General features: G+C 33.0%; 5 protein-coding genes and 3 non-coding genes across 8 annotated transcripts; all 8 read right to left on the bottom strand.

The window, feature by feature from the left end:
• Nucleotides 1–8912: 8912 nt before the first annotated feature.
• Nucleotides 8913–9682, bottom strand: LOC149906718 (15-hydroxyprostaglandin dehydrogenase [NAD(+)]-like). The gene has a single exon (XM_090104574.1). The coding sequence runs from the start codon at nucleotides 9663–9665 to the stop codon at nucleotides 8916–8918; it is 750 nt and encodes a 249-aa protein (XP_089960700.1). The 5' UTR covers nucleotides 9666–9682; the 3' UTR covers nucleotides 8913–8915.
• Nucleotides 9683–20507: 10825 nt separating this feature from the next.
• On the bottom strand, nucleotides 20508–21571 carry LOC149906717 (15-hydroxyprostaglandin dehydrogenase [NAD(+)]-like). Its single transcript, XM_090104338.1, has one exon. The coding sequence runs from the start codon at nucleotides 21554–21556 to the stop codon at nucleotides 20801–20803; it is 756 nt and encodes a 251-aa protein (XP_089960464.1). The 5' UTR covers nucleotides 21557–21571; the 3' UTR covers nucleotides 20508–20800.
• Nucleotides 21572–22429: 858 nt separating this feature from the next.
• TRNAE-UUC (transfer RNA glutamic acid (anticodon UUC)) lies at nucleotides 22430–22501 on the bottom strand. Its single transcript has one exon. It is a non-coding gene; the product is annotated as a tRNA-Glu (tRNA).
• Nucleotides 22502–25615: 3114 nt separating this feature from the next.
• On the bottom strand, nucleotides 25616–26410 carry LOC149906715 (15-hydroxyprostaglandin dehydrogenase [NAD(+)]-like). Its single transcript, XM_090104969.1, has one exon. The coding sequence runs from the start codon at nucleotides 26401–26403 to the stop codon at nucleotides 25645–25647; it is 759 nt and encodes a 252-aa protein (XP_089961095.1). The 5' UTR covers nucleotides 26404–26410; the 3' UTR covers nucleotides 25616–25644.
• A 4925-nt stretch (nucleotides 26411–31335) lies between these two features.
• Nucleotides 31336–31407, bottom strand: TRNAE-UUC (transfer RNA glutamic acid (anticodon UUC)). Its single transcript has one exon. It is a non-coding gene; the product is annotated as a tRNA-Glu (tRNA).
• Nucleotides 31408–36569: 5162 nt separating this feature from the next.
• TRNAE-UUC (transfer RNA glutamic acid (anticodon UUC)) lies at nucleotides 36570–36641 on the bottom strand. The gene has a single exon. It is a non-coding gene; the product is annotated as a tRNA-Glu (tRNA).
• A 3477-nt stretch (nucleotides 36642–40118) lies between these two features.
• On the bottom strand, nucleotides 40119–51392 carry LOC149906712 (cytochrome P450 9e2-like). The gene is made up of 11 exons (XM_090104891.1): nucleotides 51324–51392; nucleotides 50542–50744; nucleotides 50001–50164; nucleotides 47729–47866; nucleotides 44210–44409; nucleotides 43364–43499; nucleotides 42361–42459; nucleotides 41793–42014; nucleotides 41310–41410; nucleotides 41059–41227; nucleotides 40119–40764 (listed from the first exon to the last, which is right to left on the bottom strand). Exons 2-11 carry the CDS (start codon nucleotides 50739–50741, stop codon nucleotides 40598–40600), a joined length of 1596 nt encoding a protein of 531 aa, XP_089961017.1. The 5' UTR covers nucleotides 50742–50744; nucleotides 51324–51392; the 3' UTR covers nucleotides 40119–40597.
• A 3974-nt stretch (nucleotides 51393–55366) lies between these two features.
• Nucleotides 55367–71047, bottom strand: LOC149906711 (cytochrome P450 9e2-like). The gene is made up of 10 exons (XM_090104889.1): nucleotides 70848–71047; nucleotides 68994–69157; nucleotides 67553–67690; nucleotides 64041–64243; nucleotides 62937–63072; nucleotides 58396–58491; nucleotides 57702–57923; nucleotides 57188–57288; nucleotides 56309–56477; nucleotides 55367–55631 (listed from the first exon to the last, which is right to left on the bottom strand). Exons 1-10 carry the CDS (start codon nucleotides 71045–71047, stop codon nucleotides 55465–55467), a joined length of 1596 nt encoding a protein of 531 aa, XP_089961015.1. The 3' UTR covers nucleotides 55367–55464.
• Between the last annotated feature and the right edge of the window lie 1042 nt (nucleotides 71048–72089).

Genomic DNA, 72089 nt, shown 5'->3' with positions numbered 1-72089 from the left:
AACCAAGGAGAACGATGAGGCTGACTTTGCATTATTTTGTACCAAATACCCTTTGTTTTTGAACGGACATCAAAATACTCGCGCCACTGCTCCAAACATAAAAATTTAAATTTAGGTAAAAGTTCATAGTGATTCGGAAGAATATAAATTTCCGAACCGTCACTGATTGCTGCCTTTGCCAAACGATCAGCCTCCTCATTCCCTGCTAAGCCAATATGGGAAGGTATCCACTGCAGTTTTACATTTATATTATTTTCAATTGCCTTAATTAATTTACTTATAATATCATATGCCATAGGATAGCCTCTAAAAGTCCCATTTAGACAGTGCAATAAATGTTATATAGCGCTTTTACTATCACTAAGTATAACTACACTATCCTGTGCCTTATAATTATCTAGAATATGGGATAAAGCTGCTGATATAGCAAACAACTCCAAAGTCATGATACAAACAGGCGACGAATTTTTATAACAATCTTTTACTTTAGAAGTAACATCGATATAAGCACAACCGGAGGGCAGCCCGGTGCCCTTTGATCCATCCGTAAATATTTTAAAACAATGACTATACTTAATATTAATTTCACGAACAACTTCATTTTTTAAAACCAATGAATTATAATTTTTTTTTGAATCCCGTATACAATCCAAGTAATCACATATATTATATTCTTTAATATTTGCTCCAGGGACCCAATTTTTAAACCGAAACAATTCTAAAGTGTTAGAGGTAAAAAGCCTCTCATCTTTAATTTCTATGTAAGTTAACGCCAACAGTGGCTGCTTTTTTCTAGACCAATAATTATTTGTACAAAGAGCACCGAGCTTGTCCAAAAGACTAGTAGCGGGATTATTACAAAAGGATTTGGCTTTAAGACAATATTTGTAAGCCAAATATTTCCGACGTATAGCTAGCGGAGGAATACATATTTCACTTTCCATTACGTGCACTGGCGTGGATTTAATAAAGCCACCAATAATGCTTAACGCTTGATTTTGTATTTTATCAAGTTTAAAAACATGACATTGTGCACTGTTGTCGTATAAAAAGCTACCGAAATCAATTCTACTCCTAATGATACTTATATATGTATAGCCTTCTTAAGTGCTTAGGATGAGCTCCCCAACCGCTACCAGCTAAGACTTTCAATATATTGATGAATTTTTGAGTTTTGCCGCAGATTTCATTTATGTGCCTACCCCAACGTAAAGAGCGATCCAGCCAAACACCCAAATATCTAATATTTTCATTATATTTTAAATCTAAATTATTGATTTTAAGAGTAATATTATGTTGTCTTCGTCCCCTGCTAAATAGGCAAAAATTTGTTTTATCTACCGATACCTGTAAACCTATATCATGAAGTAAGGATACTAAAATATTTAATGCATTTTGAATGTCCTGAACGCTATTATTAATAACGGGATTACTCGAATATATCACAAAATCATCAGCGTACTGACCTATTCCTACACTAATGGTTTTACTAATCTCAGCAGTAACCAAATTAAAAAGAAGAGGAGATATTGGATCGCCTTGGCACAAACCGTTAGACGCCCACCTAACCAAAAGATTACTACTACTACAGCTACTATTACTATTATTATTACAGTAATCAGAATTATTAATTAGTAGATGTATCTCACTTAAAAACTCCCAAAAATAATTGCACATTTTATAACTCACATTTAAAAGGTCTAGTTTTTTAATTACGGCTTCTGTAAGAACATTGTTATACGCCCCTTCTACATCAATGAAACAAGCTAATGTCGGTATATTTTTAGTAAGACCAATCTGAATTGACGAGACAAGGCAAGCTACTGAATCTAGACAAGAACGCGATTTTCTAAACCCTGTTGTATGAACAGACAAAATACTATTTCTTTCCACATACCATTCTAATCTTTTACCAATCATATTATGAAATATCTTACATATGCACGATATTAAGGAAATAGGCCTCAATTTGACTTCGCTGTTTAAATTTGAATTTAACTTAGGTATAGGTACAATTTTAATATCCCTCCATTGTTTAGGAATATAGCCAGTATCGAATATATCGTTAAAAATTTTAAGCAGATGGCGTTTACCTATTTCCGGGAGATTAAATATCATAGAATAAGTAATACTATCATTTCCTGGGCACGTGTCTTTCTTTTTGAGATACACCTCTAACTCTTCTAAACTGAAAGATGATTCAAGTAAATTATTTACCGATGATAATTCTGGCTTACGTGCTTTGACAAAATCAGGAGCTAATTTACATAGTAACTCTTGTAAATCCCGAGTCGGAGCCCTAAATCGGGAATTCCGATTACCTTTGATCCATTTAACTTTATGCCACATATCTGATAACGTAGTATTTTCATTAATAGAATCGCAAAATTTCTGCCAGTCAATAGACCGAGCTTTTCTTAATTCAGATTTAAATAATTCATTTTTACTTTCCAATATTGTAAGATTATGTGGAGTTGGATTTCGTCGAAATATGCCTAAAGCTAATCTACGTTGGGCAACTAAATGAGAAAGAGATGGGTTCCAGTATGACTTAGGCTTGAATTTATTCTCAGGGTCAATGCTTACTTTTACAAATGGAATATGTTTGTCAGCAGCTTCATTTATAATTTCAACAAATCTATCGTAAGCAGCTTGAATACTCTCAGATTCTATACTATATTCTAGTAACGCGAGTTCGAGAGCCCTAGAAAAATCTGTCCAATTAGCTTTTTTAAAATTTCTCTTTTTAACAAAGTGGCCAACATCCTCAAAATTTACAGAAACTTTAATTATCATGTGGTCACTACCCAGATTTTCATTCATTACACCCCATTTAAAATTTGCAATAACGTCAGACGTAACAAATGTAATATCCGGAGAAGTCTCTTGTACAAGGTTATTAACTAATTTAACTCTAGTTGCGGTTCCTGTATTCATAGCAATAAAATCATTATCTAGTGAAGCATCTAACACCTGACTACCCCTGACATCACTTTTCGAAGACCAATTTGTATGATGCGCGTTAAAGTCTCCGGCTATTATCGTTTTATGTCTATACAAAGAAAAAAGTTCATCCCAATCTGATTGAGTTGTTCTAACTGATGACGGACAATAAATGGAAACTATATTTTGAATAAATTTACAATTTAATAATTTTAAGGCTACTGCTTCTATTCCAGGATTATTAATGTTAACATGATTTACTTCAGTTATGATTGATTTGTGAACTAAAATTGCAACCCCCCCATATGAATCAATTCTATCCTTTCTATGCATATTATAATTAGTCATATTTATATTTATTTCCTCATTCAACCAAGTCTCGCTTAAGATGGCTATATGTATCTTATTCTGTATCAACAAACATTCTAACTCTAACAATTTTGGTTTGATGCTTTGCGAATTCCACTGACTTATTTCCTGATCTGCAGTTTTCTCTCTATCATCACGTTTTTTCCTGGGTTTATTTTTCATTTTTTTTTAACTTCTTGTCCCTCTTTCACTGAAATGTTCTCTGACTCCTTATTTAAAAATTGATGATCGTTAGTGTATTCCTTATCTATATGTTTTTTATTCTGGTTTAATACCGCTCCACTGTAAGTTTCAACATTCCTATCGACGCTCATATCATTCGGTATATTTATACTTGTATTCTCCACTATTGTATCCTGACTTCCTAAAGAACCTGTTTTCATCTTCTCTGTATACACCATCAATGCTTTTTTATATGAACAGTTCTCCACGCTCATTATACATCTTATCTCTTTTTCTTTTTTAAATTCTGGACATATACTTCTTTCAATCGCCATATGTGGACCGCCACAATTTACACATCTGAAAAATTTTGTGTCACAATTCTCGTGGTTAAGACCACACTTAGGGCACACTCTTTTTTTATGTGGACAGAATTTTTTAATATGACTAAAGCGCCAGCAATTCGCGCACTGCGAGACTGGAAATGTATACGGTTCCACTATAAAACGACAACCGTATGCAGAAACATAAGGCGGTATAGCGGTACTCTTAAAACAAATTCGAATAGTTTCACTGTCAACCCATATTCCTTCACTATTTTGACGACGTAAACGCCGCAAAGACACTATCTCACTCTCACATACAAAAATTTCTTTTAACTCTTCTATACTTGTGTCTAAATCTACTTGCCTCACTATACCATAACAAAATTTCAGCTCATCAGTTCTATAACATCTCCAATCTCTCTTAATTAATTCTTCGCATTGTATTAAAAGGTCAGCATTCTCTTTATCTCCAAAAGCAATCGATACTTTATAATTACTTTTAAATTTAATTCTTACTATATTCTTAATGTTCAAGTCCCTTAACAGTTTTGCGAAAGCGATTTGTTTAGGAAGTTGATCTTTTGACGTCAAAGTTACCTCATATATTATATCCGAACATTGAGAGTGAATCGAACTATTGTTCGTTACCTGAATGTCGTTTACTGCATTTCTTTTCGACTGCTTCTTAATTAACCGCTTCGATTTTCTATTTACCTCAATGAAATCATCATTGTCTAAATCACTATAATCTCTCACCCGTTTACGATGTATTGATTCGTCCGAAGACATAACCGCAGACATAGGGTGTAAACCAAATAGTTCGCCACCCGATTCTTCGTTAAACACACTACCGCATGGTTCGATCGCACACGCATTGTCAGACATTTTTATACGACGTGAAGCGCCTGCGCGTAAACAACACGTACAGCTCACACGGCTGGCGCCGAGCGACTGTCAATCGTGATTTATTTGATGAATAACTATCTGACCAAATATTTCCATATTGGCAGCTCTGCTCTCGGAGTGGCGAAACAAAAATATTAAATTAGTCAGGTTAGAGCGGGATAGAGTCAACTCTTGCAATTTGTCAACAACCGTCATTATGACTCTCTTGTCTTCTATGATTGTTGTTTTGATTCGAGCAAAGAGTTTGGTTAAATTTGTGTTTCAATTTATATATTTTACGATAGAAACGACATACTTAAAGGCAGCGTTCGGCAAATTTTCAATGGCATGGTCATCAGTACTATCAAAAACATCAATATCAATATGATTTTAATTGCTAATAATTATATAGAAAGAGGTTTAATTGTTAATAATCCTACGCTCTATGTTATGACATACGAAAATATCCCAAATTTGACGCGTCAGTTGTCAACTCAAACGCCTAACCGTCGAATAGCGCGCTATCTGGCCGTTGGAGCGGCAAATAGATTTATTCCTCAAATAACGTAGTTATTCGATAGATAAGTCCTATTCGTCTATTGAAAAATTGAATATTTTGTTAACTGAAGAATAAAGTCTATCTAGCTGTTTATCTGGGCATTGAAAAATCGGCCCTAAGTCAGATTATTGAATTGACCTCTCATTACATAGGTTACTTTGTGTAAGTTATCCATCTCAATCACTAGGTAACACATATACAAAATCTTATAATTATAAGGATATATCTGGGATCCTTTTGAACAGTCCTACCAGTGCTACCACGTACCTTTTATTTATAAAATAAACCTCACACATAAATTAATCGAATTTATAAAATAATAAACTTCAATCTTACATAGTCACTTAATTATAAGTAAGTATCTATATCAAACTTTAATCTTATACTTGTTACAAATAAACGTAGAATAATATAACCAATATATTTACCATATGTGCATCACGTTCCAAGCGGTAACAAGGTTGCAGTAAACATCCACAGAGTACACAAACGTGATGAAAACTATATGATTTTGTGCATTTACAAAGCGCGCTTGTTCTGTACACATCTAGTATGTGGTTGTTTAGGGAAGAGTTTCGAATATCGCAGTGACATCGTATTAATCACGTAGCGACGCGTCACTTGCAGAGTGACGCGCGTCATTGGAGGCGACAGGATTGCGTGGCTCAAGTTATAAGAAATATATGGATATTTACATTCGATAGATACTGCTTTCCGAATCGTTGGTAAATGTTAAAAATGTTATGACGATTCGAAAGTGTTTTTATAAGAATTCTACTTGAATAAATATATGTTTGAATTGGTTATACTGCAGTTGCTAACTGCATATTATAATAATGGTAGAGTAGTGAGGATGGGTTATGCGCATACGCAATAATTAACACAATTACTTATATAGAGCTAGTTTGCAGTGCATTGTCTGATATGTCTCTACCACTCTAGAAATATTTATCCACGCTTATCATGTCATTCCGTGATCTAGTATATGTTGGTCCCCATAAAGAAGCAACTGCTGAGCGAAGTAGCTCGGTCAGTGCAGACGTAGTTGACAGGAAATGAGACGCGCTTTTCTTGGCCGAATCCACATGCATCGAGCTGCTTCACGTAGCAATAGCTCCACGAGGCTGCTTGCTCTGTGTGGACGTACCTTATCAAATTAATGAGAGGCAGGTAGCTGAGTCCTGGAAAATGACGTCACACGTGCTTTCCTCGGAAGAGCCACATCCACACGGTCCGAGCTGCTTTACGCAGATATTTCTTGAAGCTACTCGATGTGTGCTTAGTGCTTACCCGCCTCATCACATAATTCCTTAAGATCTCACTAAAACCTTAACCCTTACAGATGGGCCACACTCAAACATCCGCTTAGCATAAACGCTCGCGCGGCGTGCCAGCCGCACGGAATGCTAAATTCATTGAGCATTCCTACTGAAGTGGATTCATTCGTGATATTGCGAAAAATACCTCGCGTTTGTTTTTATAGTTCATGGGATCCAAATAATTGTATGGTGGATTGTTTGTTGTTTATGTTAACTAAACTGAACGAAAAGTATAGGTATATTCTAATGCAGTTAGTAGTATGCAGTAATTCTAATGCCTGTAGTTTTAATAATTGAGCAGTTGTTATGATCAAAGAGTTAAATAAAAAGTTTAGGTCTAGTAAAGCATGCAAGTAACTAAACGGATTTTATAAAAAGAGGATTAACTTGTTAATCTATTGTTTAAGATATTCAATAATGTGTACATTATCATACAATGTCGAGGTCACTCTTATCTTACGAGATAAATGAACGAAGTGATTGCATTAAGAATGTTTTTATTACTGGTGAATTAAATTTAGCCTTCGTTGTTACACGGTCAGCATGACAATTCTGTTAAGAAATACCATCCTAACCAAACTCTCAATCTTTATTATTTTCATCAAATTAAATGTTAGGTAGTATAAACGTACAAACAAAATACAGGAAGTATCCTTTCTCAAATTTATGTCTATTTGTATATACAAATATACAATAATAGGTAGGGATTGCATATGCAATCCCTACCTATTATTGTAATAGTAAGCCCCTAGATCACTGTCAGCTTACAGAACCAAAAATAAAGGTAAAGTTTCAAGTATCCTATTTATCCTTGTTTCAAAAATAGCTCTCTAACTAATTTCAGTACACAATAAATTGGAAAATTCTTAAAAACTGCCTTGATACTTTTAATCAACTCCCATTACCCAACTCTGAAAACAATTAGTGCCTAATGGGGGAACTCGGGGCTGCCAGATCTAATAAACATCAACTCCGTACTAATAGGGAAAGTCGGAGATATTTACCAGCAAAACGAGGGAATAAAGTATGATTATCGGATGCCCTAATTAAATTTGTGATCGTATCCGCCTAGGCTGCCCGTAAATGGAGTTTAATGGAGGGAAAAAACGGCATTGAACGTTGTAAATAAGTTTAAACGGTTCAAATGTTAGTTAAATGGTAATGTTATTGCAGAAGACGTCTGGTTAGGGCTGTGAAATTGCACTTATTGAAGTTTTTAAGGTTTTTTTAACGAATTTTAAATTCCAGTTACGTGAAAAAAGCTTCTATGTTTTCGCAAGAGTACTGGGAAACAGAGTTTTTCATAAGCCAAGGAATGGGGCAAAAGAGACCAATTTAGATAAGGTATATGGATTTTATGAACTTTTTGCGCTCTAACCGAACTGAGCTAACGTAATACAAAATCTTTATTAAAAACAAAACACTCACTTATCTTTCGATAAACCATCTTGTACGGTAGCCACACTATATGGCATAATATTTTTAGAGAATAAATTGTTAAACTATTGCACATTTTGCTAAATGGTCATTCTATTATCAATTTCCTGAGATACTCATAAAATCCTCTAAAAGTTTCATAGAATATATATAAATTATAATAACTATTCTTAGAAAACATTTTTGGTATCTTAAGATGATAATTTAGTACACTCTTCAAGGCTTTCTAAATAAACTGCCTAAATCTGGTTTTATAATTTATGATGACACTTCTACCCAATTAAAAAGCTACAATGAACTAACAAAAATAAATATAAAAAATGAGCACCCCAGCAACGGTATGCCAATTATAATAGTCAGTAAAGACAAAGATGCCTCGATATCTGGTTTAATTTGCGTTTTTATTGTTCCTTCCACAATGCTATAAAGTTCTCCAATTATTGTTACAGCTTCATTATTATCTATCCGGTGAAGCAATTGTTCAACAATGATTTTAAGATCGGTGAAATTACGATTCTATTGATTTTACTGTTCAAATATTTTCGCTTGAGACAATTAATGTAATATAAAAAACTGTTGCGCGGTTTTGAGTTCAGTTATGAAATATGCTGAATTTTGACCACCTTTTATAGGAATTTTACAATACACTACCATACTACAAACCAAGGATTTCAAGGATTATTGTTAAGGCTTTTCAAGAACAAAAGAAAGATTTTAAATATTCAATAGAAAGTAAAATATAAAAAATAAAATACATCATCCTCATATAAATTAAATTAAATTATATAATTTCCTGTTTATTCATCACACACTTTTATGCATTTAAATATATGTTTTGTTTTATTGAAAATGGTATCACATATAATTAATAAAATATATACTATAGCAACAAACTTAAAAAAAACACAGATGTGACTAAACTTGTTTAATAGGATTACCGCCTTCAATGTTCCATGCTGTTCCACTCTTTGCTTTTTCAAACACTTCAACAATTGCGTCAGCCACTACATCTGGGTTCTGCCAAAGTTGTGTTTTTGTAAAATCTATCAAATTTTGTTTAATCTCATCGTCCCATACTTGTATGTCTGCTGGCATAGGAGTTCTAGTGAAGCCAGGACATACGACAAGCACTCTTACTCCAGATCTATTAAAATTGAACTCGTGTCCTAACGATTTTGTGAATCCCACTACTGCAAACTTTGAAGCCTGGTAAATGGGGATGTACTGGTCAACTCTGTATCCATAAATTGATGCCAAATTAATGATTGTTCCACCATTCCCTGATTTGTCCTTACGATTGAACTCCCAAAACTTCAGCGACCATTCTATTAACGCTGACACATTGATGTCTATCGTTTTCTTAGGATACTTTTCATTTAAAACACCAGCGCTATTCACTAACACATCTATACTTTTATGGTCATCAATTATTTTCTTCCAAACTGTTTCGACATCAGTTCTTACGTCACATTTGTAAAAGATCGCTTTGTTGTCACCGAATTTTGAATTTAAAGTTTTAGCTGCTTCGGCTCCAAGCTTTTCGTTGAAATCAAGTATGAGTACCACTTTAGCCCCTTTTTGGATAAATTTAATGGCTGCTTCATATCCAATTCCAGAAGCTGCGCCGGTAATCGCGACGATTTTATTCTTAATATCGTAAGACATCTTGACTGGTTATAATCCTCGACACTTATGATATAATTATCAAGCGATTATATATTATATATGTATATGAAGGTTATCAGAGTAATGTTATTTAACGTATGATTATATTTATCATTCATTAAGATTGTCTTGATATATAAATAATCATTACCTATACTACACCTTTTTCATTTTCTACCACATAAATTAAATTAAACAAGTTAAAAACCAGTAGTCACAACTGAAGTTTTTCATTGTCAAATAGTTGCATGCATTTTTTTATTTTATGACTTTCTTATCTTTCGAGTACCTATTTCAACAATTTTATGATGACGCTTCGCGTTGTGAGGCAATACCATAGGCAATACAGTGCCTGTGGCAATGCAAAAAGGACAATAATTATTATATGCGTAATTGCGTGCCAACACTTTTGTTGAACACATAAATACAATAATATCTTTTATGAATATATTTTAACTACTTATGGGGTTCCTCATAAATACAAACCTTTTGATACACTTCATAAAATTCACTTATGTAACCTTATAAGGTATCATTCTGTAACCTAAAAAAACATTACAGGTATTTTGTTGAAATATTACCAGCATTTAACTTTAAACTGTTTTGATTAAATCATACGTAGGTACATAATATAGAAGCTAAAAAGATAATAATATTATCCCTATAGTATGCAATGCTATCTATAAGTCCTAAATTTAGTTCCATAGCTTGCATTATCCTTGGCACAAGGATAAAATATCCATGTTTATAACCAATGCAGCTTGCAATCCTCTAGGAGCCATTGTTAGCGTAGGTCGCGGTAAGCGTTTTACATGCAAATTAGTTCACTAGCTTGTTAAACAGCGCTGCATAGCTGCTACAATATGTAAAGCTATTGGGTAAACAATTGAGGCTTAAGTCCTTCCCGATGTGAATCTTATTGACCAAATCCTGCAGCGCTGCAGCGCTTATAATACATAGATCGACATTTGTATAATCCCCACGGATATCCTCGATTTTTGTTTTACTTTCTTATATTGTATCAGTTTATTCAGAATAATATGCAGTTTACATACCGATATCATTATAAATGAAATTGTAATCTCTACATATTTTTTCTCTATAATTTGTTTGAGTCAAATGCAAGGATTTACGAAAATAAATTATATCTTCATTCAACTTTTATATTCAGTATATTTTTGGTAAAATTTAAAAAGTTACCTATGTACATAATTTAGTACGTGCATAGGATTCGAAATTAATAATATCTCCCGCCATTACACGGAATCACCACTTACATTCAAAACACCCTATTCTAAGATAAAATCATTTCACGGAAGTGTTTTATTTAAGAGTAATAACGTTTAAGTATATAAGTTACAATCGACTAGCTGTGCCCTGCGGTTTTACCCGCATCGCTCCTCTCCTGTTGGTCTTAACGTGATGATAATATACTTAGCCTATAGCCTTCCTCGACAAATGGGCTATCTAACACCGAAATAATTTTTCAAATCGGACCAGTAGTTCCTGAGATTAGCGCGTTCAAACAAACAAACAAACTGCTTCAGCTTTATAATATAAAAGTACTTATAGGTTTTTCAATATTGGAGAAATAATAGTAAATTGCAGTAAGTATGGATAATTCAAAGAGAAAAACCCACTAAAAACGTCACTCATAGTCCAGCGAAAGTAAATCTTGGGCACTTTTCGTCGGCAAACGCCGGCTCGTGTTAGTATGGAATTACGGCAAAAATCCCCACAGCAATACACAAGAATAATAAAACTAAGCACAACTTTGCAGGAACGGCTAGCCGCTTTATGGACGCGAGGACATACAGATATCTATTGCGTCGAGCGTTTTTAGCGAACTTTCTAGAACTATACAATCGTAGAACGATCTTCGTTCTCGAAACTTCTGGAAGGTTTATTACAATCGCTTGGTATATTTGTTGTATGGAAAACTCTAATGAATATTATTACGTTTTAAATATAAATGAAAAAAAAAGATATCATTATGTTTTGATTATATTAGTTACGGCTGAACGGATTTTAATTAATTTTGCTTTGTTGGATTTTTCTCTTCTTTCTTTGGATAATAACTGGTTTACCAGTGTATGTATACCTATAATGGATTTTTATAAATAAATGTATGCGTGTACTAGAGTACACACGTAAGAAATGAAACTTCTTTATGACCTAAAAAATGTTTTTTTTTTTAATTTTCCTGGTTAAATTTTAGTGTTTTTTAATAAAAAATCGTTACGAAAAGATTATAATCGTCCATGATATAACATACCCGCTGATAAGTTATTTAAAATAAATTTAATAATAGTTTAAATTATTAAATGTTTGCGAGTTAGATGTATATCTTATTATTTTACGGATTACGGATTAACTTTTTATCAGCGTATCATCATCAGACATTTAATAATAGTTTTAATTAATTTATTATGTCTGTGAGATATTTATATGACCACTGATATAATATGTTTTTTGTCACTAACAAGATAAATAATTTCCAGACATTTAAAAATAGTTTTAATTAGGTGCTTATTAAATTTATGATAAATAAATTCTCCGTTTACATTGATAAAATATCATTTTTATTAATAAGTTTGAAATAATGGTAATAATGATAAATTTGAAATAAGATTAGTAATCCTCAATAATTCAATAATTCCAATATAAAAACTCATAATAAATCGATATAATAAATTTAATAACGATAAATTGTATATAAATGCATAAATGCATGCTATTAAAATAACTGGACATTGGTCCAGTATGGACAGTATGTGAATGATTTTATTGGCATTATGATTTTATCTATATCACTAGCGGTCCGCCCGTGGTACATATTTCGCAATAAAAAGTAGCCTGTGTTCTTTCTTAGGGTCTAAAGGTTATCTGTGCCAAATTTCATCAATATCAGTTGAGAGGTTAATGCGTGAAAACCATACATACATACATAATTACAAAAAATTTTCTCTTTATAATATGTATTAGTAAGTATAGATGTTGATTTTGGATCATTTAAATTCTACGAAATTGACAAAGAAAGTTTCACCTGGGGCCGTATTATTCCAGACCTCTTATTTCCAGACAGATTACGCTGTATTTGAACTGGCAAATTCGTAGATCGCAATAGCTAACCATGGTTAATTTGGTAATCAATGAATTTGCTAGTCAGTTCAATTCACGGGCTCACGGCGTAAACTGTCTGGAAATAAGAGGTCATAATACAGCCCCTGTAAAAGAGTATTTGTCTATACGTTTGTCGATAATACAAGTAAAATCAAATTGCTTCAAAAAACATTTCACCAAAAGCTTGATACAATAATCACCCGTATGTTCCAACTAAGTCCGTCACTTGATGGGAACTAATGTTACAAAGCTTTTAGCTCGGAACCTACATACCTCTGGACAATGCCTTATTACCGCAGACACGTACATCAGGTATGATATAGTTAAAATGTCATTTAGAAAGTACTTAGGATATGTCAGACTGTATGTTTACCCCTTAATGACCTTAGTCCATACTTTAATATTATAAATGCGAAAATAACTCTGTCTGTCTGTCTGTTACTCAATCACGCCTTAACTACTGAACCAATTTGCATGAAATTTGGTATAGAGATATTTTGATACCCGAGAAAGGACATAGGCTACTTTTTATCCCGGTAAATAGGATAGGTTTTATTCCGGAAATCCCACGGGAACGGGAACTATGCGGGTTTTTCCTTTGCCTGCGCGGGCGAAGCTGCGGGTGGAAAGCTAGTTTTATATAACTTTATATACTAGCTTTCCGCACGCGGCTTCGCTTCACTCTGTCTAAAACCTAATAAATTTTATTATGCTAAAACCTTCCTCTTGAATCACTCTATCTATCAAAAAGAAACCGCATCAATATCCGTTACGTGGTTTTAAAGATTTAACCATACATATAGGGATATACGAACAGAGAAAGCGACTTTGTTTTATACTATGTATTGATTTACAGGATAATAGAAATAGTGGCTTGCTTTGGACATTATCAAAATGTGTGTGTGTGTGAAAGAGCTGTGGAAGAGACCATAAAGCGCGTCACACACGGTGAAGATGCTATAATATTTTATCTTAAGATACTGTTATATTTTATATTACAGTATCTTAACGCATCCGGTATCAGCGTTCGGACCATCATTTTTTTTTGTCATTGCGTACTAAGACCCCTGTAGAACGGCCATCCTGTTACAAAAATTCTAAAATGATTGTACACTGTGTTTTGAAACAAATAAACGATTTTTATTTATTTATTTATTTATTAAATGACGCGAAATTTTGTGGGTCATTTGTAACAGGATGGCGGTTCTACAGGAGTCTTAGTACGCAATGCCAAAATTAATATGATGGTCCGAACGCTGATACCGGATGCGTTAAGATACTGTAATATAAAATATAACAGTATCTTAAGATAAAATATTATAGCTTCTTCACCGTGTGTGACGCGCTTAATAGTTCTTAAAAATGTATCTTATATTTATAAAAATGTCGTGTCGCGGTGTTTGAATTTTAACTCCCACAAAACGTCTTGCCCGATTCTCATGAAATTTGGTGTACATATCGGATAGGTCTGGGAATCGGACATTTCTTTTCATCCCCCTAAATGATAAGAATAGACCGCCTCCTTGGTACAGTGGTTGATGCGTGAGCGCAACACCGAGGGGTCCTGAGTTCGATTCGAAAATAAAAGGTCTCGGTCTGGCAGGACACAGAAGGCTGATCACCTACTTGTCCCTAAAGAAAATCGATCAGTGAAACAGATGTATAATGCATCTCCCCTTACCCCACTAGGGGACATGGGACATAGCAGAAAAATGTTTGCCGAGACAGCTAGTTTAAACATAAGAATTTAACACCCTCATATTATGTGAAAGGTAATACAGTGTGAAAGATTATGAACCTGTACTTGGCCAGTATGGTGGATTATGACCAGCGCCAGCCTCTATGAGTAATATTGACTGAGACTATATTTTCTTCTATTTTTAGAGCTGATAATTAAATCCTACTGATATTATAAATGCGAGGATGTGTGTGTATGTTTGTTACTCTTTCACGCATATACTACTGAACCAAATACAATGAAATTTAGCACACATATGGAGGGTAACTTGGATTAACACATAGAATAGGCTTTATCCCGGAAATCCCACGGGAACGGGAACTAATCGAGTTTTTCTTTGAAAACGCGGGCGATGCCGCGGGCGAAAATCTAGTTACTGATAATTATGTAATTTATAATGATATCAATATAGTTAAAGCAAAAATTAATTAAATGTAAATCTAATCTTATACGACGGATAGCTTCGGTAGCATTGTGTTATAAATTTAATCATCGATTACACGACTCGACAAAAAAATTTTCGTTCTTTGTCCTAAAGTTTATACTATTATTTTCCAGTTAGTTATGCACAAAAACGAAAAGAAAATACCTTTTTTCGGTATAAAATTTGCTTTTGTGATAGTTATAATAATAATACTCATTTTTCAATTTTTTCATAAATTTTAATTGATTTTAATATTTTTAAAAAGACCACGCGGTGAGAGTGGGGCGTTTACAATGTGCCGCTAGATGGCACCCGAGTGATAAACAACCATCAGGTGTTATTTACAAGCCCAGAATAACTTAAAATGTCGTCACGAAAGTGCAAATACGATGCTGATGCATTTTGTTTTATATGTGGTCAATTTATTAAAGTTCGAGACGTGAAATATGAACTAAAGACATCTCATGTTCTCTGTGAAGCCTATGAAGCATATTTTGACTGTCCTGTACGGAATCAACATAAGCCATGGGCTCCACATGTTGCTTGTAGTTATTGTAAAAGGTGTTTGGAAGGTAAGGCAAATTACAAATTTTAAGGCCATGGGCTGCAGTATGTCATTAAAAGTACATATGCTGCATGCTCATTTGGATAAATTTAAAAACAATATGGGAGCCTATTCCGAAGAGCAAGGAGAACGTTTCCATCAGGACATCATAAATTTTGAACAACGCTATCAAGGCCAATTCAATGAAAACATGATGGGCGACTATATTTGGGGTTTATTGAGAGAAAGTAGCTATGAACATAAAAGAAAAATTAAAAGTGTGCACTTTTAAGTTATTTCCCACTTTTCTGTAAGCTAATTTGATAGTAAAACTTAATAAAAATAATAAACATTTTTATTTCAATAGTTTTATTTTCAATCAAAAATTAAAATCCGAGATTTTTAAAAATTTCGTTCAATCAGTCTTCTAAGCACAAAAGCAAAGTTTTTCATGCCATATATTTTTTTTCCGTCTAATTACGACCTAAACTACCAAATTTAATGCTTTGCAATCAAAGTCAAATTTCATGGTGACCCGTTGTTATATAATTGAACGTTGATGGATAATTATAATCCAATTAAAAAATATATATAATAAAAAGCCTTATTTATTAGAATAGTAAGCTACTATTATGTATTCTGTGATACTACGGTGATGCAAAGTTCCTTGTAAGTATAAATTTTATTTACTTTGATTTTTATACCATACTATAGCTTTCCGCCCGCGGCTTCGCCCGCGTTTTCAAAGAAAAACCCGTTCCCGTGGGATTTCCGGGATAAAACCCAAGTTACCCTCTGTTAATCCAAGTTACCCTCTGTATGTGTGCTTAATTTCATTGTAATCGGTTCAGTAGTATTTGCGTGAAAGAGTAACAAACATCCATACATACAAACTTTCGCCTTTATAATAGTATAGGAAGGATCTATATTTATAAAATTCTCGTCTTAGTTACCATTCTCCTCCAAAACGACTAGAGTGATTCTTATGAAATTTTGTGTGCCTATAGATCTGAGAATCGGCCAAATTCTATTTTTCACACTCCGTGAGTGAGTAAGGCAGAACAACGTTTTCCGGGACAATATTCCAAAATATTTAAGCTAATAAATATTTTGGAATAATTTTTATTTCTATCCCGTCGGCTGCAACATATTATATCTCCAGGCCAGCGCAATTCCTTTACTTTTTTTTATTTTTTATTTTTACATACTTACCATTCCACCATTGTTTTCAATAGCTCCATAATTAACACTTTTAAATGAATAAAATATACTTAATTTAATCGTAACGTATAATTTATTTAACCAGTATTTATAAAGGCAATTACACACTACCTAAATTAGTTTAGCTAAAAGTATAATTAGTATACAATATTTTCTAGAGGATTAACATATCAAACATCATCAATTTAATATTTCGAACTGTGTGCAAAACCGTTAATAATTTATTTACATAATATTATGGCTATAAGTTGCTAGAAAAAAAAATCAATATTATGGGTTAAGATTAATATAAGATGCAGAAGTACAGTAGTAAAGAAAAAGTATAGCTCTATTATCGTATTTCACATATGACCGCTGCTCATTAAAATTTCACCGAAAAATCCTTCCAGTGAAAATCAACACACTAGGTAGCAGTTTTTAAATTCGAATCGAAAAGTCTGCTTTTCGCCAACGAACCGTCGAAATCAACAAACAACAGTTGTAAACAACATTAAATAGAACGAGTTGGACAAAAAGGAATGGAGGTGACTTTAAAAATGTAGGACAGCGTCGCCTGGGGCATGAACGAAATTTAACAACATAAGGCTGCTGCAGCACTTGCTTTTCTAGACCTTAGAATGTAAAGGAAACTGTATAATTAAATCTAATCTTCTAGCTATGTCAATTTTCTTTAAACATTTCCTTATACCTTCTTCTAGGCATAGGCAGCATGGAATATAATAAGTAGCAAATAGAAAAGGATTATATCAAAAACTGGGCTTTAGTTCTAGTCGTATAATATAAAAATAATCTTCAAGTTACATCATTACAATTTAGTTTTCCTTTTGAAAACTACAAGCAAATATTCCAAAAAGCATTTACGCTTTTACATAAACCTTGACATAAACTATTAATCATATTTTGATTAATCTGCAGGCGCTTCAAAATAAGTTGTATATTTTAGTATAGTTATTACTATATAATATTTAGTATTACTAGTATTACTATAATATACATGTAGCACTTAAAACGTAACTATAATTCATACATAAAATATTAATAATTCAGAGATAACTTCATAACTTTTTACGAGATCTGAAATTGCTATCATCCGACCCTTGTTTTAATCGACTGGCTTTATTTGAAGGGTTGTGACATTTATATTTACAGCATGACATCAACAACAAATATCTCTCATTTAGTTTAAATAGCATCGTTATTGTGTTCGCAATGTTTGATATTATTTATCAAGGTTTTCCTAAAGTATGACTTACCGCTGACGCAATGGTTGTGTTATATTTTAATAGGTTATTTAAAAATAATATTCATTCATTATTAATACTGGTTATACCTAGTAAGGGGGCCTGAACCCCAATCCAATATGTCAAACTTATGTATGAATTCAAATAAAGATTTTTATTTATTATTCATTGTTTTAATATTAGGTAACTACTTACCTAAGTGCGTATATTTATTTCTCAGAATTCGGATTTTGTTTACATAATATTATTTCAGACCATACATTAATCGTTAACATTTAAACTCAAATTCATTAAATTTTTGCCATTGGACTGAAAATTATCTATTTTTTAAGTTTTATGAAGAAATTATAAATATGTTGTCTAAACAGTTTTTTTTATAGTTCAAAAATTTGTCGATTCCCTATGGCTAAATATCAATATCTGTAAACCATAATATCGTCAACTAAAGTACATTAAACAACACATATTATGACATAACCTCATTAATATTAAACTATAGTTATTTTAATGGCCATAAACACATAGCACAGATATAACGTAGTATGGTAGATAAGGCAGTGAATACTAACAGAGTCATTAATTCATTGTTATTTGCTGCCTTCATTTGTCATTAAATAGTAATATAAATGGATTCCTGTTATGGATAGGATCATAGGATATACCAAGGAACATAATATTGCGAGACAAAAAAATTATAGTAATGTTTGTTAGTCCTGCACGACAACACTACTGGACCGATTTTTTTTAAATTGGCACACACATAGATGGCGACTTGGAACACGTAGGATTTTTCATCTCGGACATCCCGAACGGAAACTATGCGGGTTTTTCTTTGAAAATACGGACCAAGCCGCGGGTGGAAAGCTAGTTAATAAAATATAGTATGTACTTATTTTCTGACTATGAGTACAGTATTACAATATCTATAGGAAATAATATTGTAATACTGTGCTATCAGTGTCAGGATCGAAATTGGACACCTACACACAAACTATTTATCTATATTAAATATCGATTCGGTACCATTCAACTGGATTATGATAGTGGTGAAAAAATAATAATATAGATAACTAGGTTTCCGCCCGCGGCTTCGCCCGCGCAGTCAAAGAAAAACCCGTATAGTTCCCGTTCCCGTAGGATCTCTGGTATCAAAATTTCTCCATCACAAATTTCATGAAAATTGGTTCAGTAGTTTAGGCGTGATTGGGTAACAGAGAGACAGACAGAGTTACTTTCGCATTTATAATATTAGTATGGATTAGTAGGACAGATATGTATCAAATTAACGAATTCATCATTTATAATAATTATAAGAAATAAAATAAAAGCAGCGATGTTAAGGGTTTTTTAGATAACATAAAAAGAGAAAAAAACTTCAATAACAATGAAATTATTTAACAATTTTGTAATTATATTATTATTGTTTCATAAAGTCATGCTTAATCTTTCGTATATTTTGGCAACTTTGGTGATAAAGATTTATCTATAATTATACCAATTATATAATTTTAAGTGACTTATCGTTGTAAACATATATGCATAAATATGTATAATCTATATATTATATACCTATAAAATTAAACCCGTTTCGTGAACGGCTGAACCGATTTCGATAATTCTTTTTTTATTATATTCCTTGAAGTACGAGGATGGTTCTTATGTAGAGAAAACGTAAATATGTACCACGGGCAAATCCGGGGCGGACCGCTAGTAATATACAGGGTGTAATCGTTAAGTGTGCACATGCGATTATTCTGTAACTATTGCAGGTAACAAAAAACTTTAAACTGATATCGAAAGCTCTTAACCTAATGAGTAAAATGACAATAATAACTTTTTAAAAATAAAACGGGAAATATCCAAAAATTTTACACCAAACACGCCCACACACACATTGCATGTGACTATCCTAAACATGTAATATTAAAAATTTTGCTTCTTTTTTTGAATTTGTGCTTAAATTACTTCGAAAATTTTAATAAAAATTCATTTAGAAACTGTTAAGTAATAGAGCTCGATGTGGAATACAATGGTATTCCAATACGAGGATGTCACTCCGAACATTTGCTTTGAACACAAAATGTATAGGAAATTCAATGTATGGGAGTGTTTTATGTAACTTTTTTGGATATTTCCTGTTTTATTTTTTAAATGTTATTGTAATTTTACTCATTAGGTAAAGAGCTTTCGATATCAGTTTAAAGTTTTTTGATATCTGCAATAGTTACGGAATAATCGCCTGTGCACACTTAACGATTACACCCTGTATATTATGTCAACTAGTATTTAATAAACAATTACGTTGTTATTTATGTTTATTTTGTGATTTTAATAAAATGTATTAAATTCAATTGTTACATAACGTACTATTATTATGCATAGGAATATTATAATTGTCATTACATTACTTTCAAGGTAATAATAATTAATAGATTATAATAAAAATAACATAAATAAAAACGTATTTACTCCACAAATCGTGACATGGACATGGTACCTAATTATTCAATTATTAATAATTTAAAAATATAAATTTTTTATTAGGTAAGACTCATAGAATATGTTATATGTTATAATAAAAAATATAGTCAATTAAATTATTTTAATGTTACGTAGATATAGGTATATTGTTTTCATTTCTAGTAAATTATTTTATCTGGAGAGTTCACTTTATCAATAAACTTCCCGCTGATTCACAAAATTGCACTCACATAAAATTATAGACTACATAATGACAACAATGATTGAAATGTCCACATTCCCAATATTTTACAATTAAATACAACACATAGATATATTCACTGTGCAATGCTTTATTTAGACTTATCTAAAAACTAACTTAAACTAAAACTCAAGTTTTTCAGCCGGCCTTCCACCCTCTACGAGCCAAACGGACCCGGAATCAGCTTTCTGGAATATCTCCACGGTACCTCTTCCAATGTCTTTGGGCTCTTGCCATTCGGTATCCTTAATCTCTTCCAGCAAGTCATCTAAAGTTTCATCTTCCCTCACGTTGGGATATTTAGCCATGTTCGTCGTCGTCAGACCCGGACATAGAGTAACAACTCGTACTCCCGTCCTTTTATAATTATATTCTTGACCCAGAGATTGCGAGAAGCCACGAACAGCAAATTTAGAAGCGTGATAATAAGGTATGAGCGATGTTATCCTATATCCATAGATAGAAGATACATTAATGATAGTTCCACCTTTGCCTCCCTTATCCTTTCTCATGTGATCGAAAAATTTCATCGTCCACTCCATAAGAGCTGTGACGTTTACATTGATTGTTTTCTTAATATCTTTTTCAGCTAGGACTCCAGCATTGTTTATGACAACATCAACATTTTTGGTCACACCCAAAACCTGTTCGTAGACTTTGTCCAGATCTTCTGTAACATCACATTTGAAGAATACAGCTCTGTCTTTTCCGAATTTGGCCTTTACTTGTTCAAGGGATTGGAGTCCTTGTTTTTCATTGACGTCTAGCATGATGGCTAGTTTGGCGCCATTTTCTAGGAAGTGTTCGATCATGGTCAATCCCAGGCCATCGGCAGAGCCGGTAATAAGCACGACTTTTCCTTTGACGTCTCTGTCCATGATAACGTTTGATAGAGCACTAACTAATCAAAGCTTGCCCGCATCTATATATAGACTGATGATATGTCAATATCATTTTAGGGTTCAGCTAGAGAAAACATAAGCATGGTTGAATTAAGCTCGTACCTACATAATATGCATAGTGAATTTGTTATAAAAAATATTTTCTCTTATCACTCTATTAGCTAAATAGTAAATACATAAACGTAAGAATCCATCATTATTTATCTATCTATTGATAAATAATTACATAATAGGTATTATTCATTCAAATGGTTGGAGTAAAATATTAATTATCATTATCATTAATTACACAAACGTAAAAAACTTAACTTATAGGATTAGGTAGGTGCGAAAGAAATGAAATCTTGATATCTTATTTCAGTTTAATTGCCGGATAGAAATAAATAATTTGACAGAAACATGCCAAAAATATGAGTAGGACAATAATTATTATCTTTTAAATTATATAATTATTAGCTTTTATGTAATACGATGAAAGAGATTGAGCCTCACAACACAGGGGATCCTAGTGTGGGGTTCAATGCAGCATATGTAACTATATTATGTAAGTGATGTAACATTTTTTTAAACTAATAAAGAAATTTTTCATTTTTCATTTTTTTTCAATTAGGTACTCTGAAAAATAGCTGCAGTTGTTGCTTACCTTAAATTATAAGTAAGTTTCTTACTCTTTATTATATTTTGTTGAAACGGTTTTCTTTCAACAGCAAATAAATTTATTAATTACGTGTAGAATATTGTACTGGACCCGAAAATACATAAACTTCGAATATGAAGTTGTTACTCATGATCGAAGTTAAATTAATATTAACTCTTAACTAATTGAGAATTAAATAAATTAAAAAATACTTCCCGTACCGGGAATCGAACCCGAGCCTCCTGGGTGAAAGCCAGGTATCCTAGCCACTAGACCATACGGGAGATGAAATCTGAGGACAAAAATTTTGGATCTGTTTCGCGCTGGCCTCTACAAGAATAGAATTTATTTTAACCTTCAGTATATTGGTCCATTATAATTGATAATCGTTGGTAAATCGTTCCTACCTGCTTTCGTTATATTATTGTTTATTTTTACACAATCGATCACATAATATGGAATTAAACAAAACACAAATGATTTTGATTATATTTCATGACCTTGTGGCCTTTATTGTTAATGACATTCAAATTTTGAAAATAGAATAAATCTTAATTAGTATCAAACAGAAAATTTTATTGTTTTGTTTATAAATAAATAAATAATAAATAAATAAATCCCACCAAAAACATTTTCATGTAAAATGTTGCCAAGACGAGCCCATATGACTCGCACTGTCAAAAAGTTATCAGATCTCATGTAGAGCCAAGCTTCTAACACTACACGCCCTACTACTACCCTAACTCCATACCTACCTACACTACACTAACTCTTCAAGGCCTAACTTCACAAACTCTACACCTTAGTCAAAATATGTGGCTTGGCCATTTCGCTACATTCACATCGGCGTAAGGTGAAAAATTAATTCACTGTTCATTACTTTTGTGTTATACAATAGTTCTTGTAGTAACGAACGGCCAAGGCGCCAAGCCACATATTTTGACTAAGGTATAGACTATAGAGTTTGTGAAGTTAGGCCTTGTAGAGTTAGGGCGTGTAGTGTTAGAAGCTTGGCTCTACATGAGATCTGATAACTTTTTGACAGTGCGAGTCATATGGGCTCGTCTTGGCAACATTTTACATGAAAATGTTTTTGGTGGGATTTCATTTCTTTTTGTAGGTTGTTTGTAACAATTTTTTTTTAAACAAGGAGTACCTATACATATATATATCTAGGGGAACCAAGTTTTAGATTATTAGATTAGACCTCTAGCGTCATCAAAATTTAATTTAAAATTACAGGTCTCATACAAACTCCCATCCCCTAGTTTAAGGGGTTGGGGGATGAAAGTTACAAGTTTTATAATTTTTTTGTTGTTTGTGTGCTAATACTAGCTTACATACAAAATTTCAGCTTTCTAGGACATTAGGAAATACCTTAAGAATTTTGATGATCATCAGTGAGTCAGTGACGAAATTAGCGTTTTTTAGATATAAATAAAATCTGAAGTATAAAAGCTAATGTAATTAAAACTTAATTTGTTCAATAAGTCCGCTATTGACAATATATCCCGAAAATTTTGTTGACCTAGCATAATCCAAACCCAAGTTATGAGGGTTCAAAAAAACGTCGAAGCACTTCGAGAAAAGGTAGGTAGTGCCCGTGCGTTTCGTTCGCTTGGCTCGTCTTGGCGGGGGCACTACCGTTCCCCCAGATAAATATTTCAGGACAATTTTCACACACGGCACAATCTGATCCCATACTAAGCTTTCGCTTGTGTTATGGAAACCAGATGGCTGATAAACATACATATATAATTTTTAAATAAATACTTATATAGATAATTAACACCCAGACACAGAGCAAACATCTATGTTCATCACACAAATATTTGCCCCAGGCCCAGGGCCCAGGGCCACTACCAACCAAGCCAACCGGTCAGTCGTTGTATTGTTTTGTTTATACTACTACGATTGAATTAAAAACTAATTATCGGATTAAAAATATCCTTCCAATGGAAAGGGCATGTTAATTATTAACATAGGCTAATGTTCGAACGATAACGACTAACGATAGGATAATATTTTATTTTTTTCCGGGACAAAATTTTTTGAAGTGAAAACTTCTTTAGCGGCGTTGGGCATAAAATCTTAAACTCGCGTCAGGACACGTGGCCTGATCGAAAAAGCGTAAGACGGATGTTTTTTTTTTTAGACCTTATATTCCATGCGTAAGACCATTCCAAAATATCAAACATACTGAACGTTAATAATCAAGTTTTCACTTCTGCCGGCACTCCCGGAGTGCAACCCGTCTTTTTTTTTAATCATGGTAAGGCTGAGCAGTACTAAAACAAGTCTCTATAAATTAAATACAATTGCAATGATATAGAGGTACCTACCTAGACTAGAAATGAGTAGTTAGTACTAATTTACATGATTGGTCTGTTACTGAATTAATTTCGTTTTATTTTCGTTTAGGGTTCTTAAATAACTAAATACCTTTTGCCTCGGTTGCCTGAAAGAGATCACTGCTATATAATAAACTAGCGACCCGCCCCGGCTTCGCACGGGTGCAATGCTGATACTAAATACACTACAGAAAAACTGTGAACGTTGTATATAAAAACATAGCGGCCCGCTCCGGCTTCGCACGGGTATCTATACTAATATTATAAAGAGGAAAAGTTTGTAATTATGTATGTATGTATTGTTTTCACGCATAAACCTCTTAACCGATTTTGATGAAATTTGGCACAGACAATCTTTAGACCCTGAGAAAGAACATAGGCTACCTTTTATTACGAAATATGTACCACGGGCGAAGCCGGGGCGGACCGCTAGTAAAATATATAGCCGGGCGGCCGGCCGGTACCGCCGCAAACGCTACGTCCCGCAATTTTTAAATCTGATCTTCGAAAATATTCACTTAAATCATACGGTATAAAGGGCCATATAGATCTATGTTAAATGAACAATGTATTCAAGGTATTTAATTGGTTAAGGATTAATGCTGTATTGGTTAAAATCGCTTCGAAAATTAGCCATTATTTGTCGTAAAAAGTAAATGACAAAAAAAAACTTGTTGTGGGTTATCCATAAGAGATAGACATATACAATCACGGACTTTTCTGTAGACCTTTTCAATGTGTACACAGTACAATACTTAGTACATTATTTTGATAAAACTCGTAGGGTTCAGCCTGCGTTTGCAATGTAAGCGGAAAAAATGTAATTTTTTACGACATCACATTAGAAACCTCAAAAATAACAGTACTTCTCCACTATTTAATGGATGTTATTATACATATAAACCTTCCTCTTGAATTACTCTATCTATTAAAAAAAACCGCATCAAAATCCGTTGCGTAGTTTCAAAGATTTAAGCATACAAAGGGACATAGGGACATAGGGACAGAGAAAGTGACTTTGTTTTATACTATGTAGTGATGATAGTGAAGTAGACTTATCTAAAAACTAACTTAAACTAAAAATCAAGTTTTTCAGCCGGCCTTCCACCCTCTACGAGCCAAACGGACCCGGAATCAGCTTTCTGGAATATCTCCACGGTACCTCTTCCAATGTCTTTGGTCTCTTGCCATTCGGTATCCTTAATCTCTTCCAGCAAGTCATCTAAAGTTTCATCTTCCTTCACGTTGGGATATTTAGACATGTTCGTCGTCGTCAGAAGAGACGGGCATAGAGTAACAACTCGTACTCCCGTCCTTTTAAAATTATATTCTTGACCCAGAGATTGCGAGAAGCCGCGAACAGCAAATTTAGAAGCGTGATAATAAGGTATGAGCGATGTTATCCTATATCCATAGATAGAAGATACATTAATGATAGTTCCACCTTTGCCTCCCTTATCCTTTCTCATGTGATCGAAAAATTTCATCGTCCACTCCATAAGAGCTGTGACGTTTACATTGATTGTTTTCTTAATATCTTTTTCAGCTAGGACTCCAACGTTGTTTATGACAACATCAACATTCTTGGTGACACCCAAAACTTGTTTGTAGACTTTATCTAGATCTTCTGTAACATCACATTTGAAGAATACAGCTCTGTCTTTTCCGAATTTGGCCTTTACTTGTTCAAGGGATTGGAGTCCTTGTTTTTCATTGACGTCCAGCATGATGGCTAGTTTGGCGCCATTTTCTAGGAAGTGTTCGATCATGGTCAATCCCAGGCCATCGGCAGAGCCGGTAATAAGCACGACTTTTCCTTTCACGTCTCTGTCCATGATAACGTTTGATAGAGCACTAACTAATCAAAGCTTGCCCAATGCCCGCATCTATATATAGACTGATGATATTATGTCAATATTATTTTAGGGTTCAGCTAGAGAAAATATAAGCATGGTTGAATTAAGCTCGTACATAATATGCATAGTGAATTTGTTATAAAAAATGTTTTCTCTTATCACCCTATTAGCTAAATACATAAACGTAAGAATCCATCATTATTTATCTATCTATTGATAAAATTAAGTAGGTTTATTAAACGCACTAAATCAGTTATTAGAAATAGGTTTTCATTAAAAAATGTAGCACAATTGCAAAATAAAAATAAAAGCCTTTTGAAAGAGTTAGATAGATATCATAGGGACTTAGAACATTATAAAATGATATATGAAGTAGAAACTACTGAACTTCAGGAGAAAATAGACTCATTAAATGATACATTACATGACCTCAAACAAGAATATTCTGCTGCCCAGTTACAAATTACTGAACACATAAAAGAGGCAGATTACTTAATAAAGTTAAGCAATGAAAATATGGATCGCTTCGAGTCCATGACCAATAACTATGTATGTCAGTGTTCCATAAGTGACAATGAGCAACCGTCGCCCCATAAGCCCATTGACTGCACTGACATACATAGTATTCAACCAATGGCAACAATTTCATCTTGTAAAACAAAATATCTTTCCACGCAGGAAATTATTGTGTTGTCAGATAATATAGGTCAGGGATTTGGCGCTTTGCTTAACAACTTAGGGCATAAAGTAACCAATTTTTGCACTCCTAATAGTTCATTTACATATATCATGAATTCATTAGATAATTTTAGTTTTAATGAAAATAGTATTGTTGTTATATTATACGGAGATAGTTTTAATTTAAAAAAACATGACATTGATATAGGATTTCAAAAAATGTTGAAAATTAGTAGTGAAACAAAATGCAAATTTATGTTGTGTACATTACCATATTTGCCTGGTTTGACACAAAATCAAAATAGATTTATCTATAATATTAACTTAAAATTATATAACTTAACAAATCATCATAGTGATGCATTTATATATTTTGACATAAATTCTTGTACAAAATCTTTTTGTTTGACAAGGAATACAGTGTATCTGCCATCTAGATATAAGAGAGAACTTGCTATGTTAATAGCATATAAAATTATTAACCAGTCTGATACATGTTCAGTAGCAGACCATCGATCTACTATAATTTTATGTAGTAGTAATTATATACATCAACCTAGGTTAAGTGTTAATAGACAAACTAGCCCTAAGCTAGATTTAAACTAGTATGTAAGACAACAGCTAAGCAGCCTTTTTCCATTGTACATCAAAATATTCAAGGCTTGGCTAGCAAATTATTAGAAATAGAATTATTTTTAAATCATAATAAAATTAAAATATTTTGTGTAACAGAACATTGGCTTAAACAATGTCAGTTGTTAATAAATATTGATAATTATAAATTAAAAAGTATATACTTTAGGACAAATGCTATTCATGGAGGTTCTCTTATTTTTGTACACAATAGTTTAAAATGCAAGGAACGAACTGACATTGTTAGCCTTTCTGTAGAACGCACCATTGAACTGTCCTGTGTTGAGCTTGAGCGTTACATTATTGTTTGCGTATACAGACCTCCTTCCAGTGACTATAATTTGTTTGAGACAGTCATGGAAGAAATATTAAAGCGTTTAGGCAGGAGTAAAAAGAAGGTAATAGTATGTGGTGATTTTAATATTGATTTACTTTCACACACACAAACGGCAACACGAATAGTTAATTTGTTTCATTCATTTAATCTGTATAAACTTTTTGATGAACCCACACGAATAACACCTACTTCTGCAACTTGTATTGATAATATATACTGTGATTGCAAATGTTTAGAAAAATATATTCTCAACACGCTAACTTCGGATCACTGTGGCCAGAAAGTAGTTTTTGAATGGGATTGCATACCTACAATTAAAAGAATTAATGTTAGGCCTATAACTAGGAAAGGCATTCATACATTCAGAAATAATATTGATAATAAACTGCCTGACCTGAATGATCAATCCTTTCATAAAAATCCTTGTGAAATGTTTACAAATCTTTTTAAGTTCATTCATAGTGAATATGAAAAAATATTTAAAATTAAATCTTTAACTATTACCAAGGATTTACCATTCAGCCAATGGGCAACTCCTAGTATACACAGATGCAGGAACGTTCTTTACGAGTTATATGGTATGAAACAATATAACAAAGACTTGTCATTTCTTAGTTATGTTAGAAATTATTCAAAAACATTTAAAAAAGTTTGTCTCACTGCCAAGAGTTTGTATGTCAGAGATAAAATACGCAACTCTGACAATAAAGTTAAAACGGTTTGGACAATTATTAATGGTGAATTGGGCAAAAGCCAATCGAATGATAGTACCATAAAACTTGTCAATTCTGGTAGGGTCATTGACAAAAGTGCTGATGTTGCGCTTGCTTTTGAAGATTTCTTTAGTAATATCCCTGCTAGTATAACTAAGAATTTAAATTCGTCTTCAGCGCTTGCAGAGTCTTTATTGAGGGATCATGTTGCTGAGTGTAACAAATTATTTGAATTGCGACACGTGACTGCTGATGAAATTGTTAAAACTTTTAAAACATTAAATTTAAAAAAAACATGTGATCTCTGGGGTATGTCTGTAAATTTAGTAAATAATATCATAGAAAACATTGCGAATCAACTGGCGTTTATATTTAATCAGTGTTGTGACTATGGTATATTCCCTGATTTACTAAAATTTAGCAAAGTTATTCCTTTATTTAAAAGTGGTGACCAAGAAGACAGTAATAACTATAGGCCAATTTCCATATTACCAACTTTGAGCAAAGTCTTCGAGAAACTAATTTTAAACCAATTAAGTAGTCATTTTGCATCAAATGGTTTACTGCACGTCAAACAGTATGGTTTCACAAAGGGGCGCTCTACCACTGATGCCGGAGTAGCTCTTTTGTCACATATATACAAAGCATGGGAAAATTCAAAGAATGCTTTGGGGATATTCTGTGACCTTTCTAAGGCTTTTGACTGTGTAGAACATTCCACTCTATTACGGAAACTAAATTTTTATGGTATCAAAGGTTTAGCTCAGGATCTCATAGCTTCATATCTTCAGAACAGGGTACAAACCGTTGTCGTTAATGGAGAGAAATCTCGCGGTGCGCCGATTAACATAGGTGTTCCGCAGGGATCTATCTTAGGACCGTTTTTGTTCTTAGTGTATATTAATGACCTACCTTATTATTTGGAGGATATGTGTGAAATAGTACTGTTTGCAGATGACACCTCATTAATTTTTAATGTGGATAGACATGACACAAATGTTGACGAAGTAAACTCTGCTCTTTTACGCATATCCAATTGGTTTAATACTAATAATTTACTATTAAATACAAAAAAAACAAATTGTGTAGAATTTATCCTCCCAAATGTAAAAAAGGTGAAAAGGAATATTATTTTAAACGGGGAGGTATTATACCCTGTGGAATCGACTGTTTTTCTTGGTTTGACATTAGATGAGAAGCTTCAATGGGGGGCCCATGTTACCACCACCGCTGCTAAGCTCAGCTCAGCTGCATATGCAGTTAGAAGAATAAGGCATCTCACCGATGAAGAAACGGCTAGATTGGTTTACTTTAGCTACTTTCATAGCATAATGTCCTATGGAATTCTGCTATGGGGCAGGGCTGCAGATATAGAAACTATATTTATATTACAGAAAAGAGCCATACGCTCTATATATAATTTGCGTGCTCGAGACTCACTAAGAGATCTCTTTAAGAATACTGGTATCCTTACTGTACCGTCGCAGTATATATTTAATAATATTTTATATGTACACAATAACGCTTACTTACACACAAAAGTCGGAGATAGACATTGTTATGACACAAGAAACAGAAATAAAATTGAAATGCCATTTTTCCGGCTAGCTAAAGTTAAAAATTCATTTATGGGTCAAGGTATACGCTTTTACAACAGAATTCCTCATAATATTAAAGAGTTTAGTTGTTCTAAATTTAAAACTTATATAAAAAATGTACTAGTTCAGAGAGCCTATTACAGTATTAAGGAATATATGGACGATAAAAACCCATGGAGGGTTGTCGCGTAAAAACCACAGGACAGTTCTTTGGCATATTATGTTAATATAATTATTATGATGTTACATATGTAATTTGTAAAATTGTAAAACTGATATGATTAAAAAGAGCAACTATGGAGTTTCTTGCCGATTCTTCTCCGTAGATACTGCTTTCCGAATCGGTGGTAAATGTTAAAAATATGTACCTAATGACGTTTCAAAAGTGCTTCTAGAAGAAGTCTAATTGAATAAATAAATGTTTGAGTTTGAGTTTGAGTTTAATTACATCATAGGTATTATTCATTCAAATGGTTGGAGTAAAATATTAATTATCATTATCATTACCACTGTCGTACATTAATTGTAAATCATATAATGGACAAATAAATTTATTTCATTTCATTTCATTAATTACACAAACGTAAAACGCTTAATAGGATTATAATATAGGAGCGAAATAAATGAAATCTTGATATCTTATTTCAGTTTAATTGCTTTTTTAAGACTGATAGAAACAAATAATATGCCAAAAATATAAAAAGGACAATTATTATCTTTTAAATTATAAAATTAGGTACTCTGAAGAGTGAAGAAAAGTTGTAGTTGTTGCTTACCTTAAATTATAAGTAAACTTCTTACTCTTCATCATTTGTTTAAACGGTTTTCTTTTAACAGCAAATAGATTTATTATTTACATGTAAAATATTGTACGGAACTCGTAGATGTTATACAAATTAAATAAATCAATATTAACCCTTAACTAATTTAAGATTAAATAAAAAAAAAATATTTCCCGTACCGGGAATCGAACCCGAGCCTCCTGGGTGAAAGCCAGGTATCCTAGCCACTAGACCATACGGGAGATGAGAATTGAGAACAAAATGTTTTATCTTTTTCGTGCTCCACTGGCCTCTGCAAGAACAGAATTTATTTTGACCTTCAGTATATTGGAACATTATAATAGATATAATCTTATATATAAAATTCTCGTGTCACAATGTTAGTCTGCATACTCCTCCGAAACGGGTGGACCGATTCTCATGAAATTTTCTGTGCATATCGGGTAAGTCTGAGAATCGGCCAACATCTATTTTTCATATGTACCACGGGCGAAGCCGGGGCGGGCCGCTAGTATATTATATAATCGTTGATAAATCGTTTCTACTCGTTCTACTGTTTTCGTTATATTATTATGTTTATTTTTACAAATCGATCCCGGATGGAAATAAACCTAATACAAACTATTTTTATTGCTTTGATGACCTTGGAATCTTTACTGTTAACGACGTTCAAATATAATTAATATAATTCAGAGATTTTCTGTTTGGTGTACCTATTACTATTTAATGAAATTTATTTATTTATTTATTTATTTATTTAGAGCATACCTATAGAGCTAGAGCTAGAGAAAGAGAATCTTTATTCAGTGTAGTTCAGTATTAGAATATTGCGTAGAATATTTTCGAACGTACTAGGAACAACGAAAGAATGCTCTACACAGAGTGGGATTAGAATGAGCACTCGCTCGTTTGATGTTAATGCACCGTCTTAAATAATTTATTGTACTCTGCTTTCTCAAACCTTAATCAAACCTATTCTCAATTCAGAAACCGACTGTTAGACAGGATGGCCATTTACATAATTTCTATTACCTAAACTCTAAAGGCTAACATTATTTCGTATAAAGAATATTCAGAGGCATACATACATTGCCCGATAGTAATAAACAACATTACCTAAACTAGATTATTATTTATTACATACGTATTATTATGTATGTTTAATCTTATAATCCATACTAATATTATAAATGCGAAAGTAACTCTGTCTGTCTGTCTGTTAACTACTGAACCAATTTGTATGAAATTTGGTAAGTATAGAGATATTTTGATACCCGAGAAAGGACATAGGCTACTTTTTACCCCGGGACATAGGATAGGTTTTATCCCGGAAATCCCACGGGAACCGGAACTATGCGGGTTTTTCTTTGACTGCGCGGGCGAGGCCGCGTGTGGAAAGCTAGTAATTAATAAATTAAAAAAATATAATTATTTACCGATAACATATCTATTTGTTTAAATTTTGTTTATTATAATACACAGTGAGGTGAAAGGTGATGTAGCTTATCAGTTTATCTTTCTCAGAAAAAGATTTACGTTAAATTAATACATTCAACCACCGGATTATTTAGTTATTCGTTTATTTATTTATTTAACTCTTCAATACGTACAGGAAATTTTGTTAGAATTTTACACATTAACACAGTATAGTTTATTAGGCGGCTTAATTAGATATGATATTATCCCTTTCAAGACAACCAAGGCCTTGAACCCTAAATCCATACTAATTTTATAAATGCGAAAGTAACTCTGTCTGTCTGTCTGTTACTCAATCACGCCTTAACTACTGAATCAATTTGCATGAAATTTGGTATAGATATATTTTGATACCCGAGAAAGGACATAGGCTACTTTTTACCCCGGGACATAGGATAGGTTTTATCCCGGAAATCCCACGGGAACGGGAACTATGCGGGTATTTCTTTGACTGCGCGGTCGACGCCGCGGGTGGAAAGCTAGTGTAAAATAAAAGATTCAGTAACTGACAAATGACTTGGTTCTATAATATACATGTATAAAGTCTTAGACTACAAGCCCGCATAGGACAAAAATATGGGTCAAATGAACCACCAGGGGACATATCTAGAACGATAGCAGAGCAAAAAATAATAAGATTCATCACTATGCCGTCACTTGTAAGCTGTCCAACTGAGTGCAGATGAGAATTGAAAAGTACAGGTAGACTCGGTAAATTTTGGTCATATATTTTTGTACGGCATTCTTAACCATCGATAGATCCATTAAAAATAATAAGAAACCGCTCAGTGCCGTACAAAAATGGTGGTCCACCAAGTCGGAATTTTTATTTAATTTCCGAGAGTTACCGGGGGTAAATTTGGTCATTTGACCATGTACGGCATCTGTGTCATACTATTGCTATACTGCTTTTAATCCATTATTCCGCAACGCCGTTCAAAAATCATGGGGACAAGGGGAAAAAATCGAGAGTTGTAATCCCCTCTCTTTCCCCACTCCAGGGGGTCATTTGACTAAGTACGGCTTCGGTTCCAAAACATTATCTAGCACTCAAAAGTACTATTAAAAGCAATGCCGTCAAAAAATAATTGTTCTTTTAAATGTATACAAATAATCATCTTAATTTCATCGAATTCTTAATATAAAGAGCTGTAAGGTCATTTGACCCTGTACGGGAACTTTTTTTTTAACATGATATTGTAAAATTCAATTGTTGTATAGTATTGCCGTTCAAAAGAAACCGTTCTAAAAAAAGTTATAGAGAAATGCAAAACCAGAAATTTTGTTAAAGTTTAAACATCGTAGATTAATGAAATATAATAGTTTTCTACACTTTATCCGTTGTTTTAAATAGTATTAACATAGATAAATTAGGAAAAAACGATGCCGTACATTTTTGTGCAGACCACATCTTTTAGGCTGATGAAAGCGACGAAAGCTACAATTTTAAGGGTGCTTTATGGCCATTTGATACAGTACGGCATTAACATATTTTTACCCAACTACGGCAAAGCAAAAGGAGGGTTATGGTTGTTTACAGGTCATGTATGTATGTTCATCTATTCCCTCGTAACTTCTAAACTACTTATCAGAATTCGACAAATGACATATCATTTGAAGCGTCTGAATTGTTCACTGGATAACCAGCGACCAGCTAGCTAAAGGCTATATGGGGTTTCACAAAATCTAATGTGGCGCCCTCTAGCGGACAAAACATACAGAGTAAAAAAATAAAGTTAAGATAAATATGCAGTGTTTGGTATCATTTGAAAGCACTTTACTTGTACATTTTGAATATGTATATATGTATTACTAGCATTTGCTTGTGACTTTACCTGTATTCATGGACTGATTGCATATAATTCACATCTTTTCGTTCATAGCTTTTTTATTAGTTCATCAATTTAACGGAGTCCATTCCACCTGACTCCGACTTTCCAAGGTGATAATTAACCACCTCGAGCTTCTTAATATTAATGTATATTTATATTTTATTATAAAAATATAAAGCAAACATTTCGTTATATGGATTTTTTTCTTTTTCAGATTTTTCCCCTTTGAACCAACGAAAATGTACGGCACATGAAAAAATATTATCTATGCATAAAATACTTTAAAAATAAATTTATTTCGTGTTGTGTCAAATGACCCCCTGGAGTGGGGAAAGAGAGGGGATTACAACTCTCGATTTTTTCCCCTTGTCCCCATGATTTTTGTACGGCGTTGCGGAATAATGGATTAAAAGCAGTATAGCAATAGCATGACACAGATGCCGTACATGGTCAAATGACCAAATTTACCCCCGGTAACTCTCGGAAATTAAATAAAAATTCCGACTTGGTGGACCACCATTTTTGTACGGCACTGAGCGGTTTCTTATTATTTTTAATGGATCTATCGATGGTTAAGAATGCCGTACAAAAATATATGACCAAAATTTACCGAGTCTACCTGTACTTTTCAATTCTCATCTGCACTCAGTTGGACAGCTTACAAGTGACGGCATAGTGATGAATCTTATTATTTTTTGCTCTGCTATCGTTCTAGATATGTCCCCTGGTGGTTCATTTGACCCATATTTTTGTCCTATGCGGGCTTGTAGTCTATCTGTGTTTGTTTCATATTTTAAGAAAAATATTTTCATAATATCTCGGTATTGTAAAATGTATTCAAAAAGTAAAAAAAAAGTAATGTTTATACAATATATTATTATTTCTGGAACGTTCGATTTTAATACAGATTTTAGACAATTCGGTGCTTCAATACGCGTCAATACTATTTTTAAGCTATTACTTGTATACGTAGTATATTATTATTAGTCTGTGCTATTACATAGCTTTTACCTCAGACTTTGAGCGCAGCGACCTATAGTATTAAAATACTTTCAAAATAAATTTATTTCGTGTTGTGTCAAATGACCCCCTGGAGTGGGGAAAGAGAGGGGATTGCAACTCTCGATTCTTTCCCCTTGTCCCCATGATTTTTGTACGGCGTTGCGGAATAATGGATTAAAAGCAGTATAGCAATAGTATGACACAGATGCCGTACATGGTCAAATGACCAAATTTACCCCCGGTAACTCTCGGAAATTAAATAAATATTCCGACTTTGTGGACCACCATTTTTGTACGGCACTGAGCGGTTTCTTATTATTTTTAATGGATCTATCGATGGTTAAGAATGACGTACAAAAATATATGACCATAATTTACCGAGTCTACCTGTACTTTTGAATTCTCATCTGCACTCAGTTGGACAGCTTACAAGTGACGGCATAGTGATGAATCTTATTATTTTATGCTCTTCTATCGTTCTAGATAATATGTCCCCTGGTGGTTCATTTGACCCATATTTTTTTCCTATGCCGGCTTGTAGTCTACTAATGCAAAATTTCCGTAACGAAAAACACCCCCCACTCCAACCGGCACAGCGATGCGATGCTATACTATAGCTTTACCGCGGCAGTCCTCGAGTGCCACACGTATTTGTTTGTACAAGTTATTATCGGCTTGCATTGGTTTCTACCTAAATATAAAGGACATTATTTCATCGTAATTTATTATGATTGATTTTAATGTACAATATAATAATTGAATATTACTGGCACAATTAAAATGCGGCATTGATTGATCTACAATAATTTCAAGATATTGTGCACGTATTGTATGTTTTCCTTGTTCTTATTTGGATCTAATCGATATAAAATGTATACTGAACTCATTAAAATTAAATTCGAAAGTTTAAAATTAACATCAAAATTTTTAAAAGTCTATCATAAACATAATCTAGATAACGTAATTTTTAATCAAACAAAAGATAGATAAATACTGGTGCATATCATAATATCGTCGATACTGATATGCATTTATATGTATACCTACTCTTTTCATTTGTACTATATTTTCAATTAGATACCAATAAAAAATATTTCCCGTACCGGGAATCGAACCCGAGCCTCCTGGGTGAAAGCCAGGTATCCTAGCCACTAGACCATACGGGAGTTGAGAAATATTGCAAAAATTTACAATTAAAATAATATTTTGATAACTTTCACCTTCTATTCATATTATTAACCTTGAAACCACATCGTTGAAATAAAAACAATGTTAGTTTAATTTTAAACTGAATCAATACTATAGGTATGATAAAAATAAAACTTTATAAAAGACTATTCAATAAAGTAAATAATATGGCAGTGTACACGTAACGACAGAAAAGCTGAATTCATAAATTTTCATATAAAAACAAATAAAAACTTATACATTATAGCCTTCGTCGATAATGCAAATAAATTGGCTATCTAACACCGAAAAAATTTTTCAAATCGGACCGGTAGTTCCTGAGATTAGCTACTAATTACTAATAGGTACCATAGATAAATATAACCTATGCTAATACTAATAATATTATACAGCTGAAGAGTTTGTTTGTTTGTTTAAACGCGCTAATCTCAGGAACTACTGGTCCGATTTGAAAAACTATTTCGGTGTTAGATAGCCCATTTATAGAGGAAGACCCACAGGAGCGGAACCACGCGGGTGAAACCGCGGAGCGCAGCTTGTATTAGATATAATTATTAATTATTATGTAGCTTCCTACACGTAGAGACACTCATATTAATACTTCTAGAAGCCTTTTCTTACCACACTTCTTTTCACGCCAAACCGATGTTCATAATATAAAAAGTTTGGAAAATCCAAAAGTGCACGACTCATAATGCTCATTTAATTATGAAATATAAAAAAAAACTTATTGTAGTTTTCGTTTTTTATTAATTGCAATTAAACGACACTGAATTAATTAATCATTCGCATTCAGTGACCTACAATCGTCGATTAGAATATTTAAAAAAAAATTTAACTCAAATGATGGATTTTTTCACAAGTTATAGTGTTTTCAGGTTTCACACATGACGGACAGGAAATTTTTTTTACCTACGGTGTTTTTTTCCAATTCTATTGAAGTAAATCAATTTTTAAAAAGTATGGGATTAATCTCCTTAAATTATCTCGACAATAGTATGCAAAATATCTTGATTCCGTGAACTAACAAGGCTATAATAATAAGAATAGCTGCAAAAATGAGGCGAAAGAAATTTTTCGATCGTAAAGCACTCTCTGATGCTTCGCATCATGAGTCGTGCAATAACACCAACCCACATAATACGAATATATCAAAATAGTAATACACCTTTACATTTATAGATATGATTTTAGAAATGAGAAATGCACCTGCTACGCTATCAGCTTCAGGAAAAATTTATAGTGAATTTTTCAATACGTGTAATACATTGCTTTTATTGTTCTATATTTCATTGTTCCTTGTGATTTTTAACCAGCAATGTACAATATCTTAATTATGGAGTTAAATCACGTCTTATTATCAAAGGTATGAATAATTAATAAATATATTTTAGCTCAATAGCATAACTTTAGGTACTAATTTATCGTCGTATTTTCTCAGTTTTAGTTACATCATTTTTATAATTAATTTTATTATACTATTGTTATATTCATAATAAAAAGTTTAATTTCTCTCTACAATGGAATATTCGTGTTATACTTCAATAAAATATATAATTATCTTTAAGGAAAACAACATTACAGATAGATGAGCAAACATATAGGTATGTGTTTCTATATTGTATATAATAAATTTGTAAATAATATGAAATCATCGACGATAAGAGGAAAATGGTTGATAAAATATAGGTAATATACTTTTATAAACTTAGACTAAAAAGTTAAAATTTAGGGTAGGTTAGCACTATTTATTTATGGTTAAGTTAAATATTTTTTAGTGTCATTATATTATATTATACTAGTTTACCGCCCGCGGCTTCGCCCGCTTTGTCTAAAACCTAATAAATTATATACTAAAACCTTGCTCTTGAATCACTCTATCTATTAAAAAAACCCCATCAAAATCCGTTGCGTAGTTTTAAAGATTTAAGCATACAAAGGGACATAGGGACAGAGAAAGCGACTTTGTTTTATACTATGTAGTGAAGTGATGTGTACCGCGTTGGTCCGCTCCTATTGGTCTGAGCGTAATGATAAATATGATATAGCCAGAGATATACCTAGTCTTGCTCTATAAATGGGCTATCTAACACTGAAAGAATTTTTCAAATCGGACCAGTAGTTCGTGAAAGATCTTTGTAATTGCTAGCATAGAATAAGTAGGCGTTAATAAATCATATAAACAATCATTACTGCATCTTTCATCTTAACTTTACATTAACCCATTGAGCCCCGAACGGCCCGATCGGTCCACGACACAATAGATTTTCTATTGTGTCTGTGATTCCGGGGCCTGAGTTATTAAAGAAATTTTCTATTTTATTACTAACTAGCTTCCGCCCACGACTTTGTACGTGCATCCCCGTTTTCCCCCGTTCCCGCAATCCTTTCTTAGCGGATGCCTACGTCCTAACATCTACCTGCATGCCAAATTTCAGCCCGATACGTCCAGTGGTTTGGCATGATTGATGTTTGTTGATTGAGTTTTTTATATATATAAGATAATAATATATTATACATAATAATCTCGTATCTTAAATAGCTAATTAAATTCCAATTGATGATTGTATTTTATTTAATAAACATGATTGAAAAACATTGGTAGTGATATTCAAAGTCAATATCGCATTTTAAGTTAAATGATTCCGGTATAGTTTTGTATTGGATTCCACACTTTTACCTAAGGCAATCCTGCACTTTTCATTCACACTGAGATAATAATAAAATCCCTTATGAAATATGGGCCAAACGCGTTTCATTATCAACTTAACTGGTCGATTTTCTATAAGTCAAGATGGTGAGCAGCCATATTTCTTTGGCCAGATTTTCCCAATCTTTGAAAACGAACCTTTCACACATTTATTGGTTCGTAACTGCTGCTAGAAGTCAAAGAATATTATGATCTTCACTACATAGTATAAAACAAAGTCGCTTTTTCTGTCCCTATGTCCCTTTGTATGCTAAATCTTTAAAACTACGCAACGGATTTTGATGCGGTTTTTTTTAATAGATAGAATGATTCAAGAGGAAGGTCTTAGTATATAATTTATTAGGTTTTAGACAAAGCGGAAGAAGCCGCGGGCGTTAAACTAGTTATATATAAATAGTAAATACTCTCCTTGCCTTTCCTTTTAATAAAAAGAAGATACCTTTCTCTATATCTTATCTATATTTACATTTTACAGGAATTGTAAGGGGATTAACTAAGATTTTAACATTTAAAATCCTATAAATAAAAATCAGTTTAATTATTTTTTACTTCACGAAGGTCCAATAAGTAGACAAATTCACAGTACCGTCATTTATTCATAACGCTTATAGTAAAAAATAACATTAATATTTAAAATTTGAAGAAATTATTATTACATTATAACTATGTAATACCTAATAACATCCATAAGTAGACAAATTCACAGTATTCATAACGCTCATAGTAAAAAATAACATTAATATTTAAAATTTGAAGAAATTATTATTACATTATAACTAATACCTAATAACATCCATATCACAGCCTAATATAACAATATTTTATTTATAAACAATATCTTGTTTTTTAATCGAGTAATGATATTTACCCCCTGGTGATTTTTTACTTTTTGGGGCTTTTCACTCTCAATTCCCACCAATATACATCCATTGATAAAACAATATACTACACAAAAATAAAAATCGTCATATTATCACCTCTTTCACCCTTTAGATTTATCGTGATTTTTGCAAATTCGAATCTCATATGAGTAATGAACGATCTTATATTATCTAACTATATCTAAGCATAAAAAACACCTAGTTTAAGACTAACTTTTAAAACTTTCCAAAACAATTTTGTCCTTATGTCTTTAAAAATATATTCCTAGATAAAGAGCAATTTCTGCTCCATGGAAAATGAATTTAAACTTTACGCACTTAACAATAGAGTTAGTTTTTCCGTTCACTGCCTTATTTTGAAATTCAACCAATGTCCTCCAGCAAGACCAAGGTTAAAGTTTGCCAATGACAGCTTGCTTGGGATACACGTCTTACTGCAAGGTGATACATCCATGTGCAGAATAATTTGATAAATTAGCATTTTTAATTCCAGCAGCGCAAATCTTGAACCTGAAATGAACGAATATGGTCATTAAGGTAATGGTACTAAAGTAAAAAATATTTCAGCCATTATTGTTCGTGGAAAATGATATACCAACTGATGATATATTACTAAAGAATCAAGATTTATCATTACACTCATAGTATTACAAAAATATTAGGAATGCTCATAATAATAGCACAGCCGGGACAATTAGTTCCCAATATAACACATGATAAAGTTTCTATTAAAAATAAGGCTACCTAATATTTTCTGAATGCTTTATTTACAACGCAATCAATATTAATTATTAATTAACTTACCAATACAATTCCTGGGTCCACCACCAAACGGCATATACGTCATTGGATTGATTTTATCTTTATTCTCCTCTGAGAAGCGTTCAGGGTCGAATTTTTCAGGATTAGGGAAGAATTCGGGATCGCGATGGATGCACCACATTGGTATTAACACAAACTCCCCTTTGCGGATCTAGAAGTTGATAACAATTTTACATAATAATGTACCTTTATTTGTGCTGAAGAATAAGAAGGTATGAAAAAGGTGTACTCACAATGAAATCTTTGGTTGATTCGCTATTAGGCTTTCCCATATTGTAGTCTTTTGCGCAAACTCTGTCGAGCTGGAAACCAGGGGGCCACAATCTGAGCACCTCTGCAATTTTTAGGAAAGTTTGAATTAGTTTGAAAATTAAACGCCCAGTAATTAAAACTTTATTTTGTTTTTAAGCTATTGCATAGCTTCTATCGCGGGCCTTGAGCGTGGGGACTTAATCTAGAAATTCCGTAAAAACCTCACGGAGTGGGGAACTCCGACGGACACGACGGTGTGGCTTGAAGGCATAGCATGCAATAGCTTTACCGCGGCACCATATCCAAGTATCCGAGTGACATACGTCTTTTTTAAAGTAGCTTCTAAACTTGCATTCAGTAAGTGATTAATCTCTTATTTTGCAAGTCTTTCTTCGTTTAACTACCCCAAATTGTTAGTTGCTATCATATAAAATCGACTGTTTCGTTTACAAATAGAATATTACCTGAAACCACCATATCCAAGTACGGTAAGGACTGAATCGAATTGTATTCTATCTTGCCGTTATTTTTAGCTGCGTCTTCTTTTATTTCCTTCGCCAGTCTCTCCTGAATCTCTGGGTGAAACGCGAGTTCGTGCAGAGCAAATGACATAGCAATAGATATGGTTTCAAAGCCAGCTATGAAGAAGAGCACTGCTTGGGCGATCAGGTCGTTGTCCGTCCATTCTGGAATGGGCAAATTCGTGAATATATTGCAAGTTTTTAAGTATTTATAGTTTGGACAAAAATGCTAAAACGTTCCATCGATCCGCTGGTCGCTTAAACGGTTATTGTAATGTCGTAATTATTATTTCGAATGAATGAAGTAATTGTAATGCTTTTATTCACAGTTAATTGTAGAACAAATCTTATCCCCAATTAGGTAAGGAGTATTCAATTTAGCGCATAAGCTCTTTTAAATGCGTTTTGAGAGTTTGGCCTATGAGCTTTCTAGTGAGACATTATTTTTTCAAACATTAAGTGTTCTTAGTTATAAATTGTAATATTATTTTATTATAATTTAGTAATTTACCTCTTTGTATTGTTCTCTTTCCAACAGAGGACTCCTCCACAGTAGCAAAGCCTGCGTCACTGACAGCGTCTTTAGACTTCTCTTCATGATTCAGTCGACCTTTGAGTAAAACAATAATAAATGATTACCGAGCTTAACGTGATATATTTTTTAAATTGTAATTAAATGTAATTACTGTAGCTCTATGTACATATTTGATGTTCATAAAAAACTTTCAATAGTTTAAAAATAAGCCATAATAAAAATGGCCGTAAATAATAATAATCATTGAACTATATAATGCTGAAAATAGGTATCTAATATTATTGCGCAGTAATATATTACCACTCTATAACACAAACATACATTTTATCTCATAATTACTCTAATAGCACTTAAAACAAATTGTTTGCTACGAGATTTATTATCATTGTAAATATTATAAGTTATACACTTCACATAGATGACGACAATACTCAAAATAAATACTATTAAATATTATTTGTATAGATGAGGTATGTAAATGTAATATTATTTATCATAAATGCACTCTTATTGCAATAGAAATGAATTTACCCCAAACTACAACCACTAAAGTACTACTAGTTGCTCACTTGTCGAGAGCTGAACTTATTTTCATACAAATTATGTGGAGTTCGCAGCTAAGTTATTTCAAAGTAATGCTAGCATATTATTACATTACGTTTGTCCCACATGTGATATTGCTGGATAAAATTGCAACTTTTCCTACTACAGCGATCTAATTCTTATCACTCATAATATTCTCGTTTTATTTTGTGATTTCATCAATAAAAAAAATTCAAGAGTCGCGAGCGTTAGAGGATTCTGAACCAATTTTGATTCTTTGCTGATGTTGGAAAGCTGTTACTTCCATACAAATTTGGTCTTACAATTCTGACAATTTGAAGGTGGATTCGTTTTTTGCTCAAAATAAAATATTCTGAGAATTTTAATGTGGATTAGCTTTTTGTAAAAAAATACTTATTGTAAATTGTAAGGGTACCTTTCTTGGCTTCCATGAGGAGATGTATCATGTCAGGTCGGATTATTTTATTAGCCTCTCTATTTTTCATGGTGTCCATCACCAATTGTGTGAAGAAACGTGTAGTTGCTTTTGAAAACAGCGTCATTTTCAGCCTCTGAAATATCATTATTGTATCAGTATAATTTACAATGAAACGGTGAAGGAACTTATAATAATAAAAAAAGAAATTGTTCTTACTTTCAATTCATAATTACATTCCGGTATTTCATTGACAATAATAACCTATTTTCCTTAGCTACGCCATAAATAACTTCGCCTTAATAATTCACAAAAACATCAAGAAAATGTTTACAAACAGATTCGTTTCAACTTCAGCCAATTATTCGTATTCTGGCGTTTGATTAATGTCCCCAGAGGTCAATGACTCATCAAGGTTAAACGGACAAATTGTTTTTGGGACCGTCAATTTTTGGCGGATTGTTTTGACGGTCGAAATCGCGATTGAAAGGTCAACGACCTTTATGTAGATTCATACCCGATCCTCATCATGCGTATTCCTGACAGGATTTTTATTGGAATATTTAAAAAGTCCCAGTAAATGATTTGAATTCTATTAAAATTGAATAATTTCGGATCACAATTTTTTATACAAGTAATAAACATGATGTTTAAAACTTGAAAAACGAAATAAATTAACTACCTAATACTCCATATTATAACAAGGTTTCCTCTATTCAAAATCAGGCCAAAAAATAGAAATACTGAACAAAATTTCTTATAATATACCTTGTAAGCGTGAATAAATACACAAAATTTGCTACAAAACATGTACAAAATCTATCATATATCTAAAATATGTCTCACTTTAACAAGGCCAGGGAAAGCTGTGTACGCAAAGAACATCATCATCTGACGTATCTTGAATTGGGATGCTGTCTTGCCCATCTCATAGAACTCATTGTTTCCTTCATAGGAATCCACTTTGAGACCAAAAGCGCATGACGCGATGACGTCATTGGTGAAACGAGAGGTGATGTCCTTACAGTCGACTTCTATTGCACCACCTAGAGACAAAGAAAAACATTATTTGTAACCACCTTTGATGTGATGTTAGTACTGCTCATAGAACATGATATATACCCTATACTACTGAACTAAAAAGCAAAACAATTATAACGTTGCGTTACTAGTTGCCTCGCAAAACTTTTTCAACGCAACTTTTACTAAGATATTATCTCAGTTTCAACGCGCTAATTATTTTAGGAACTATTAATCTGATTTGAATGATTCTTTCAGTGTTAGATAGCCCATTAATCTAGGAAGGTCATGAAGCTACATAATATATCATCAAGCATAGATCAAAAGGAGGTGGATAAAGTGGGTAAATCCGCGGGGCACAACTAGTTTAAGTTAAAATAACCAGGATATAACTGTTTAAAAAGGGGTGAAGTATTTTCAGAGTTCATTTTATGTGAATTATTCAAGAATAACTTTTAAATGTCTGGAAAGTTCTGAATGTATGACAATATTATCTTTAGAAATGTCACAGTTAGTTAAATAAAATTTATTGGCTTTATATAACGTACCTAATATGTAGTGATTTTTCAATGTAACCAATAGGCTAAAACTAGGACCGTCATAACATAAATTAAGCTCTTTCGAATAAAATTAAAGAATGTGTAGGTATTCACATACAATCTATACTAATATAAGCTGAAGAGTTTGTTTGTTTGTTTGTTTGAACGCGCTAATCTCGGGAACTACTGGTCCGATTTGAAAAATTCTTTCAGTGTTAGATAGCCCATTTATCGAGGAAGGTTATAGGCTATATAGCGCGGAGCAGCTAGTATTATATAAATTGCTTTCAAACATTATCTTCGTAGTACACTACTATAATAAGATATAGTATACCTACCATTCTACATAAATTATGGGCTAAAATAAATATAAAAACAAAATTTAGAGACACAAGAATAATTGAAGACGAATAATGAGCTCACAAAAAATATCACTGCAAATGACTGCAACAACCGGAAATAAATAAACATAATTTGTATATTATAAACAAAATGCCCGATAAGTATCAGTCATTATTTATTATAGAAACGTAAATAATAATATGAAAAAAACTGTTTTCATTGTCCACTGCGCAGATGCCGTGTTTTGATTCAAAGGTCGTGTTTATCACCGACAGGCGACATGCTCAAAAAAGTATCACGTATTAGTTTTTACCGCGCAAATTCGCATGTAATTTGAACCTTCTGTATACATTGAGGTATTATTACTACGTATAGAGAGAACACCACGAACAAAATCTGTGCGACAAGCGCGGCGGCGCGGGGCGGCTAGTGAGTCATATACATACAGTTTGTAGATAATGATAAAAAAATATGAATAAACTTATCAATTAAAACCAATCAATATAACAAAAAAAATTGGTTTGAGACGATTGACTAACTCGTGTTACAAATAGTGTAGTAGCGATGCCCTCTCTAGTACGTAGTACTCTCGTAGTAACTCAATGTCTGTTTATGATTTTTTTTTAGTATAGCAAAAACAAGACAATATTCAATGATTTGATTCTATGAAAACGATGATACTTACATGTAGATTGTAGATAGAGGTGTTCAATTCCCAAAAAAAGTGTCTGACTTGAAGAATTGACGGAGACAAAAACTAGGTATATCGCGATAGTTCCAAAGTTACCAGAATACTCAATAATAATTTTAATGTTTTTAAATGACGTATATTTACTTCTAATGTTAATGTACATTGTAGATTTATATTTATTCTTTACTCGAAACCTAGTTACAAGTAGTAAAAACTTGATCAAGCACTACGAGGAATCTTGTTTCAAACCGGCTCTACAACTTAAATATAAAATCAGCTGTTATTTAAACTTTAATACGTACTTATACAATGACTTTGCATAATTTATAGTAATATCACAGTATTACAATATTATTTCCTAGGAAATATGGTAATACTGTGGTAATATCAATAAAAAATAATAACATAACTTACTCAAGGACACAGAATAATAAACAAACACATTGTAGAAAAACAAGTCTTCTACCAAACAACTAAATGAATGCTTTACATATTATTTTTCGTAATATAAGTACTATTTCTGAATAATCCGTTAATTTTTATACCAATTGGATTTTAGTAACATAATATACTTCTTCTATATCTTTAAAAATATGTGTATATTTTTGTTTTAAGAGTACGATGTAAGAACCGGTTATAATGAGAGTAGATACTCGATAATTTTGAAAATTGTATGGAGGTCACTATAATAATAATATAAATTAGTAATTACATAATATGAATAGCTAGGGGATTTTTCCTCAGAATGATGTCATTTAAAGACAATAGATGCATGTTTGTCTCATAAATCAGAGCCTGCGATCCTGAGCATACAAATTTTATTAATTATAATTTATAAATATATATGCACATATTTCACCCATTCTATACAAGACTTGAATCTTAATTTCAATTATTTAGAATAAATACCGTATAATAATGTTTTAATTATTTTTGCAATTGTTCTTATTAAACTACCAAATTATACATAGCTTTTCAAAAGCGAATAACTACAGAATATTAAATATACATACAGTAATCCATAAACATATCTAAATCTTATAGCAGATCGTTTTTGCATTTGAGGCAAAAGGAAAACTCTATGGTATTATCTCTTATTATGATATTTTAGTTTAAATATCATAATAAGTCAATAAAATAGCGATAAAATTGAGCTTTTATAAGATCTTTAATAATCCTCGTTAATACATAAGAAAACAATGATTACTCATTGGTTTAGAGAACGACTCCCTATTAATATGGAATGCAATCGAGTATTAGTGCGGGCTAATACATAATAATATAATATAGAATTGCATATACTAAAGCCCCGTATTCATGGTAAACATTAGTATAACAGCACAGTTACAGCAACATATGTCAACAACATGTATATCAACATAATAATATGTCAACTCTGTTGTTGCTGGCAACACTGCAACTTGCTGAGTTGATAACGCATGTTGAAAAGTTGAGCGACAACATTTAAACATTTTCCAGCAAGATTTACCTATTTATTTATCATACCATAATATAATATAGACTTACAAGCACACTTAGTAATAATAACTAGTAATAATAACTCAATGATCTAAGATGATTCGCGATAAACCAAAAATGAATCGCAATTTATGACGACAAGACCAACCAGGGATGTAAATTGTACAAAGGTCATTAAAATAACTAAATATCCATATTACAGGATAATTGTACCATTAACTACGACAACATTGATGATCTATTGCTAATGTTTACCATGAATTCAAAGCTTTTCCCTATATTTACAGATCTTACCTCCAGCAGCTTCAATCCTCTTCTTCAAAGCGCGTATCATCTGGTTGCCGACTTCCTCCATGAAGGGAACCATCACTTTTATCTTCGAGCTGGTGAACGCTGGACTCATGGTGGACCGCATGTCTTTCCATTCTTCACCTTTAATAAATTTGTTATTACCTTGTTGTTATTTTATTTTTTATTATCGAATTCTCATTAGAATTTAGGATATAATATTATTTAGACTAGCCGCTTGTCCCGAAATTATACTTATAATTATACTAATTATACTTGTTCTTGAAGCATTTTGAATCACTACAGTTTTACCAATTACGCATGCTCTGCCCATTGGCAGCCTGAATCATTAATTTTTTTCCTGAGATAAGCAAAAGAGGGTATGTTATTTTAATAAAGACAAAAAAAAATTAAAAACGATAGAGTCATTTTAAACTTTATTCGTTACTAATATGAAGGTCTTTCCTCTTTATCGTATTAGTGGAGACATGTGTTTGAAAACATCCTTTATTTGGTAACACACTAAAGACTATCGCGACATGTTTTATCTTTTACGATAATTTTATATTTAATTATAATTTTATAATTAATTACTAGTATCTATTTAATCGCCATCAACGATATATTAATTAAAATCATATAAATACCTACTGCGATCTAAGAATACGATAAATATTGTGACTGTTACCTATGTCAATTTAATTCTTAAATATTGATTTCTAAAAACTATTAAGTACTTATGCAATATTAATTCAAAATATGCATACGGTGTAAATAATACTGTAATTAATATTATTGTAAATAGATAGCTAACATCAAATTTGTTTTGCTTGCAAAAGCTTTTTAAAAGCCTCGCTTCTACAACTATTTATTACAGTCTTTAATATAACAAAATTGGCCTGGGTCATAAAATAAATAATAATTAGGTAATTATTAATGCGGGTGAAGAAAAGGTGAGTGAGAAATTATAATATTAAGATTAACAAGTCCCTCGTTTTAAGTATGATTAGAGTTTTCTTTATTTGTGTAGTGAAGCCTAAGAGTGAAGCCTACAACTTTCTATGAAAATATCACAACGAAAACAAAATATAATGAGTTCCGCTAATGCAAAACCTTGAAAATTTCACGAGCGTAATAAAGTACCAAATAATTATTGACAATCTGGAATTGACACCTTTTTGGAAAATTGATACTTCATTATGCTTTTTATAGCTTGTTAATTATCGACTTAATTAGGTCAAAGCCACGATCAAAATTGAAGAGCACTTAAGTGCCTCGAGTAAAATTTTAATCAATTTTTATCATAAAAATGATATTTCTAGAGTAAATGGGCAATAAACGTACTTAATACAATGAGAAATTATTGTAAAAGTTTTAAAAGGTTCCTTCTACAAAGAAAATAGCCTAGATTTTCTCTTATATATCTGAAATTTTATCTAAAGAAGTGAAAGGTAAGGTAAAGGAAATATTTCAATATTTATAATAGCTATTTATCTATGAATAAACACATCACTAATTTAAATTTGTTTGTTTAGTTATTACTTATTGTCTAGAAATTAGAACTTAGACTCTAGGTATTGGAGTGTCGCATATACTAAGTATGTTACCTACTCGTTTTATTTTAATAATAAATTTACAAATGTTTTTACAATGATGATTAGATAACCTTTGCTATATTTAAAACTTAGATAGTGAAATGAAACGGGAATATTATTCATTGTGTTTACAAAAATAAATAGGTATACTAATATTATAAATCTGAAGAGTTTGTTTATTTTGCTTGGCTGTACGCGCTAACCTCAGGAAACTACAGATCCGATTTGAATTATTTCAGTGTTAGATAGCTCACTAATAGACAGGTCCACACATATAAAAGCATCCTCGCGAAGCATTTTCCGCGGGAAACAGCTCAGTGCGTGTGCCACGTGCCTCGACTGAGGAAAATGGCGGCTCTCGTTTTCCTAGGCTAAGCCAAGTCCACACAGACCGAACTGGTTCGCGCAGCAATTGTGTGAACCTGCCTATTATTTATTACTAGCTGTGCTCCGCGGTTTTACCCGCAGTGCTCCGCTCCTGTTTGTCTTAGCGTGATGATATATAGCTTATATTCTTCCTCGATAAATGGGCTATCTATCACCGAAAGAATTTTTCAAATCGGACCAGTAGTTCCAGAAATTAGCGCGTTCAAACAAATAAACTCTTCGGTTTTATAATATGTATTTGTATAGATATCATAAAATACTGCATGTATTATGCCTAATTAAAAATTATATCTTACCTCTCAAAGAGAAGAGGTTTCTCGCGAATATAGGTTCTACCTCCTCGTCTGTGAATCCGCGATGGTCGAGGAAATAGTCAAAATCCTTTATAGTTATCTTCTTTATCAAATCAATGTCTTTCACTAGTACAACTGGATTCATAAACTCAAATTTACCAACGAATCTGTAACAATGATGAAATACAAAATTTTATAACCGAATAGCATGCGATTTTTAACTAATGTCAATAATAAACACGAATATTATAATCGAAATAGCATAAGGTATAAGCAAATATAGAACAGTGTTTTCTCTATTGCACAATAATTGAAACGTATTCAACTTTTTCCCAACCATTTTGATATAATAAGAAATTATTTATTTCCTTCATAAAAATTCTAAGTTTTCATTTGTTAGGACAATTAGCTTCATTGTAATTTTAAAATTAAACAACTTAAAAAGTCTATGATCTAAACAAACACAAAAACATGAATACAATTCTTAAAGTTATAAACCGTATATAAACTATTAATGTTATAAAGATTTAACAGCTTAACCAACCTTTCATTAGGGAATGTATTGTAATATTTCTCCAAATCATAAACAAAATGGTATTTCCTCGTTATAACTGGCCACATGTTCCCAACAAGGGGAATCGGGTCGATTTGCCTAACTCCATTTGCTGTGAATCTTGAATAAATTTGCCGAAGATATATGTAAATTATGGCCAGGATCACACCCGTCCATATTAGAAAAATCATGATCTGTTGAAATAATAATACTTTAGTATTTGCGAAACATTTGCACAAAATTTCTGAAAAGACCAACGTTAAGGTAGCACCTCACTTATTATTATAGAGAGCATTACATTTTCTCAATTATTGCTTTCATTCCTATACGTAGTCTGTAGGTATCTATACTTATTCTTTTGAATACCTATTATAAAAAAAACTTGTGTTAGAGCGCTGTATCATGTAACAAATAAACTCGGTGACCTTCTGTGACCTGTGATTTGTGCGCAGTAGTAATCAAATAAGCATCTAATCTGATATTATATCTAGAGATCTAGTTTATGTTTTATGTTTACTATAGTTTACAATAGCTGCTAGATGATTGTTGTATAGACAATTTTGTTGAGTCTTGTTTCAAAACTGTGGGAAATTTGCACAAATTGTTCATGCATTTCCCACTTTCCAGTAAGGATAAATAGTATACAAATTGATTACAAATTATAATAGCAAATAAAGTTTTAAAATAATTGATTATAAAGGATGCTAAAAATGTACAGCGCCACCAGATTACTAATAAAACAAAGAATAAATCAATAATCATAAAAGACTTACTGCTTATCAATAGGTACGTAATGTTTGTTTACACGAATAGCCAAATGAGACACGTTGGCAATGAATTACAACACGTAAATAATACAAACCAGACAGCGACAACCTGTTTTATTTGAATGAATACGTTGACTTCGTTATCGTAGTACAGGGTGCTTGATTTTATATATATTTATTTGCATTATTTTATAGATCTTTCGTTATATAGAGTCAGTTAATTCGATTTGATATTTATGAATATGAATTTTTTGTAATGAATATGATCAAAAACACTCTATATACACTCAACACTCAATAGATAAGCGAATATAATTTATAAATAATAATTGTTATTAATTACGACAAAGTCAAGGCCGAGGATATACATCAAATTATTGAACCATCACTCCTTTATAATGGACCTTTCTTATGATTTATTATGCTTTCTTAACTTTCGAAGAATGAATGAATAAACGAATGAAAAATTTACTTATTATAAATGTAAAAAATGTTCATAGTTAACATTTAATAGAGTGTTCATGGTGACCTCGTCGCTAAAAACGATATCTGCCAGCCAACATATAAAAGAAATGGTTCACTATTTAAAAGGGCGTAGCTATTCCATACTATGCACATTGTACATAGGCAATACACGCTACATCTTTTTTTATTAGCACTTCATAAACAATTTCATCACAATTTCTAAATAGTTTCTTTAAATAATATTTTGTTGAGCAACAAGAAAGGTTAACCCTAATAGAGAATGTCCCCTAATAGGATTTAGAGGGATTTAATAGGTTAGGTTTATGTTAGGTCATAAAATATTGTATAAGGCTCCTTAGCTCAAATTGACCCGTAAAATTGTATGAAGACGAATAGGCCGGGTCCACACAGTGCAGTAAGTAGGTCCACACTAAAATTGTATGAAGACGAATAGGGGGATTCCCACAGAGAGGGTAGCCTTGCGATACTTCGCGAATCCGCATTCGAATTTATAAGAGAAAATGAAAGTGAAAGAAAATGTTTAATAACATTAATGCACGTGTTAGAACACTTATGACCGCGTTTGAATCATAAGTGTTTGGCTGCGTTATAAAATAATTTTTAAGCGAATTTAAGTGTAACATTACATATGTACGTAATATAATGATAATACTGCCCAAATAATTTGAGTTTATTTATGGATACAGGAGATCAATTCGTATTCTATTCAGACACACGCAAAAATGTTTCAGCACACACAACACACACACACACACTCTCACACATAGTTACACACTTATACATGAAGGCCCTAATATTACAGATTTCATTTAGTTTATAAATTAATAAATAAAAATGTAAATTTAATTTAATTTTAATAATATAATCTTTATGTATAAATAATTTTGATTAATATTATCAGATAATTTTTTTAATACCTATTATATAATGAGCACCACTTACCTTATCTGCATCAGGAAGGGTTGCAGGCACAGACATCTATGTCTGTGGTTGCAGGCCTACGATACAAGCTGTCTTAGTGTAGGCCTGCAGGTCATATTATCTTTTAATCATCAGGTCCTATTATAATATTGTTGTATTTTTTATGTTTAATTAATTTAAGATAATGATTTATATGTATTTAATTTTATATTTATGGTGAATAAATGAATAAATGAAATGAAAAATGAAATGAAATGAAAAGCGAAAGAGAAATTTAGTATGGTGATCTCCTAAAGAATCATCCTACTACTAGTAGTTTTGTAATAACTACGAAGATATACAATGACTGCAATCATCCAGTCATTCTCAACTGTGTTTGTACGCAGTACGCACCTGATCAAAATTGGTTTCAATTGGTTAAGGGGAGAGTTAATGAATACGTATTTGCGAAATATATTTATTTTTATAAATATTTTAATAAAAACCTAAACTTTTTCCAAATGATCAGATCTGCACAAAATGATAGATGAATTACAAAAAAAATGTATACAAAAAAAAATACATCCTAGTTGAGAAACTCCTCCCGTTTTTGCAAGTCACTTAATAAAGATAAAGAATGAGGCAATCAACCTAACCTCTACTTTTATTCACAAAATGAAAAAAAATATTTACTCCTCTCTATATTACTTACTTAAATTATAAACAAAAGACTAGCACTGATTGTACGATTATTAAGAAAAAACTGGGCAAGTGCGAGTCGGACTCGCGCACCGAGGGTTCCGTATAACCTGTTTTTTATAGGTATGTTGCAACTGCAAATTTATTGCAAACTATTCACAATTTTTTATTTACCTGTGCTAAAAGGTGTTACTTTGCACCAAATTTCGAGATTGTGTGTTCGCGGGAAGTATAGCTACCTTTGCGTATATTTACGGCATGAAAAGCTGTAGGTATCTTTCGATTGCAATGGCTTATAAGTTTGATTTTCATAGCTCGAATATTCAATATTAATATCAGCTTGATACCTCCACGCGTTCCTGAGAAAAAGGATCTTGACAGACTGACAACGAAGTGATCCTATAAAGATTCAGTTTTTTCCATTTGTAGTTCGGAACCCTAAAGATGTTAAAATACTTCGTCATGCTGATGCGCTTAACTAGTGTCAACACTCTTGATATGAAATAAGATTAGCTTTATTGTTATTGATTTGTGTTTGTTTAATTTAGCTCGTGAACGTCGCAATTGTCTAAAAATAAAACAATAAAACTTTATTAACAACGATTTATTGTATAATAGACCGGGAGATACTGACACAAAATTTCGAGTCATTTGTAACAGGATGGCGGTTCTACAGGGGTCTTAGTACGCAATGACAAAAAGAAAAATGATGGTGTGAACGCTGGTACCGGTGGGTTAGTCGCGTGGGCGTTAGTCGAACTCGTCGGAAAAATAGCGAAAGTCAAACGATTTGTAACACAAAAATTTTAGAATTTACCGATAGCCCATAAAAAAGAAGTAGGCGGTAGTGTCATGCCATACTTTTCCGGTATGACTTACAGCCCGCCATACCGACGCGAATGTGTTGATTTAAAAAAAACAATTATTCAACCATTTGTACCAAGCTAACTTTTGCACAGGTAACCATCGTCGTGCAGCCATTTACGAAAATCGCCATGCCATACTTTTCGGACGATTCCAAATGGTCGCCATACCGCCGAAAATCTGCAAAATTTTTTTATTTCGCCTATCTTTTTGTACCAGTATTGCATTTAGCTTTTTGGAGAGTATTTGATAAAATGTGACCATTACTATATTTGCCATACTTCTAGTAGGGGGAAAAAGTGCTGTCATACTTGAAAAATAAATTTATTATTAATTTATATAAGTGAAGATTTCCAACACCTAGATCTTTGAAATTTTGTATTTATAATCGTTGATCCTCAAACTTACAGGAAAAATAAGTGCCATACTGTTACAAATCGTTTGACTTTCGCTATTTTCCGACGAGTTCGACTAACGCCCACGCGACTAAGCCGTCGGTACCAGCGTTCACACCATCATTTTTCTTTTTGTCATTGCGTACTAAGAACCCTGTAGAACCGCCATCCTGTTACAAATGACTCGAAATTTTGTGTCAGTATCTCCCGGTCTATAAGCAGAGATAGTAACAAACGTTTATCCAAAGGCATCATATATTTTCATTCACTTTGTCTCTTAATATGCATACAAAATAACAAATATCAAAATAGTAACAAACACCTTTCTTATTTTGCAAATTCATGTTCTCATCTTTGTATTTTGACAAAATTTGATAAAACATTTTAGTTTTTATATCTAAACATGTACATTGTTAACAATTATAACTTAAAAATATAATTCTTTCATTTACTTTTTTTAATACAATTTATTCACATTTATTCCTAACACTTATATACAACTAGCTTTCCGCCCGTGGCTTCGCCCGCGTTTTCAGAGAAAAACCCGTTCCCGTAGGATTTCCGGGATAAAACCTATCCTATGTCCTTTCTCGGGTATCAAAATATATCTATACCAAATTTCATGCAAATTGGTTCAGTAGTTCAGGCGTGATTGAGTAACAGACAGACAGACAGAGTTACTTTCGCATTTATAATATTAGTATGGATAATTCTTACAAATTAGTATTCATGAAATATTTTTTTTTTAGTTTTTGCCATCACATTCGATACGTTATTTTTTCTTCATTTAATATTTTTACAATTTATTTTCGTATACTAAAGTTCAGCCAATGGCCTCCTTCCATCCACATATTAACAGATTCTGATGAAATTTTAGCGGGAACTGGAGTCCTTGCTGATGGGGTTAATTCCAAATGCAGAAGAATTTGATAGACCAGCATTTTCAGTTCACACAGCGCAAATCTTGAACCTGTATTATAAAAAAAAGATAAGTGATAACTTGGAAAATTAAAAATAATATTGGTTTGTAAAAAAAAGTTGGTGACAGGTAAATGTAGAAATTTACAAAGGGATAAGAGAGTAGATATCATAGTCATAGTAGCAAGATAATAATAATAATATCTATCCATAGCTTAATGTGTATAATGTTTGTCGACAATATTCTAGAAACTTGATATATTGCGTGAAGTGTCTCTTTAGATATTTATAAGTGTAAGTATTACTACTACAAGAAATCAATAAACATAAAAGTAAGGACTTATAAGACTTTTCTACACATCGATATTACCCATATCTAAGAATATTTTGACTTGAAAACTATAAAATCACTTCTCTCGCATAGTCATAGAACTAAGAATTAAATTGATCACCAATCTCAAAAGCCTCTATCACTTTCTAGCCAACTATCTCCAAACAAACAAACACACTTTTTTTATTACTGGCTGTATTTCCGTTTTCACCTCCCACGAACCTGCTGGCATAATCAAGTATTTCTATAGCTCATATTATGTTATCTGATGTATAACCTATATTACTGTAAAGTTTCATCCAAATCCATTTATTAGCTTTTTCGTGAAAGGGAAACAAACATACATACATCCAACCTCATAAACATAGTAGGATTACGTAAGAACTAAGAACACATACCTATACAGTTCCTAGGGCCAATACCAAAAGGCATATAAGTCATAGGTTTGATCAGGTCCTTATTATCGTCGGAAAATCGCTCTGGGTCAAACTTTTCCGGCTCAGGGAAGTATTGAGCATTACGGTGTATTGCCCATGCTGGGATAGCGATCACTTCTCCCTTACGAATCTAAGACAAAGTTATAGAAAAAGCATTATAATATGTGTTACTGTATATAAACAAAAAAAAAGATGGGTTGCACTCCGGGAGTGCCGGCCGAAGTGAAAACTTGATTATTAACGTTGAGCATGTTTGATATTACGTCTTCGCTTTTTCGATCAGGTCACGTGTCCTGACGTGAGTTTAAGATTTTATACCCATTACAGAAAAAGTGCTCAACGCCGCTAAAGAAGTTTTCACTTAAAAAAATTTATGCCGAGCATACGTGTCAGAAGTGAAACTTCTTCAAAGATACCAAAATCGTCGCCTTACTGCATGACGTGACGGTATTGCCATGACGCAACCTTGAAATTGTACTCTCAACGCGCCTAAGGAAGTTTCACTTCAAAAATAATAAGTTCAGTCTCAGAAGAAAACATTAGATTTAGAACAGAAGAAACAAAATTCTCTAAAATTTGTACTAAAATATAATTTTATTTACTATCTTGAATTTTCGAAATAAGTATGAATGTTACTTACAAGGATTTGATTATGCTATTAATTTGAAGACTAAATTAAATATTTGAATGAAGATTAAATATTTGACAAAAGAAGATTCTAAAAAACTAATTATTACATGTTTTTAAATTCTACAATTACAGGTATATCATAAATTAATTTCTCACATACAGGCAATATAATATGGCTTAAAATACAATATTGCAATAATGAGAACTTACAATATAATCCTTAGTGGCTTCCTTGTTAGCTTTTCCCAAATTATAGTCCTTTGTGCAAATTCTGTCCAACGACGCGACGGGAGGCCACAACCTCACAACCTCTGCAATTAATCAAATAGATGAATGGAAATTAATCAAATTTTAACAAATTGTTCCACAAACACACAGTAATTGATACCCTATATACAGAAAAAGAAAATGCACTCCCCACCGCCATCCTCCCCACAGCCATCCTCACCACCACCATCCTCCCCACCGTCATCCTTCCCACTTCCATCCTCCCAACTCCCATCCTCCCACCTCCCATACTCCTCACTGCCGTCCTCCCAACTCACATCCTCCCCACTCCCATCCTCCCCACACCCATCCTCCCATCCTCCCAACTCCCATCCTACCATCTACCATCCTCCCACCTCCCACACTCCCCACTCCCGTCCTCCCAACTCCCATCCTCCCCAATTTTTTTTCCTAAAGCCAAATAGCCAAATATACCAAAAAAAAGTCTATATCTAACCTGAAACAACCATATCCATATACGTCATCTTTTGAATAGCATTATAGTCCAATTTTCCTCCGGTCTTCGAATCGGTTTCTCTAATTTCCTTGGCCAATTTGTCCTGGACCTCAGGATTCAGAGCCAGTTCATATAACGCGAAGGACATAGCCACAGAAATTGTTTCGAAACCAGCTATGAAGAATAGAACTGCTTGGGCGATTAGATCGTTGTCTGTCCATGCTGGAAGGAAATAATTATTTTCATACATTTTGTCCTTTTATATGGCATACGCATAACGACATAGGTGGTATAATTTTATTTTTATGTCAGAATTGGCAAAGGAGCTGATGGGTCACCTCAGGATCGAACATTAAAGGTTAAAAGACAAAGTTCGATATATAAATGTTTTATTGGGGAAGGAAAAAATAAAAGGACCCGGCTTCACATGGCTATTTGATGCCAATCTTCTGTGTACCAGTGCAAGTAAATTTCATGTGCATATTTATTGTTTGTTTGTACGTTCGAAGGTGCTAATCTCAGGAACTACTAGTCCGATTTGAAAAATTATTTCGGTGTTAGATAGCCCATTCATCGAGGAAGGCTATAGGCTATATATCATCACGCTAAGACCAACAGGAGCGGAGCCACAGGGTGAAACCGCGGAGCGCAGCTAGTATTATTATAAAATATTAAAACTAATTTCATCAAATACCTCTCTTATTGTTATTTTGGCCTACAGCAGATTCTTCCACTGTCGCAAAACCTGCTTTGATATTCTCCTTCGCATTGGTATCGTGAATCAATCTTCCTAAAAATAAAAAAACTTTCATTCTAAAAAAGAGCGTGTGTGCCGAGCACATGTGTCAGAAGTGAAACTTCTTTAGCAAGATTCAAAGATACCAAAATCTTACTCCATGACATGATGGTATTGCCATGACGAGACCTTGAAATTTTACTCTGAACGCACATAAAGAAGTCTCACTTCAATAAATTATATTGAAAATAAATATTAATAGTAAATACGAGTTTTGCATAAGTATAAAATGCGTATTAACATTGGTCATTATAATTTAATATTGAACATTCATTTAAATAAATCATGTAGAATTTATTAAATTACGTGACAATCGTTAAATAGTTCGATCCGATTATTGTAATTGATACCAATTAATAAATCAATTTAAATTATCACCCATTGATTGTACTTAAAACCGATAACGATTTCTTGCATTGTTTATATTTATTATAAGAGTAAACACAAGCAGTTCCGTGACTAGATAAAAATAATAACAAAAGATTAGATATATCAAATCAAATCAAATCAAATCGTTTATTCATCATAAATACAATTAAATACATAATCATTATCTTAATTAATTAATCCTATAAAAAAATTATACAAGGATATTTATTTATTTATTTATTATACTTTATTGCATTGAAAATACATAAATACATATAACAAAGACAAAACTACAGAAATAGCAAAGGGCGGCCTTATCGCTAGGTAGCGATATCTACCAGGCAACCCAACAATCAGAGGAAATTTAACAATGTGATGTGGGTGAGCAAAAATAAGGCAATACTAACACATTGAAAAATGTACAAAATAAACATATACAAAGCTAACTACTTACTAATAGTAATATAAAATACATAAAAATAATGAAATAAATAAATACATAAATACGAAAATAATTATAATAAATAGTTATACATACACTTACATACAATACATAAAATAAATACATAAATACATATACAAATATATATCCATAGCACACATATATACATGATAAATATTAGTAACTATGTAGAAAAGAAGGAATCAGAAAAATAGAATAAAACGAGAAATAAAAATAAACGTAAATACGACAGCTATACAAAATTACACAAGAGATAGATAATAATTTTTTAATAACAATTTAAAAGCGTTCAAATTTTGAGCACATCTGACCTTTGTGGGCAGAGAGTTCCATAATTGAACCGCACGAACTGCAAACGAATTGTGAAAGAATTTTGATTTGTGAGCCGGAATCAGAAGTAAAAGGTTAGTAGAGGAGCGTAGATTACTCGAGCTCAAGTATTTGAATTTCTCTCGAAGATAGCTTGGAGCTTTTGGATCAAACAACACACAGTACAGAAGATGAAGGATATGGGAGTTTCGCCTCAGTCGGATAGGGAGCCATTTCAGTCTCTTACGGAAGTCGGAGACGTGATCAAATTTTCTCAAACCAAAGATAAATCGGATGCAGAAGTTTTGGAGTCTTTCCAGCCTATCCAACTGGGCTTCAGAAAGGTCAAGGTAGGATGTATCAGCATAGTCAAGGTGGGACAGGAGAAGGGAATGAGCAAGCGCTAACTTTGTCGGAATGGGTAGAAGATTACGCAGTCGTCGCAAAGCACCAGCGGAGGCAAACAGCTTCCTGCTCACTTCTTTCAGTTGAGGATCCCAAGACAATGTTTGGTCAATATATATGCCGAGATCCTTGACGATTTTACTGTAGGGTAGTTGAGCGCCGCACAAATGAACTGAAGGAAGCGAAACCCAGTCAACCTTCGCGATTAGCGATGGGCTACCAACAATGATGACTTGCGTTTTTAGTGGATTGACTTTCAATCCGAACTGGTTGCTCCACTCAACAACAGAGTTCAAGTCATTATTCATTGTTTGAATAGCGTTCGGCAACTCAGCAAGAGTTGACTGGGTATAGATTTGGACATCGTCGGCATACATGTGGTAGAGAGAAGATAAGGATTTCGAGATAGAATTAATGAAAATAGTGAAAAGGAGTGGAGACAAAACGCCACCTTGAGGAACACCAGCTTGAATATCACACCATGACGAGGTGACATCATCGCTGTGAATCCTTTGCCGGCGTCCACCTAGATAACTATGAAACCAATCAATACTAGTTGGAGATATGTTAAGTGAACGAAGCAGACTCACAAGCAGAGGCGGCTCGCCCTAAGGAGCGCTGGTGCAGTGAACTCCCATAAATAATTATAATAAAATCATACTCCTTAATTTAATTATTAACATTAATTATTACTATTTAAAATCAATCGTAATCTTTAAAACTACTGTTAATACCAATGAATATATCCATCATTCCATCATCCCATACACCTGTATAATACCTACTGTATTATGTAACGCGCGAAGCGGTGCGCTCACGATTGCGCTCCAATGAAAAAAGATTTAGTACATTTCCTAATACGAAATCCAATAGGAGTGAAAGAGAGGGTTTTGCCAGAGCCCTGCGCGTGAAACAAAAGATTTTCTATGGAAAAGTAGCAAAATTCGGTGCGCCGCACCCGCAAACGTTGCCGGTTCGTTTTTACCGCCCGGCAGGACAGCGATTGCGACGTTGCCAGTTGCTACGTCTATAATATAAACAAACACTCGACTCTCGAGTCAACTTCAATGCACGCGCGCGATTCATGCAATTTTCTAATTAAAATTATAAAATACGCGTTGAAATAGCCTGTAGATACTTATCAGTATTACTTGTGAGTGTTAAAATGAACAATAATTATAATGTGGCGTTCATTAAAAAGTGTGATAAAACGTTACAAATTCGGCTTGAATGTAAAGCTAAGGGACCGCCACGGCCTGAACTTGATCTTACGCAAAAATGTACGACAAAAACGAAAACATATACGCGTGTGTTTAAATCTGAACAATATGTAAAAAAAACCGTGGTTGTGTGGTTGTGATGAAAGCAACAACAGATATTTACGAATGTCTTGTCGCTTTAAGTTATAGATATTTTTGCACACCAAAAAGAAAGACGTATGTAGGTATTTCCTTTATAAGTAATTTTTTTGATAAATGTACTGCTTTACACCATGTATTTTCAGTGTTTTATTTCAAGTGAACACCCATAAAATTTTGTCACGAGCCGCCTCTGCTCACAAGGACATCGAAGTCAACGGAGTTGAAGGCGTTACTAAAATCCAGTAACGTAAGCAATGTGAGCTGCTTGTTGTCCATGCCAAATCTAATGTCGTCTGTGACTTTAGTGAGAGCAGTAGCCGTACCATGACCAGGACGAAAGCCGGACTGGAGAGGATTCAATAAGTTGTTCTTATTAAGGAATATGTTCAATTGATTATGTACTAACTTTTCAAGGACTTTGGACAGGAATGGCAAAATGGAGATAGGTCGGAAATCGGAAAAAGAAGAAGGATTAGGTTTTTTTGGGAGAGGAATAATATTAGCCTTTTTCCAGGCCGTGGGGAAGGTACCCGTGGAAATGGAATGGTTTAAAATGTGGGTAATGACAGGAACGACTATGTCGAGGATAGGTAGGATCATGCTACGACTAATGCAATCGCTCCCAACAGCATTAGATGACAAAGACATGATATTCTTCTTAACATCACTGCTAGTAAATTGATTCAGACAGAACGGAGGAAAATTTGGAGTTGGAATAGAAGAAAGAGTGTTAATAGTCATAACTTTAGTAGTGTTATCAAAGTGAGGAGTTCCAGCAAAAAATTGGTTGAGTAATTCAATATTAAAATTTTTAAAATCAGCTTTGGGATCTTTACAGCCAACTCCTAAGGTTTTTAAGAACTTCCAAACTTTAGCAGGGTCGCCGTTCTCGACCGACGAGTGAATGTGGCGTCTTTGTGCATCTCTACAACATGTATTACAACGATTCCGAATCTTAGTGTACTTCTCCCTGTTCGCGTCGTTACATTTCAGTTTGAGTTTGGTTTTGGCTTTAGACTTCTGCTGCAAAAGTGATTTCAGATCATCCGTTAACCAAGGCGCTGGAAGGTGTTTTAGTTTTACCGGCCTAAGTGGCGCATGCTTATCGTACAGATCGGTAACAAGTGATGAGAATAGTTCAACCATAGTATCAACATTGTCCTGAGAATAAATGATAGACCAGTCAATATCTTGAGCATCACAACACAAGCGATCAACATCCATTCCGGCAAAGTTGCGTCGCAAGGAGGTCTTGGGTTTGTGTTTAGGAGGACGGATATTATAGGAGATGTAGATGAGATCATGATGGGAAAAGGCATTAGGATATTATAATAGAACCTGTTGATGAAGATATGAACTGCAGGCCTACACTAAGATCTTAGTGTATTCTTCCTGAATTTAAATTCATAAAATTTTAGCCTAACATTATTACAACATATTCTTATATTGTAAACAATATTGGACAAAATAAGCTTGACATCGCGAAGAAGACCCAAGATTTAATATAAATAAAGCTTTATTATAAACGTTACCTTTCTTTGCTTCCATTAATAGATGTATCATGTCTGGTCGTATTATATTATTTTCTTCTCTATTGTTCATTGTATCTAACACCAAACGAGTGAAGAATTTCGTTACTGCTTTTGAAAATAGCGTCATTTTTAGCCACTGAAATATATAAATAATTTAGTGGGAAACAAAACAAAATATTTATAAAAAAGTGGCCTTCTATTGGTATAACAATTTTTTAAATCAGTTCAGTAAATCCAGAGATTACCCCCAACAACGTCACATAGGTACTCATTATTTCACAAACTATCTCTTTTTTAAATTAGTATAGATAAACATTAAACAGGTTACAGCCCGTTTAGAAACCAGAATGAACCGTTAAGAAACAAATACAGTTCAGCAAAATAAACTAATGCACTTCATAAATTGAATAAATAGTTCAACTGTTATTCTATGACGTCTCAATTTCAATTGCCTGCACATTGGCACAACTACTTGTGACAATTGTCCAATCATTCGTTGAAGGTCAGACTTTGGTCAATTGTTTAAATTACACTGGTTTTTTGGATGATTTTATTAAACATTTGTTTTTAATATTATTTTAATTAAAGAATCAATATCATCATACTCCAATCATACAAACTTCAAATACTTAAACCAGACTTTAAAAATAGATTTTACCAGCGTATTTTGCCAGCTCATTAAATAATATTTTCGTACAAGTAGCTATATTAAATAAAAGTGTCTCATCAAATATCTAATAGGAAATAAATCCTCTTCCCACGCTTCCAGAAATAGAAAGAATAACGTCCTTACATAAACAAATTTAGGACAATTAAGAACAAGCTCACAATTCCTGGAATAAATAAACTACCCTGGGGCCTTAGACAAAGTAACAATTAAAAAACGATAACGAAGTTAGAAAAGCCAAAAATGTATGGGATTGACATACGCCGCGTTAGATCATCGTGGTCTATCTAATGTCAATCCCATACATTTTTCCTTTTCTAACTTCGTTATCGTTTTTTAATTGTTACTTTGTCTAAGGCCCCTGGAATAAATAAAAGAAGCTAATAAACTAGCCTACTACCTTATAATCTAGCTTACTATCTTATAAACTAGCCTACCTTAACAAGTTTAGGACAAGCGCTGTAAGCAAGGAACATGAGCATTTGCCGAAGTTTGAAGGAAGAAGCAGTTCGTCCCATCTCATAGAATTTATTGTCAACATCAGTATGAGAGTCTACTTTTAGACCAAACGCGCAAGACGCGATTACGTCGTTCGCGTAACGTGTGGTCAAGTCTTTATAGTCCACTTCTATTGGCTTTCCTGGGATAAAATTATATTTGTGAGCGAGTGAGTTCATAATATATATCTCATAGTTTCAATAGATAGAGGATTTTGATCAAATTATAACTCCTCTGTGCCATAACTTGATCATGTATGATTGAAAAAAAAAATGAGAAACTCTCTTTGGGACTCTTCTCGAACAGAGTTTTTCTTACTGATGTAACATGGTCACTTGTAATATAAGCACAGATTATTAAATACCTACATAACTAAGGGCTTTAAGTAAATCATATTAAGGCAAAACATAAGATAAATCTATGAAAGTCTGAGTTGCGTGTTGGTGTTGATCCTTTGAAGATATGTCGTAATAAATAAAATATGGAATAAATATTTATTCAGAAACCTTGACATTAGTTAATAATATGCGTTGTATTTTAAGTACACAAAAGAACGTTATCAGCTGAATGAAGAGGATATAGATAATGGTATGTAATTACGCTTTTAAAAATAAAAAATAAATAAAAATAGATTGTTGGAAAAACTTTTAGTTTGATTAATTTACAGGCAGAAACAGAAATAAATATAGATTTATTTATACAGTGGAGATTATACAAATGTCGATCAACTGAATGACTTGACTTAATTGATAAATAATGTCCTCTGGATCGAATTTCGGAGAACCTTCCAGTCTTAATACATTACCAGAATGAACAGAAATAATTTGTTAACTTAGCTTATAATGTTTATTGATTTGAAACTATATTATTACGTGATAATATTATAATAATGGTGAATATTAAATTTACTACTTATTTTTGTTAATCAGTCAATGAAAGCAAAGGGTATAAACCATCCAAAGAAACTAACATAAATCTCTATCCCTAATATCTTACTGTACAAAACTATTAATAACCTTCCTGATATTAAGCTTTTGCATAGCTTCTATCGCGGGCCTTGAGCGCGGGGACCGAATCCAGAAATTCCGTAACGAGAAAACCTCACGCTCCCCACTCCGACGGGCGCGGAGGTGTGGCTTGAAGGCATAGCATGCAATAGCTTTACCGCGGCAGTCTCCGAGTGCTTCACGTATTTTTTTTATTAATCCTGAAGTTTCATTTCGATTAAATCTACACAAAGTCTCATAAAAATATAGTTTCTGAGTGATGTTTCATTTTCAATGAATCTTAACATGGTCTAGTGTAGTTTCTTCGTTCTAAATTAATACCAACTCAAGTAAAACCAAATAGAAGTATCATAATTATTCAAAATCAAAATAGGTAAACATTAAATTCGCTTTTCACCTCCAGGGGTCAAGTCCTAAAGGCAGTTATTATGTCGTTACCTGGCACAAAGCTACTAATGAGAGTCTCGCTTACTTTTATAACTTTATCACAGTATTACCACAGTATTACCATATTTCCTACAGTAGTGCGACGAATGTACTTGTGCAGAGAAACGGAGGGGAACTTGCGGGGGTCGGGCGACGCGGGCCGCGTAAAGCAAACACGCTTAGTTTGCTTTACCTAGCGCGAAAGGACGACGCAGTCGTATTTTTTGTGTAATAATTTTATTATACATAGGTACTTACATATTCTATTATGGCGCGCACAAACTGTTCCGTTTACGGATGTAAATCTACATTGAAATCCCAGAAGGAAACAATATTTCAGAAAGATTGTATTAATAATTGTATCTGTTGAATTAAAATGAAAGCTATGTATAAGTTGTCCTCATTATTTTCTAATCAGATTGTACATCCCAATGCGAATGCATTACTTAGTTAAATGTTATAATATACAATTAAGAACATCCAAAAATAAAGTGCCCACGTAAATAATATTTAGCAGTGCAATATCTGTAATTATATATTTATGAACAAATAATTACATCAGATTTAATAATCGCAATTATTTTGAATGTACATATGAATAAATGATTTCATCATAATATTAATAATCACAATTGTTTTATTTCCCATTTGTTGCAACCCTAGCGTATTTTTAATACTGTGGTATTACCATTATTTCCTACAGTAAGGAATCGCCTTTGATGTCGCGCGATGCCGCCGCCAGCGTAGGTACTTACGCTGCCACACGAAAATACGCTAGGGTTGCAACAAATGGGAAATAAAACAATTGTGATTATTAATATTATGATGAAATCTTTATTCATATGTACATTCAAAATAATTGCGATTATTAAATCTGATGTAATTATTTGTTCATAAATATATAATTACAGATATTGCACTGCTAAATATTATTTACGTGGACACTTTATTTTTGGATGTTCTTAATTGTATATTATAACATTTAACTAAGTAATGCATTCGCATTGGGATGTACAATCTGATTAGAAAATAATGAGGACAACATATATACATAGCTTTGATTTTAATTCAACAGATACAATTAATACAATCTTTCTGAAATATTGTTTCCTTCTGGGATTTCAATGTAGATTTACATCCGTAAACCGAACAGTTTGTGCGCGCCATAATAGAATATGTAAGTACCTATGTATAATAAAATTATTACACAAAAAATATGACTGCGTCATCCTTTCGCGCTAGGTAAAGCAAACTAAGCGTGTTTGCTTTACGCGGCCCGCGTTGCCCGACCCCCGCCAGTTCCCCTCCGTTTCTCTGCACAAGTACATTCGTCGCACTACTGTAGGAAATAATGGTAATACTGTGACTTTATATTTTGCAAACTTTTATAGCAAACATATTTTTGTAAAACTTCTGGTATTTTGTAACATTCTGTGTTTTATGTCGAGTGCTGGAATGGCTGAAGTTGGCATTTAATGTTTTTATGAATGCAGGTTATTTTTAATTTAACCACCTTCATTTTAATACCTATTAGCAAAAGTAATAAATCAAATAAGTAGGTATTCAATTTATACATCGGGCACTGATTTGGTAGGTTTACGCATGTTCTTAGGTATTTTAGAGTGACCTTTAACGTGCCCAATGATATCTATAAACTTGTTTTCACTGTATAGGCACTGTGCAGTAGATTGCACGCACAGGAGAGATTCCTTATAAAGAGATCTGACTTCTGCTTTGGTAGAAAATGGCGAAACAGAAATTTGGCAATATTCTCCCAAATATTAACGTTTTTAAAATCGTTTTAGTCGGGTGACATGTTCAGAAACTTGTGTCACACCAAAACCTCACGAGCGCGATCGCAGGTATAACGAGAGAGAGACGGACCGATCTCCCGTCTCATCTCGAGCGCTGCCACCAATAAGACGTTATCACGTAAACATCTCGGTCGTAAACCTACTTTACAAACAACCAATTTTTTTTTGAATATTTTTTAAACATACAAACATCCACAAACTGACCTCCAGCAGCTTCAATCCTCTTCTTCAAAGCGCGTATCATCTGGTTGCCGACTTCCTCCATGAAGGGAACCATCACTTTTATCTTCGAACTGGTGAACGCTGGACTTAATGTGGACCGCATGTCTTTCCATTCCTCTCCTATTAAAAGTTAAACCAATCAGAAAAAAGAAAACTAAGAATTTTATGTATCAAATAAAATTGAACAAAGACTAAACTAAACTACACTATCAAATGGTCAGAATTGGACAAAATTTATATGGTACCAAACGGCTACATAACATTAATCGATTTAGGTTAATAATAAAAATATAATCTAAATCGTTTCACCCAGTCGAAAGTTACATACTGAAAAATGCAGTCGAATTGAGGAACTACGTCTTTATGTGAAGTCGGTTGTTAAGAAACAAATAATATTATGTAATATGTAGGTAGTAGTAGTAGTAGATGATAATTATTAACAGATGTCTATAAGCCTATTCTTAGCGCATAAAATGTTCTGGATTATTATGGAGTGGATGAAAAAATTCAAAGTACAGGAAACAAATCGTTCCTTTCCTGGTTAAGGAAATCCATCTTATCTAAGAAGGACGGGAATCGCGACTTTCTTAGCAAATATCTGACTAATTTATCCACAGTCCAAGAATTATTAGTAACTGTGCCCCGCGGTTTTACCCGCATTGCTCTACTCGTATTGGTCTTAGCGTGATGATATATAGCCTTCCTCGATAAATGGGCTATCTAACACTGAAATAATTTTTCAAATCGGATCCGTAGCAATTTGTGCCCGTAGTTCCTGTTTTAGCGCGTATAAAACAAACAACTAAACAAGCAAACTCTTCAGCTTTATGATTTTATAGATATTTCTATTATAAAAAGTATGGTCAGAAGGTTTTGCTTTTCGTTTAAATTATAAAGTGATGCTACGCTATCACAGATAAAGAATATTAAATTTTAGAAACATTATACCGTTTTGAATAAATATTTCATACCTAAAATGATTGTCGATGTTTCCAAGTATGAAAGTGGATATAGCGGGAAAAGTTATATTATATATTCGTGGAAATCGCATCGCGTAATTAGAATTGAAACAGATTTTATATTTTCTTGATGATAAAATGTCTTTTATATTTTTATGCAAGAGCTCACAAAGAAACTGTGCATGTAATGATTCCGAGAAAGTTCTTTGTTAACTCAAATAAATATTTACAATACTATCTAATCTTAAACAGACTGTAATATACTTTTATATGGCAAAAAATCGTGTGTGCCGAGCACACACGTCAGAAGTGAAACTTCTTTGGCAAGATTCAAAGATACCAAAATCGTTGCCTTACTCCATGACGTGACGATATTGCCATGACGTGACCTTGACATTTTACTCTCAAGGCTCCTGAAATTTCACTTTAACAAAATAATTGAATACAAAGGAATAGAAACTTACCTTTCAGAGTAAATAGGTTTCTAGCAAACAAAGGTTCAACCTTCTCATCAGTGAAGCCTCGATGGTCGAGGAAATGCTCAAAATCCTTTATTGTTATCTTCTTTATTAATTCCAGGTCTTTTATTTCAACGACGGGGTTTAAAAATTCGTATCTACCTACAAATCTGAAACAATTGATTATATAACAGAAAATATAAAACCATAGATCACAAATAATTGTATTTTTTATAAAAAGAAATTTCAGTGAATTTAACGAAACTATAGTCTTGTTATTTTAATCACATTAATTATTATTATCAAACATTTCGCAGTTCAAACAATTTCACGGTATTCTAGTCACACATAATAAAAAAAAATATAAAAATATATATATATATATTATAAACTATGTAAGCATGTATAAGTTTTTTCACACTCGGGACTCTTTTGTTGTTGTTGTTTAATGTTATTACTTAATTTCAAATAAAAATATCGTAATTTTTAATGTTTGAAAAGTGAAAACTATCCAATTTCCTTCCTAAGAAGCTAATCCACATTAGATTTTGATTAGTTTTCAAATAATACACAATTCTTGTATCTTTTATAGGAGTTATATAACCGATTACAATAGATTTACATATTTTAATGTTAATTATAAATAAATACACGCCATACATTATAATTAGATACCATGACACTTGAGAAACGTTATATATGCAATGATATCGATCTCACTATCGCATGTTCAAGGACAATATTATTACATATTTACATATTTCATATTATATTTTATCTCAGTAACAATAGGTCCGATTTAAAAAAATATTTCGTTGTTAGATAGCACATTTATCGAGGAATGCTTGGGGCTATATATCATCATGCTAAGACCAACAGGAGCTGAGCAATGCGGGTGCACAGCTAGTACTAGTATAAATGCGAAAATAAAGGCTGGTTCACACTTTGATTAGTGCGAGTGCAGGTGATTAGTGCGAGTGCAGGTGTGTAGTGCGAGTAGTGTCCAATTCACTGCAAGTGCAGGTGATTAGTGCGAGTGCAGGTGTGTAGTGCGAGTAGTGTCCAATTCGCGACGCTACCACAGATTAGAGAATAGTTACTTGACGCTACACACTACGCTTAACACTAAACACTAAACACTCCTGTCCAGACGTGTTTAAGCAGGCACATTGCGAGTGAGGGGGAAGGGAGGGCGGGACGTGGCTACTGGCAGTCCACTCGCAACAAAATAGAACACGCTTCTATTCACGTTACTACACAGCCTACTAAACACTTGCACTAAACAGTCGCTGTCCACACGTAGTCACTAATCACCTGTACTCGCACTAATCAAAGTGTGAACCAGCCATAACTCTGTCGGTCTGTCTGCTTGTCTTGTCTGTTTTATCCCGGAAATCCCACGGGAACGTTAACTAGGTTTTTTTTAGCTACGCAATCTTCATACTAACTAGATTTTCATTGATAGTCCATAATTTATTTGAACTTCTGCCTGTTATTTGAGATTTAAAATTCCATAAAATTAAAATCGAACGGTGATGGAAAATATCGTTAGGAAACCGACATGTCGAAGAATCAAAAGTTCGTTCTTAGCCAGCGTGGAGTATGACCTAAACCCACATATGAGGCTCGTGTCCTAGCAGTGGGAACATAATAGGCTGATGATGAGATTGGTGATGGTAATAAAATAAAAAAAGACGTGTGGCATTCGGGGACTACCGCGGTAAAGCTATTGCATGCTATGCCTTCAAGCCACACCTCCGCGCCCGTCGGAGTTTTTCGTTACTAAATTTCTGGATTCGGTCCCCGCGCTCAAGGCCCGCGATAGAAGCTATGCAATAGCTTAATAAAAAACATATTTACCTTTCATTCGGGAACCGTTTATGTAAATCCTCAATCAAATAAATGAAGTGGTATTTTCTCATCAAAATGGGCAACATATTGCCAAACAAAGGCACGGGCTCAAGTTGTTTCACTCCATGCCTTGGGAACTTTGAATATACTTGACGTAGGTATAAGTACACTACGCCAAGTAACACGACCGCCCATATTAGGAGGATCATTATCTGTGGAAAAAAAATAATTTGAATTATGTAGTTAGAATAGGAATAAATAGCTCGAAAATTATTAAAAATGCAGACTTCAAGTAATAAAATAGAATAATTCAGAAAAAAAACATTTACATCTTAAGGGCTTGGTCTAGTAGTGCAAACAAATGCATCCTGTCATCCTATATGTAAATAATACAAATGTACTAAGGGAAAGTTGCTCCACTTAATTTTTAAAAATTAAATCATTCGTATAATTTAATATTCGTAATAAGTACCAAAAATGACAATTTGAAACAATTTTCGTGAAAATTACACCGGGTGATTTTTTTTTATCAGTACACAAAATTTGCGAATACTTTCTATTGATATCTTCAACTTCATGTTTATATAACTGATCAACTTTTACAAAGAAATTTGGACGAAATATAAAAAAAATAAGCTTTCCATACAAAATGCATAACTCTATACATTTTTTTCGACCTAAGTTTCTTAGTGAAAGTTATTCAGTTTAACTAATAAAACGGATAAACAAATTTTGTATTTAATAAAAAAAATGTAATGTTTGTGTTAAAAAATTATAAAATAGAAAAATACGCAAATGAAAACAAAAGATATTTATTACTGACTAGCTTCCGCCCGCGACTCCGTCCGCGCGGATGTCAGTCTTCGCGTCTTCTACAGATTTATTATATTATGTATAATATATAGATTAATATTGATAAACCTAATAAATCTTTTGCTAGCATTCTGATGCTTGCAAAAGCTTGAGCTTGCTTCTGGTTGCACTGGATTAATCTCTTTTTTTTCAATCGCTTGAATGATATAGGATGGGTCCTTGATGGGCATCGAATGCTGAAGTCTCGAATCAATCAATTCTGACAGTAGGCAATTTATGTAAAATCTTGATAATGGTCCATCATTTTATTTTGCCTAAACGTTACATACTTTTTTATATATTCTATTTTTAACGAATGATTCACTCCAGTCCAAACAGCAAATAAGCAGACTTCTGCTTCTGCAACGTTTAGTTGTCCCTGAATTTGAAAAAATAGTC

This window comes from Colias eurytheme, chromosome 8 (genome assembly GCF_061535395.1).
Source record: "Colias eurytheme isolate Ceu_HAF_F1 chromosome 8, ilColEury1 Martin Lab GWU primary, whole genome shotgun sequence".
Classification (NCBI taxonomy): domain Eukaryota; kingdom Metazoa; phylum Arthropoda; class Insecta; order Lepidoptera; family Pieridae; genus Colias; species Colias eurytheme.
Note: the sequence above shows the minus strand (reverse complement) of the source record. Positions and strands in the feature narration are given on the sequence as shown.

What these genes read in the sequence shown, in the direction of transcription:
- LOC149906712 (XM_090104891.1), bottom strand. Translation starts at nt 50,741, where the DNA reads ATGATTTTTCTAATATGGACGGGTGTGATCCTGGCCATAATTTACATA. An exon ending in GAGGATTGAAGCTGCTGGAG is followed by an intron (nt 44,410 to 47,728) that starts GTAAGATCTGTA and finishes CTTTGTCTCTAG; the next exon opens with GTGGTGCAATAGAAGTCGAC. An exon ending in TGGACCCAGGAATTGTATTG is followed by an intron (nt 40,765 to 41,058) that starts GTAAGTTAATTA and finishes CGTTCATTTCAG; the next exon opens with GTTCAAGATTTGCGCTGCTG.
- LOC149906717 (XM_090104338.1), bottom strand. Translation starts at nt 21,556, where the DNA reads ATGGACAGAGACGTCAAAGGAAAAGTCGTGCTTATTACCGGCTCTGCC.
- LOC149906711 (XM_090104889.1), bottom strand. Translation starts at nt 71,047, where the DNA reads ATGATCCTCCTAATATGGGCGGTCGTGTTACTTGGCGTAGTGTACTTA. An exon ending in AAACCTATTTACTCTGAAAG is followed by an intron (nt 67,691 to 68,993) that starts GTAAGTTTCTAT and finishes AACTTTTAATAG; the next exon opens with GAGAGGAATGGAAAGACATG. An exon ending in TGGCCCTAGGAACTGTATAG is followed by an intron (nt 55,632 to 56,308) that starts GTATGTGTTCTT and finishes TTTATAATACAG; the next exon opens with GTTCAAGATTTGCGCTGTGT.
- LOC149906715 (XM_090104969.1), bottom strand. Translation starts at nt 26,403, where the DNA reads ATGGACAGAGACGTGAAAGGAAAAGTCGTGCTTATTACCGGCTCTGCC.
- LOC149906718 (XM_090104574.1), bottom strand. Translation starts at nt 9,665, where the DNA reads ATGTCTTACGATATTAAGAATAAAATCGTCGCGATTACCGGCGCAGCT.